General features: G+C 47.0%; 1 long non-coding RNA gene across 1 annotated transcript; it reads left to right on the top strand.

The window, feature by feature from the left end:
* The first annotated feature begins 30,277 nt into the window (after positions 1-30,277).
* On the top strand, positions 30,278-69,240 carry LOC129380887 (uncharacterized). Its single transcript, XR_011892273.1, has 2 exons — positions 30,278-31,080; positions 68,985-69,240. It is a non-coding gene; the product is annotated as an uncharacterized lncRNA (long non-coding RNA).
* The last annotated feature ends 2,849 nt before the right edge of the window (positions 69,241-72,089 follow it).

Genomic DNA, 72,089 nt, shown 5'->3' with positions numbered 1-72,089 from the left:
TTGTATATTGTATGTACCATGTATTTACTACGTCATAGTGTTACTGTGAAAACATTGCTCGACAAGTCATGGTGGTTGTATGAAAAGGTTATTTGATATGTAATCTTGAACCCTGTATGTTGTAGGCTAGGCCCATTCAAGAGCTAAGGAGTAGCCGGCGCCTGATACCTTGTGGAATTCCAGACGTAACATCAGCATAACATGAGTTAGAATTGTTAACTGATGCAAACTGAATTTTAGATGAGAGATAATCGGTGATCCATTGAATTATATTAGGGTGAATGTTAAGTTATAAAGGAGGAGGAGGAGGACGAAATAAACAGAGAAGGCAGGGATGTTAACCAGAATGCGTCTGGTTGGCTACCCTATACTCTGGGGGACGGGAAAGAGGGAATAGAAAGATAAGAGAGAGAGAGAGAGAGAGAGAGAGAGAGAGAGGGGGGGGAGGAGGGGGAGGAAAGCAGCGGTGAGCTCGCGCACGCACGCGGAGGGCCTGGGCGAGTCAAAGGCGTTCACATAGGCCAGTCGCCCTCAAGAAAGACAAAAGCGCCTTCATAGCTTTGTGGACCGACGAGCGATGGGGACGGTCTTCAAGTATCACTTGCACAGACAACGGCCGATTTAAGTTGTGAAAGTTTAAGTAACAAACTATGGTGTGGAATGCGATCAAATAAATGCCTTAGAAAAATCTAAAAATATTGCGTCAACATGAAACCCAGCTTCTACCAGTACGTGTATGCCGTTAATAAATCTGGCAAGTTGGGTGTCGCATGAGTAGCCCTTGCGAAAACCGTGCTGACGCTTGAAAATAATGTTATGGTCTTCAAGGAAGTTGATGACTTAACTGTGTATGATATGTTCGAGTAATTCACAAATAGTGCTGGTAAAGGAGATCGAACGATAAGTGAGCAGAGAAGCACAATCACCTGATTTGAAAGGGAGTATTATTTTAGCTATGCGTCAGTCATTAGGAATGCAGCCAGTTGATAGTGACTGGGGAAGTAGAGTGGTTAACATGAAATAAATACTATGCGATGTATTCTTTCATCATCATCATCAGCTTAGTTACGCCCACTGCAGGGCAAAGGCCTCTCCCATACTTCTCCAACTACCCCGGTCATGTACTAATTGTGGCCATGTTGTCCCTGCAAACGTCTTAATGTCATCCGCCCACCTAACTTTCTGCCGCCCTCTGCTACGCTTCCCTTCCCTTGGAATCCAGTCCGTAACTCTTAGTGACCATCGGTTATCTTCCCTCCTCATTACATGTCCGGCCCATGCCCATTTCTTTTTCTTGATTTCAACTAAGATGTCGTTTACCCGCGTTTGTTGCCTCACCCAATCTGCTCTTTTCTTATCCCTTAACGTTACACCCATCATTCTTCTTTCCATAGCTGGTTGCGTCGTCCTCAATTTCAGCAGAACCCCTTTCGTAAGCCTCCAGGTTTCTGCCCCGTAGGTGAGTACTGGTAAGACACAGCTGTTATACACTTTCCTCTTCAGGGATAGTGGCAACCTGCTGTTCATGATTTTAGAATGCCTGCCAAACGCACCCCAGCCCATTCTTATTCTTCTGGTTATTTCAGTCTCATGATCCGGATCCGTGGTCACTACCTGCCCTAAGTAGATGTATTCCCTTACCACTTCCAGTGCCTCGCTACCTATCGTAAACTGCTGTTCTCTTCTGAGACTGTTAAACATTACTTTAGTTTTCTGTAGATTAATTTTCAGACCCACCCTTCTGCTTTGCCTCTCCAGGTCAGTGAGCATGCATTGAAATTGATCTCCTGAGTTACTAAGCAAGGTAATATCATCAGCGAATCGCAAGTTGCTAAGGTATTCTCCATCAACTTTTATCCCCAATTCTTCCCACTCCAGGTCTCTGAATACCTCCTGTAAACATGCTGTGAATAGCATTGGAGATATCGTATCTTCCTATCTGACGCCTTTCTTTATTGGGATTTTGTTGCTTTCTTTGTGGAGGATTACGGTGGCTGTGGAACCGCTATAGATATCTTCCAGTATCTTTAAATATGGCTCATCTACACCCTGATTCCGTAGTGCCTTCATGACTGCTGAGGTTTCGACTGAATCAAATGCTTTTTCGTAATCAATGAAGGCTATATATAAGGGTTGGTTATATTCCGCACATTTCTCAATCACCTGATTGATAGTGTGAATATGGTCTATTGTTGAGTAGCCTTTGCGGAATCCTGCCTGGTCCTTTGGTTGACAGAAGTCTAAGGTATTCCTGATTCTATTTGCGATTACCTTAGTAAATACTTTGTAGGCAACGGACAGTAAGCTAATCGGTCTATAATTTTTCAAGTCTTTGGCGTCCGCTTCCTTATGGATTAGGATTATGTTAGCGTTCTTCCAAGATTGCGGTACGTTCGAGGTCATGAGGCATTGTGTATATAGGGCGGCCAATCTTTCTAGGACAGTGTTCCCACCATCCTTCAACAAATCTGCTGTTACCTGATCCTCCCCAGCTGCCTTCTCCCTTTGCATAGCTCCCAAGGCGTTCTTTACCTCTTCCGGTGTTACTTGTGGGATTTCAAGTTCCTCTAGCCTATTCTCTCTCACCTTATCGTCGTGGGTGTTACGGGTACTGTATAAATCTCTATAAAACTCTTCAGCCACTTGAACTATCTCATCCATATTAGTAACGATATTGCCGGCTTTGTCTCTTAACGCACACATCTGATTCTTGCCTATTCCTAGTTTCTTCTTCACTGTTTTTAGGCTTCCTCCGTTCCTGAGAGCCTGTTCAATTCTATCCATATTATAGTTCCTTATGTCCGCTGTCTTACGCTTGTTGATTAACTTAGAAAGTTCTGCCAGTTCTATTCTAGCTGTAGGGTTAGAGGCTTTCATACATTGGCGTTTCTTGATCAGATCTTTCGTCTCCTGCGATAGCTTACTGGTTTTCTGTTTACCGGCGTTACCACCGACTTCTATTGCGCACTCCTTAATGATGCCCATGAGGTTGTCGTTCATTGCTTCAACACTATGGTCCTCTTCCTGGGTTAAAGCCGAATACCTGTTCTGTAGCTTGAACCGGAATTCCTCTAGTTTCCCTCTTACCGCTAATTCATTGATTGGCTTCTTATGTACCAGCTTCTTCCGTTCCCTCCTCAAGTCAAGGTTAATTCGAGTTCTTACCATCCTATGGTCACTGCAGCGCACCTTGCCGAGCACGTCTACATCTTGTATGATGCCAGGGTTCGCGCAGAGTATGAAGTCGATTTCATTTCTAGTCTCACCATTCGGGCTCCTCCACGTCCACTTTCCGCTAACCCGCTTGCGGAAAAAGGTATTCATTATCTGCATATTATTCTGTTATGCAAACTCTACTAATAACTCTTCTCTGCTATTCCTAGAGCCTATGCCATATTCCCCCACTGACTTGTCTCCGGCCTGCTTCTTGCCTACCCTGGCATTGAAATCGCCCATCAGTATACTGTATTTTGTTTTGACTTTACCCATCGCCGATTCCACTTCTTCATAGAAGCTTTCGACTTCCTGGTCATCATGACTAGATGTAGGGGTGTAGACCTGTACAACCTTCATTTTGTACCTCTTATTAAGTTTCACAACAAGACATGCCACCCCCTCGTTAATGCTATAGAATTCCTGTATGTTACCAGCTATGTTCTTATTAATCAGGAATCCGACTCCTAGTTCTCGTCTCTCTGCTAAGCCCCGGTAGCACAGGACGTGCCCGCTTTTTAGCACTGTATATGCTTCTTTTGGCCTCCTAACTTCACTGAGCCCTATTATATCCCATTTACTGCTGTCTAATTCCTCCAATAGCACTGCTAGACTCGCCTCACTAGATAACGTTCTAGCGTTAAACGTTGCCAGGTTTATATTCCAATGGCGGCCTGTCCGGAGCCAGGGATTCTTAACACCCTTTGCAGCGTCGCAGGTCTGACCGCCGCCGTGGTCAGTTGCTTCGCAGCTGCTGGGGACTGAGGGCCGGGGTTTGATTGTTGTGTTCATATAGGAGGTTGTGGCCAAGTACTGCACCAGGGTGGCCAATCCTGCTCTGGTGAGAGAGTGCGTTACCGGTTCTGGTCACCGGGATTAGGCCGCACTCCAGGCCTGTTCGTGCAATTTTCTCAACACACGGTTTTTTTTGGGGTATTTTTCGGTGGAGAATTGTGCGGCACCGGGATTTGAATCACGGTCCTCTTGCACGGGAGGCGGGTACTCTACCGTCCCAGCAGGAGATAAATTAAAAATTTAATGATGGGGTTTTACGTGACAAAACCACTTTCTGATTATGAGGCACGCCGTAGTGGAGGACTCCGGAAATTTCGACCACCTGGGGTCCTTTAACGTGCACCTAAATCTAAGTACACGGGTTTTTTCGCGTTTCGACCCCATCGAAATGCGGCCGCCGTGGCCGGGATCCGATCCCGTGACCTCATGCTCAGCAGTCTAACACCATAGCCACTGAGTAACCACGGCGGGTCCCGCAGGAGTTGTACGCCTCATTTAACCTACAGTGGTGCCCTATTTGATCAGTCAAGGTGGACCAATCTGAGCTCGGTTATACCGCACGGATGGCACTCGGCTAGAGAACCTGGTATTTATGACCTGCACATGTGTGGCTATACCTAATTGTATATATATATATATATATATATATATATTAGCAGTGTTCCCGTACAGTGATAGAATAAAGGAAAAGACATTAAAAACAAAGAAAAAAGATAGAAAAGATAGAAAAAGGGGGAAAAAAGGAACATAACAGGTGATTTGAACTCGTGACTCTTGGATGTTGCCCGGAAAGATAGCTCAGTCGGTTGGTTCGTCAGGCCCCAGGTTGCTTTCAAGCGCCATAGCTCCTGCTCCGAGCCTCATACTTACGTATGACGCTCCGAGTGGTTGGAAGGCATACTTTCTTGGAAAAATGGCCGCCCGAGGAGAAGAGCGAACTCGAGCGGCTTTAGAGACTAGGAAAACTGCCTTAAAATATTTAGACTTGAGGGAAAGCTTCGTTTACAAACTATAACACCGCAATCAGCACTCGAATGCGACGAGAGAAATTATTGAGACGTGGAAAATTCCCTTGAAATAAATATGGTTTGCGAGACAAATGCTTGTAAGTATTGAACCTCTTAAAAGATGAGGAGGGAATATGCGATCACCGAGAGGGCATCGTCCGCACGAGACCACCACCAGGCACCTTACTGAGACGTGGAGGGCTCTGCGGCCGGAACAAAGCCTCCCTTCTCCGCCGGCCAAGAGGGGAAAACGCACTTTCCGATCGCTCAAGGTTGCGCGGACATAGTATAACTCTAGCGTCTAGGAACAGCTTAACCAGGTGCGAGGGCGGCACGCATAGCGTGGGAAACTAGCCGCCAGAATAACTATCTCAAGGACTGCTGCTGACGAGGGCGAAATACCTTCGTGTAATTATAATAACCCTAATAGGACTACTTTCGAAAGAAAAACAAAAGGAAACGGCCCAGAGGGCTATACTACGAGAGCTGTGACTGATAATTTTCTCTCACTCTCTCTCTCTCTATATATATATATATATATTCATCTCATCTATGGGATCGCATGCGCGTGCTGTTGCTTTGTCTCTGCGTGTAGTAGTTAAGAGAGCCAGTTTAAGGGCGGAGAAGAAGGAAGGAAAGGAAAGCAAAATTGCAGCACCGTGGTTTTAAAGCGCACCCGTGGTAGAGAAACCGAAGGCGATATAAGCGTGCGTGGCCATGATACGCACACGACAAACTGCCTTAAAATATTTAGACTTGAGGGAAAGCTTCGCTAACAAACGATAGCACAGCAATCAGCACTCGAATATAATTATAACCCTAATAATAATTGTAAATATTCATCTCATCTATGGGATCTAATGCGCGCGCTGTTGTTTTGTCTCTGCGTGTAGTAGTTAAGAGAGCCAGTTTAAGGGCGGAGATGAAGGAAGGAAAGGAAAGCAAAATTGCAGCGCCGTGGTTTTAAAGCGCACCCGTGGTAGAGAAACGGAAGGCGATATAAGCGTACCTGGCCATGGTACGCACCCGACAAACTGCCTTAAAATATTTAGACTTGAGGGAAAGCTTCGTTTACAATCTATAACACGGCAATCAGCACTCGAATACGACGAGAGAAATTATTGAGACGTGGAAAATTCCCTTGAAATAAATATGGTTTGTGAGACAAATGCTTGTAAGTATTGAACCTCTTAAAAGATGAGGAGGGAATATGCGCTCACCGAGAGGGCATCGTCCGCACGAGACTACCACCAGGCACCTTACTGAGACGTGGAGGACTCTGCGGCCGGAACAAAGCCTCCCTTCTCCGCCGGCCAAGAGGGGAAAACGCGCTTTCCGATCGCTCAAGGTTGCGCGGACATAGTATAAATCTAGCGTCTAGGAACAGCTTAACCAGGTGCGAGGGCGGCACGCATAGCATGGGAAGCTAGCCGCCAGAATGACTATCTCAAGGACTGCTGCTGACGAGGGCGAAATACCTTCGTGTAATTATAATAACCCTAATAGGACTACTTTCGAAAGAAAAAAAAAAGGAAACGGCCCAGAGGGCTATACTGCGAGAGCTATGACTGATAATTTTCTATATATATGTTCATCTCATCTATGGGATCGCATGCGCGCGCTGTTGCTTTGTCTCTGCGTGTAGTAGTTAAGAGAGCCAGTTTAAAGGCGGAGAAGAAGGAAGGAAAGGAAAGCAAAATTGCAGCGCCGTGGTTTTAAAGCGCACCCGTGGTAGAGAAACGGAAGGCGATATAAGCGTGCGTGGCCATGATACGCACACGACAAACTGCCTTAAAATATTTAGACTTGAGGGAAAGCTTCGGTAACAAACGATAGCACAGCAATCAGCACTCGAATATAATTATAACCCTAATAATAATTGTAAATATTCATCTCATCTGTGGGATCTAATGCGCGCGCTGTTGCTTTGTCTCTGCGTGTAGTAGTTAAGAGAGCCAGTTTAAGGGCGGAGAAGAAGGAAGGAAAGGAAAGTCTCTAAAGCAAAATTGCAGCGCCGTGGTTTTAAAGCTCAACCGTGGTAGAGAAACGGAAGGCGATATAAGGGTGCGCGGCCATGATACGCACACGTCTAACTGCCTTAAAATATTTAGACTTGAGGGAAAGCTTCGTTATCAAACGATAGCACTGCAATCAGCACTCGAATATAATTAAAACCCTAATAATTATTGTATATATTCCTCTCATCTATGGGATCTAATGCGCGCGCTGTTGCTTTGTCTCTGCGTGTAGTAGTTAAGAGAGCCAGTATAAGGGCGGAGAAGAAGGAAGGAAAGGAAAGCAAAATTGCAGCGCCGTGGTTTTAAAGCGCACCCGGGGTAGAGAAACGGAAGGCGATATAAGCGTACGTGGCCATGGTACGCACCCGACAAACTGCCTTAAAATATTTAGACTTGAGGGAAAGCTTCGTTTACAAACTATAACTATAACATATAACTATAACACATTCTTTAACATATAACACATTCTATAATATATAACTATAACACATTCTTTAAAAATTTATTATTGAAGCCTAGATGATCGGCACTAGATGACGTTTTAAGATAGGTGTGTAGAGGTAAAACACCTGGCTCACTGATGACTATCTCTTGCATAGCAATTCCCGCTAATACCCTTAATGTAGGCAAAGAGTTAACGTTTCCATGAGCGAAGATCGCTATAAATGTATCATTAAGCCGTTGAGCGCAGTCTGAATCGAAGATAGGAATACCACTAGAATCAGCAAGACTGATGTCAGCACGAATTCTAGGGTTCACCATGCGCCAAAACCGACGAGTATTATTTTTTAGCAAGGATCGTAAGTCGTGAGAAAAAAGTTTTGGCGAGCAGATTTTAGCGATGCCTTATGGGCCTTTTTGCACGCTTTGTATTCATCATTTGCACTCGCGAGACCAATCAGTTTTGCCTGTCTCTACAGTCTCCTCTCTTTGTTATTAATCCACCGAAGCTTGTTGGTAAACCAAGGACAACTACTTTTGCAGAATATGGATAACATAGGAATGAACTTGCCGATGAGATTGCTGAAAGCGACGTTAACGAGGACCCAATTCTGTTCAATGGATCGGGAATGAAACTCATGCAGAAATTGATCTGAAAAGCTGCTAATTCAGTGTTAATTGCGTCAAGATTGGCTTTATCATATCATATTATTTTCTTTTTGGTAGTTGCTCAAAAGGTAAGGCATTTATTGGTAACATCATGGTCAGCGATGCCTTCTTCATCTCGCGAGATATTTAAACTAGTGTTTTTTAACTTATAGCCTCGGCCTGGAACCGGTTCAACGCCCTTCTCATTAAAAAAAATTGGCTATGATAGGCCTCTTCTTCTCAGACGAAAAGCGGCCCACACAATGTTCTCTAGAGATTGACGTCACGGTAATTCCAAGTTTTTCGGTACAAAAATTATTTACGATTCGTTCTGACTCTTCCCAAATTTTGGACCTCACCGATGGTGTTATGCCATAAAATAGAACATAACCCCATCTAGAGCGATTTTCCAAGTTATCGATGTTTTCTTGTACACCTAGGATACCGTTGTCACTGTTCACGATGGACTGATTGCATTGGGGCCACTACAAATTTCTGCTCTAGATCAAGGACACGCTTTGTCAGTTTGTTTAAATGATTTTTTTTATCTCTACGTGAATTTGAAGCACCTTGTTAACAGATTCTTGGAGTATTGAATTACCAGCTTCAACACGTAAGGAATACCGAAAGCCAGCCACTAGGTGTAGCTTTTCCTCTTGAGCCTTGATCATGGGTCCCGGGTTTGGCTCGACATCCCCTCCAAAAACAAGCAGGCACACCAGATACGATACACGCGCGCGAACACTCTTCAAAAAATGAGGTGGCCACGACACTGCTAAAAGACAGACATCATCGTAACGACAACAGTAGGCGTCATAGTAGCTAACCTGTAGAAACATCAATGGTGAGTGTAGGATCGCAGTGGCGGTGCCGGGGCCCAGGGCGTCGTCGAAATGCGTGCACTTTTGCGCTGCCCGCTCAGCTGACTCCGTCCTACGTCGCCAGAAGGAAAAAAAAAAAAAGACTACGGCGCCCCTGCAGAAGTGGCGGAGCATCCAGGAGAGGCGAAGTGGGCAAATACGGCACTGATGTCCGTTGACGAAAATGCGCCGCGCAATGGGGAGCTTGTACCGTTGTGCCATTCACGCATGGGTGTCCTCGGGACAGCCGATCGAAGAGCATGCCTCTCTGAAGGAGACCGCGTCGGCATCTACTGCATAGAATTTCCACTAATAGGCGCTGTTGTCTGTACCTGTCATAAATTTTTCCGCTCGCGTCATGCGACCCAAGAAGGTGGAACATGTGTGCGTGATAGAAGCGATGCCGGTAGAAATTTTCGTGATACTAGAACTAATGCGAACGCGATCCTTCATCGTGGCAGTAGGACACCTGTCTCCGTCCCTTCACAACGCTTGGATTGCCAGCCTTAATTTATTTTGCTTTAGTTGTCATATCGCTCCAAACAAACAAACAAACAAACAAACAAACAAACAAACAAACAAACAAACAAACAAACAAACAAACAAACAAACAAACAAACAAACAAACTACCCCCCCACCAAAAAAAAAAAAGGAATGACGACGTTCCGTATGGCAATATTCCCTTTTATAGCGTCAGCTATCAGCTCTGAATGTCTATCAGCTCTGAACGTAACTCTCCTCCTGCAGAAGAGCAAGTTGCGTTTTCCAACCTCCCAGAGACGAGACGCATAAGCCTCAGCCTGAAATGAAAATAAAATTTCTGTAGCGTATTTCTGTAGCCATTCGCCTCTGCTCCTGTGTCATTCTTTCAGCGCCCATCTGGTTCTACGGAACTGTCTAGGAGCAGCATTTTCTTCTTATTGAAATTGCTGGAACCAACTGAGGCACTTCGGGGAGTTGTTTTTTTTTTTAAACGTGAAGCTGACTATAGTCAGTGACAGGTGAAAAACGCAGCGGCAAATATTCCTTCAGCGGGACGTGTTGTCTACATTTGCCGGCGAGTCCCCCTCGTCTACAGTCCTCATCTCCTTTCTTATCCTTTGTATCGATCCCTTGTCCATATCTTCGCTTTTCTCGGACAAGTCCGTGCATTGCTCTACAGAAGAAGCTTCTTAGGCGTTTTCGACGAGGATATTATTTTTGACGGAGGAACCTCTCCTTCATGCTTGACTTGTCTCTGCGAAGAAGCAAAGAAAATTGCGATACACGTCGATTTTCACGCACAGATCTTTCAACAGAAGTGTCAGTATTTGTGAGAGGCAGTGTACATACAAAACTCTCGACTCGTGTTCCATCTGACTGTGTCTATGCCGATCAATTTCTGGATTAGAAAGGGCTTATTGGTCAGCGTGCACTTTCTATGCAGTATATATGAATTCAGTACAACAAAGAACCGCTCCTCTACAAAAAGGCTGCAACAGTGAAAAACAGAAAAGAACCGAAGGGGCCATGCATCCCATTGGGGGAGGCACGATATTACCCCTCCCCTCATTTCAAATCCTCTGATGCTAGGGGAACATTCGATTTTGTCGTCAGGAGGAAGACCGATGTAAATTTCTTTACAAATCCCGGCTTAATATGCACTATATCTTTGTGCTATAAGCGCGCGAAATACTGACAATGGCAGCTACCCTGAGGCATTTATACAATAGACCACTGTCGGAGGACCTCTTGCTAGGCGCATGGCCACAGAGTTGGCAGACAATAGAGACAATGCGTGCTCTTTCACGTTTCTTAGGCGACACGGGCCTGGACTCACGCTTGTGATAACATTTATGCAATGTGTCCTTCACCTCGTTCCTCCCATTATCATACCCCATTGTGACGCTTTTTCTTCCCATCTTCCCCTTCCCCTACGTAGAGTAACAGGCCAGATGCTCCATTTTCCGGCTGACCTCTCTACATTTTCGAATTATTAAACTATTCATTCTTTGTGCTATTGCCTATGCTGCACCACGCTGTATCCACGTTTCTCGGTTTCTTGAAATACGTCCAACTTTTCTCACTCTGAAAGTTTTACGTCAGGCGCTTCTCTAAATCCTTTTGTTTTTATTGCCGACGTTTACAGACACGATCGGACCATTTTATGCTAACCAAGGCAGACGTGGGCGTGTTTTAAATTAAACCGGCTGTCAAATTTTTGTCACAGTAATACCGTGCACAGAATCGTTTGTCACGGATGAATAAGACTGCAACATTGTAAAGACTTTTGTCACTACGAGCTGATACAAAGTTTTTCTTTGAATCCAGTGCACGAGACAACATTTGATCCTGTAGCAGCTAGTACTTTGGCAAACTTTTCATTACAGAACTTTGCCGTTGCGAGCAGTACCACCAACGACAAGAATATGAATATTGTCCTCCGTTTACAGATTTTTAGTTTTTTTTTTTAAATTAGGATGGGTAAAAATCGGGTGTTATTTTTAAAAAAGGAAAAAAAAAATAAATCGGGGTTTTTGTTGTCTGGCAGCCCAAAGTACGGGATTTTCCTGGTAACTTCCACAAACGATTAACACGGGAAATGAACTCCCTTTGGCACAAAAATTCCATTTAAGCAAGCGAAATCACTCGCAGGAACACGTAATGGTGGACTACGCAAGTCACCTGACGAACTTATCTGTACAAATCCTTGTTGGCAAATATTAGTTATACTTTTAAGAGAGACCCCATAAAGACGTGCAAATAGAGACATGCTTCGCGGTCCCTTCTTTAAATGGTCCTTTTCTATTTTATTTAATTTAAAAAAACAAGTACAAATATTGCACCCAGGCATGCTCTGCAAGAGATGTGGCGCTTTTCTTTATCTTAGAAGCCCTTGCTGACGAAAACATTATAACATGCATTTTGAGGACTTTCTTAATCTTAGATCTGCTGGGCCTTTCGTCCTTGTTGATTGTCGTCCTGCTTTACTACTTCGAAGTATACAGCATCGCAACAAAATTAATTGAACACCAACTCGGCCAATCTGCCAGTTTTCTTCGAACGTGTCATATTTGGGTAAACGTCCTTTAAGCGTCGCAGCTATCCGTTTGCAATGCGAAGCAACCTAGTGCATTAACTTCGTTTCCTAGCGCATTACCATCGTTTACGTGCACGCGATGCGCGGGAAACGCGCCAGTGTCGTATTCATGTTAACTCGGCTACTCAAAAAAAGCCACAAGTTTTCGTTCACTGAAGGTCGGCACGCGTTGAGTGTATTATATATGCCGGATTCCGCTTGAGTTTCTAGTGAAAAGAAAAGCACATACCGTAATCATATATGAATAATATTATGTATCTTGACAACCTTGCTCACACAGGGTATGGAGCGTTTATTGCTTCTATAACACCTGCATTTATTCTTACGCTTAACGAAAGGGCATACTTCGGGGTCAAATCGGGTTTAAATTATTTTTTTTTCGTAAAACTTGTTCGGGGCGCAAAACTTCAGAATTATGGTGTTTTACCCGAAAACTAAGAATCCTAGATATAAAGCGAAGGACTACAGTACAGGTAAAGATCGTTTAGACAACCGCGAGTTACTGCTGCAAACTCCAAGAATTTCATTTTGACAGTCATGCTGTTCTTCGCGCATCATGTGAGTCGAAGTAAAATATATATATATATATATATGTGAAACTTTTCTTTGGCTCCTTTCGGTTGTCTCGCAGTTTGCCATTCTGCCAAGCCCTTGTAAGATGCGCTTTGCCTCAACATTTGTATGCTCACGTGCAGGTCCCGCCGCAGGTCTGGTCGAGCCTTTAGGCCTAGGAGCCTTTAGGCCTAGCTTCGCAATCGGAAGGTTGCTCTGACTAGTCGTTCAATTTTCGTATCGAGTAGGTTAACCTCTCCCTCCCAAATACCACGCAGCAATTTGCACTATATCAAATTTCCTCCTTATATCCACATGTGTATACCGACAGATCGTGCCAAAACAATTCGTCTGCATCTGCACTCATCATACCGGACCAGAAACTAGAACAAAAGTTTACATTACCTCCAGTAACACCTACTATTTGCAATCCTTTCTGCCTTCTGCTTCATTGTGTCCACGGAGATTGCACAGAAATGGGTTATTCTTAGCTATTCCCAAGCCGTCCTCACGCCAATAACGAGCACAGACGCAAATATGTTGAATACACATTTGGTACATGAAATCATCGAGGAATATGCAAAAGCGAGTGCAAGAAATCACAATGATAGCGTATCAGTGAATTCCAGGACACCCCATTATTCCTCGAAACACTGCAAGGGACGCTGTTAAAACAGGCGCAAAAAAAAAGAAGAAAAGAAAATACAGCTAATTTCCCTCGTATAGCCACCGTGAAACCCGCCTGTTGCTGCATGAGACAGATATCCTTTCGACTTAGCTCAACGAACACTTGATTTGATCAGAAATCAAAGTGCTCAGAGTTATTCTTTATATATATTAACATCAAATTGTCCATTCTGTCAAAACATAGCGGCAATAGAAACACTGTAACTTTTTTTGCACCGTCGGCGTCTTCGGACTGCATTCATTCGTTGCTAGTGCGCAGTGCCATTGTGGCCACGCCTGACGTAGAGGTACTATACCTCCTTCGCGAGTGTCCGCGACCCGATAGCGCTAGGCGAAGGCTACAGGCCGATTTAACGTTGTCAGACTGCAGACCTCTCACTCTGAAAAAAATATTTTTACCATGGCCAACAAGGAAGGAAGGAAGGAAAACGAGAGGTGAAAGGCAGAGAGCTTATACCAGATTAAGTGCCCAGTTGGCTACTCTGCACACGGGAGTTAAGGGACAGAAAAGCTAAGAAAACAAGAGAAGATTAGAAAGTAAAAAGAAAGGAAAGCATCAGTTCGCACATTCTATAGTTTTTCAATCAGTCCTGTTTCCTTTCAAAACTACACTAGCGCTCTTAAAGCAGTTCGTGCCGACGTCGGCTGGCGCCAGGGTCCAAGAATTCTGTCTTCCGTAAGGGGACGGTTGTCAGTCCTGTCGATTGTGGCACCGAGGACTTTTCTTTGTGGACTGAAAAGACGACAATCGCACAGAAGGTGCGCTATCGTCTCTCTGCACCCAATAGCTTCCAAGTCTGGACTTGTGGCCATTCCGATGAGGTAAGAGCCGCATTGATCTATCATTGGTAAAAGCTACTCGAAGCCATAAGCGACACATGAGAGTTACGTCCCGTCGTGGTAAACCATGTGGAAGGCGGAGCGTCAGATCAGGATCCAGGGAACAAAGGCGCCGGTTTTTAAAGTGTGCCCAATTCTTTTAGGCCAACGTAAGCTCGCGAGCAGGCGCACGGAGCTTTCCCGCTGTGTCGGTTCGTGACAGCGGGATAGCGACGCAATCGTCACTGGTATGCGAAGATGGAGCGGGTACGCCTGTTTGCTCGTTTCCAAGGATACCACAATGACTTGGCAACTATTAAAATACGATATCAACTCTGTCTCAACTGTCAATTGGTAAATTTCGCGTGCGTCCGCGACAAGTGGCTCGTGGGGTCCACGGCGTAATGCAGAGCGCAAACTCTGGAGGGCGGCCTTGGAATCGCAGAAGATCGGATCATTTCAGGGGCGTTTCCTGATCTATCAATTGAATTGCTGCACGCAGAGCTGAAAATTCGACAGCCGTCGTTGATGTCACGTGCGATGTCCTGAATACTTTCGATTTTGCTGGGATATATACTGCAGCTGCTGAACTGGAGTGCATGACCGACCCATCGGTGTAAACATGTAAGCGGTCACTGTGGACCTCATGTAATAGCAATATGGCCAACAAGAGAGCTACAGAAAAAAGCACGTACCTGTGGCTGTTAAAATAGTTTTGCAAAAATAAAAGAAATAAATATATTTGGTTTTTACTAAACGTATCGTGGTTGACCCCACTATTGCCTTTTATTGGAATACCACAGGTCGTATAGGGTGTTGTATGTGTGTAGCTCAAGGTCTGGCGTTCTCACATGTTATGCATCTTGCTACACAGATATGAATTGAACTTATGTGCGTGTTTTCAGACTCTTTCATACTCTTTCACTTGTTTACGAAACTGTGGGTAGAACTCTTAGTCTCCTGTTACTTTCTTATGTGGATAAAACTTTGAAAATGTTCGTGCTGTTTGACTGTCGCCAGTTCATATAAATTTTGTTGTGGTTTTAGTTTTGCTTGCCCTGCAAAAAGGAGTAGGCGGCCTTTGTGTTTTTGACTGGTTTTCTCGTTCAAGTATGTACCAACTGGCCCAGATTTCAACCCTTCTGCAAATAAACGCGCACGTTGAAGGCTATAGTGTCACCAAATGCGTCAGTGCACATCTACTCAAATGAAGCGTGGTTGAACCGAGAAAGCCGAAGACAAGTATAGAGTTGCACCGAAATTCACCGATGCCATAGTTTGACCACCACTGTAGTAATGGTTTCTTCTATTTTGCTTTTTTAACCATTGCATTAAAATTGTTATTTTTTTTGATGTCCTTATAATGAGCCTTCAATCTCTCGGCTTAGAGCTCAGATGTTTTACCAATCCCTCTTGCCCGTTATTATTTGTTACGCGTATCACCCAGAAGCTGCTCTGTTCGGATATATTTCAGTGCCTATTAAATCATCCTGTATGTCTTGTTGGTGCATGAAACGACTTCTTGTCTGTTTTTCCCTTTACTTTTGCTCCGGTACAGTGCAGCTAACATTATTCCAGTTAGTCTCCCTGCAGTTCATCACTTTTTTCCCCTCCAAAACGCCTGCTTAGTAACACAGGGCACCAATGTTTACTTACTATTGCGCTGCGTCAGTCATCGGCAAGTGGTTTGCTCAATTTGTCTTTTTTTAAGCATGAACACCACTGTAGCAGTTTCACAAACTGCTATTACGTCATCCGCATTCTTATCGCAATGTACCAAGAGCATCTCCATACAATTTTCAGCATTCTTTTTGATTAGCTGAGTTATCGCTATGCTACTAGAAACGTTAATAACTTCCATGTTGTCGGCCTTTCAACAACGATAACCTATTGAGAGAATGGAAGGATGTGGCACGAAAAGAAAGGAATCTTTGGCAATGAAGAAATTCGCTAGCACAGGTTGTGCAGCGAATCCAGAGTTATTCTTAATGCAGAGGTATAAAAAGTGGATAACGCTGATCTTTACAAGGATGATTTCAGCCTTTCGGTGGACAGGCGCTCATTATTTCGCTGTAGCGGTAAGCGAGCGCTGGGGCGTTGCGAAGGGGCGCGAGCAGAATTTATTTTTTAAATTTTTTTTCGTCAAAGGCAACTTGCAGCATTCGAGTTTTTCCTCTTTTCCAGGCTCTCTTTCTCTGTGCGACGCTGCCACTCCTGCGTGGGCTTCAAGTTTGGTCAAGAACTGACCACAACAGCACTAGAGCCCCACTCACTTCAACGAACGACACGACTATGGCGCCTGCTTCGTTCGAGCCCTCCCTGCCGAAAGCCCCGCTCAAAGGCCTACCCGTAGACGAAGGACGCGACGACCTCGAAGCGAACACGAGCACATCGAGGAGGCTCCCGAACTGGAAAGCTCGCCGGGGTACCGCCGACTCCGACTCTTCCGCTCCAGAAAAAGAGTCGAACCGTCTTACGGCGTGCAGACACTCGCGGCAGTTCCTATTTGGGAGAAGTTGCGGTTCGCTTCCGAAGAACCTCTCTACAATACCAGCCAGGCTCCGTTCGGGTGGCCCCAATTTTGGTCCTGGCACGCGCCTGTCGAGAGCCTGGCAGCCCAAGAGAGCAGGGATGAAAGACATCGGCACCTGTATCAGGTACGATTCGGGAGTTATGTCCTGGGTAAGCGACTACGTGTTTGCCGCGGCACCAGTTTACTGCGCTCAGAAGCAAGCAGGTGAGCGGAACGTATACGAAACGCAGCCGGCTAACGCAGCCAGACCGACTGCGGAGGTTAGGCGCACCTGTGGGTGCCGCGCAGAGGCTCTTGACGCTCGGGTGAATCACCCTGAGCTGTGAGAGGCTATAGTATGGTGGCTAGAAGGCTATGCTATGGTGGCTATAGCCACCATAGCTATAGCCACCATAGCTATAGACCGTTTTTTCGTAGGCGCCGCCATATTGTGAACGCAGTGGCGCCGCCTATGAGCTGCGCCATACTGGCTTGGGTGAAAGCGGTCTTTTGCATGACAGGTGTACGCTCGGCGGTAGGTTCTGGCGTTTGTTTTCGCGGTCGTGCGATCTGTTTAGTATGACGTGCGTCTTCTACGTGGTAAACGGTTCTGTGAGACGTGCTGAAGTGGTTTAAGGGGTCATGGCCGGAATTTCTGCTGGCGTTGAGGTTGACGGAACACGCAGCGCGATGTGTGCGCGCATATTTGAGCCTACGATCAGCCTCGGAGGTCAATTGTGTATTTCTGAATGTTCCAATCACTAATGTGACCTTATTGCAGTATTATCCTCTATTTCTAAGCTGCGGTTTAGGAGCCATGAAACATACGATCGTCACAGCGTGGGTACCGTTCTGCTACGATAGGAGCTGTGATGTGATACTTTGACAAGCGTTCAAACTGTTCACTGCAGGTTACATTGCGTGACTGCTTGGTTCGATGAATGAGGTTTGCGCCCCCGAATTAAATAGTTTTGGCAAGTAATAGCAGCATACCTTACAGTCTGAATTAAGCTTGTCCAGCACAGGGACTGTTTACGAACTGTGCGAGCGTTGTTGGAATCTCAGCGCTGACTCCCGTTATTGCAATCGCACCGCTAGCACGAGTTGTTGCAAATGGGTCGCAAGCCCCAAGGGTAGCAAGCCCCAAGGGCCTGGCGGCCTGGGGCACAACTGGAAGCATCCGAAGGTCCCGGCAAAGCATGAGTAGACTGGTAACAGAACAACTTGTTTATTCTAGCATCGCAAAAGAGCGAGCGGTCAGGTCGACCGAAGTGGAGAGACGGGAGTGCACGTTACTCAACAGAAGAAATCGGAGCCTCTCGGCGTCCGGGGGAAGCTGCTCTTATAGTCTCGCAGCTGAGGGCAAGGAGGAACGTCTCGTCAGATGCGCACGTGACTGGGCACGGACACGCTGAGAGACAGGTTGAGACGAGTGTAGTGACGCATCGCCGAGCCGGCGCCGATCAGACCTCCTCACTTCACACTTGGGGAGCTCCTCTCCCCGGCTGCCGCGCTTTGACAAGCGTGGGCACACACACACACACGCACACACGAAGACACGTAGCACTGAAACACGCCTGGACGCGCTTGGCGGGGAGGCGTATCGGCGGCGCTGAACGGGCCAAAATGTCCGCCGCTTTGAACGAAGCCCCGGCGTCCGTTGCATCCGCGCTGGCTATACCGCGCGTTGTAGGCGAAACGTAACAGGCCGCCCCGCCGGGGGAAGGAGATCCCGATGGTCAGGGGACTGCATCCGCTGTCCGGAGGGATGTCGCTCGATGATGCTCATAACCGAAGTCGGGCGTCCTTTGGCGTTTCTTGAGCGCAGCGTACAGAGAAGGCCTCGTTCTCTCGTTCAGGTTCACACAGGACACTGCAAAGTGACTTCGGGAGAGTTGACATTTTTGTTCTCGTTCCCGGCAAGCGTTAGAACTACGCCGAAAGTCAACCGCTCAGTCAGCAAGCACGGCACAACCCTCACTAAGCCCTGCCAGGCTCTTTCCCCTTTTATACTACTGCCTAGTTCCTTACAGTAGTCTAGCAGCACTCAGAACGCGTCCACAAATCGGAAAATTGCACTAGAAAGCACATAATCACTTTGAAACACTACACGAAAGCAATAGGTTAAAAATCCTGCCTCAGGAAGAAAAACATCAGTAACAAGCAATTTTGAGGCTGATTCTTACGTTAGGGGCTTCGACTTAAGCCATCGGCGTTACCGTTGAGACTCCCCTTTTTGTAACGCACCTCAAAGGAATATTGTTGCAAAGCGAGGCTCCAGCGCAGGAGGCGGCCATTTGTGGAAGAGATGGTCTGCAGCCATTGGAGAGGGCAGTGATCCGTCGCGAAGCATGCGAAGCGGAGAACGCAGCGAGCGACCGTACACTAGCTCAGCTGGCGAAAACCCCGTAGCCGCATGCGGCGCGGTCCTCAATGCAAACATCACCCCAGGCAGACACAGCTCCCAGTCAGTTTGTTGTTCAAAACACAATGCTCTCAACACGCGCTTCATGACGGAGTGGAGCTTCTCAACGGAATTCGACAGTGGGTGGTACACTGAGCTGTGTAACAGCTTTACCCCGCACCTTTCGAGAAAGGCTGTCGTCAAAGCGCTAGTAAACACTGTGCCCTGATCTGATTGCATTTCCGCAGGAAAACCAACTCGCGCAAATATCGACAGTAGTGCATTGACTATCTCAACTGAGCTGAGTTCTTTAAGCGGCACTGCTTCAGGGAACTTTGTCGCTGGGCAGATCACAGTCAAAATGTGTCTGTACCCCGTGGCTGTTACCGGCAGAGGTCCCACTGTATCAATAACGAGCCGTCTAAAAGGCTCCGTAATGATAGGTACCAACTTCAACGGCGCCCTCGATTTGTCCCCTGGTTTGCCTACCCGCTGACAGGTGTCACATGTCCTCACAAAGTGGTCTGCGTCCCGAAAACACCCTGGCCAATAGTACTCTTGCAAGAGACGGTCCTTAGTTTTCTTAACTCCTAGGTGTCCGGACCACGAACCCCCATGCGACAAGCGCAACAGATCCTGACAATAGCATTGAGGCACGATCAGCTGATCGAACTCCACTCCCCTGCGGTCTAGATACTTCCGGTACAGGACCCCACCTCTTTCCACAAAGCGAGCATTTTTCTTGGCGATACCTTCCTTGACAATGCAGCGGATGTTTTCTAGGCTGCCATCCTTCTTTTGCTCGGCTATTAAAGCCGACCGGCTGACTTTTAGCAACCTATTAAGTCCGTCTGACGTAGGCGCGATGAGCAAATCTGCAGATAGCTCTTCTAACTTTCCCGCATCGGGAATTTCCTCTCCAGTATCTGGTGCCTTTAACGCTACAGGCTCAATTTTATTCAGTTCGGGCGTGCTCTGAATATCAGCTTGCTGCGCCTCTGACCCTTTCTCATCTTTCGACCCGCAACTACCGCCTTTGCAGCGAGCTCCCGAACCTTCGATCTGGTTAAGGCCTGAACGCTAGCCTCACCAAACAAAAGCCCCTTCTCGCGCAGGAGGTGATCGGACCTGTTCGAAAATAGGTACGGGTACTGGGGGGGCAGCATAGATGACACTGCGGCCTCCGTCTCAAGCGCTCCGAAAGGTCCTTCAATAAGCACTTTTGCTACGGGCAGACACACGCTATGAGCTTCCACGGCTTGCTTGATCCATGCGCACTCGCCCGTGAACATATCGGGTTCTACGTAAGAGGGGTGAACTACATCCATCGTAGCTGCGGAATCGCGAAGCACTCGGCACTCTTTCCCGTTCAGGAGGTGGTCTCGCATGTAAGGCTCGAGAAGCTTCATGTTCTCGTCAGTGCTGCATAATGACAAAAACACGACTTTTGTTTTTGTTTCTGGACACTGCGTCGAAAAGTGACCCGGCTTCTGGCACGTATAACAAACGCGCGCTTGCCTCGTCTCGAACCGCTTTCTGCGTTCGGCTTCGGTTGCCGCCATCTCCTTAGGTTCGGTCGGACTGCTTTCACTCGCATCCGCACTACGTGTGTTCCCCCTTGCTCTCATGGGTGTGAACTTCGGCCTCTCAAACCTGGAGCCAAATTCATCCTTTTGACCGTCCTTAGCTCCGCCAGCCCGACGCGTCACAAACTCCTCGGCTAGCTCAGCGGCTCTAGCCACCGTACTAACGTCTGGCCTATCCAAGACCCAGTACCGCACATTCTCAGGTAACTGACTATAAAACTGTTCCAGCCCGAAACACTGCAGAACTTTCTCGTGGTCACCAAACGCTTTCTCTTCTTTGAGCCACTCCTGCATGTTTGACATAAGCCTGTAGGCAAACTCTGTATATGACTCACTTTTACCTTTCTCATTTTCCCGAAACTTCCGACGGAACGCCTCCGCTGACAGCCTGTACTTTTTTAGCAGACTCGATTTCACTTTGTCGAAATCCTCTGCCTCCTCTCTATTCAAGCGAGCGACTACGTCGGCCGCCTCGCCGGGTAACAAAGTGAGCAAGCGCTGTGGCCACGTTTCCCGAGAGAACCCCTGCTTCTCGCACGTTCGCTCAAAGTTAACCAGGAACAAACCAATGTCCTCTCCAAGCTTAAACGGCCGCATCAGGTCAGTCATTTTGAACAATACTCGTTCTCCTGCACCGTGTGCCTGACTTCCATTACGAGCGCGTTCCATCTCTACCTCGAGACGCTTCATTTCCAAAGCGTGTTCGCGCTCTTCTTTTTCTTTCTGTTCTTTACGTTCGCGCTCATCTTTCTCTTTCTGTTCTTTACGTTCGCGCTCCTGTTTCTCTTTTTGCTCTTTAAGTTCGCGCTCCTGTCTTTTTGCCCACTCCTCAATGGTCTCAAGGCATTCCGACAGCTTGTCATCCTCAGCTTCTAACTCAAGAATAGCCCTCAGTAGTTCTGGTTTTCTGAGTTTGTCTGAGACATCCAGACCCAACTCTCTTGCAAGCTCCAGCAATTTCAGTTTGCGCAACGACTTCAAATCCATGGCTGCTCTGAATGCTGCTTTCTCTACTGCCTACTATTGTCTTGCCGCAAACTAACCCGGCAGCAACGACAACCACAATTACCAGCTCTGTTTCTGACACTAACAAAAGCCTGGCAATACTCAGAAGAAGAAAGTCCCGCACTCACCAAACCTCGCAGCCAAGAATTCAGCGCAGTCGTTCCGCTGCAGGCAACCAGTCATCACACAGGGCTCGTTGCACTGCTCCCGGATGGTCGTTGTGCTGCTCAGCATACAGTCAACCGCATCTCTTCGCTGCTGGCCTCCGTTGTCGCGATCCCACCGCTGCCACCAGCTGTTGGAATCTCAGCGCTGACTCCCGTTATTGCAATCGCACCGCTAGCACGAGTTGTTGCAAATGGGTCGCAAGCCCCAAGGGTAGCGTTGGCCTGGCGGCCTGGGGCACAACTGGAAGCATCCGAAGGTCCCGGCAAAGCATGAGTAGACTGGTAACAGAACAACTTGTTTATTCTAGCATCGCAAAAGAGCGAGCGGTCAGGTCGACCGAAGTGGAGAGACGGGAGAGCACGTTACTCAACAGAAGAAATCGGAGCCTCTCTCTCGGCGTCCGGGGGCAGCTGCTCCTATAGTCTCGCAGCTGAGGGCAAGGAGGAACGTCTCGTCAGATGCGCACGTGACTGGGCACGGACACGCTGAGAGACAGGTTGAGACGAGTGTAGTGACGCATCGCCGAGCCGGCGCCGATCAGACCTCCTCACTTCACACTTGGGGAGCTCCTCTCCCCGGCTGCCGCGCTTTGACAAGCGTGGGCACACACACACACACGCACACACGAAGACACGTGGCACTGAAACACGCCTGGACGCGCTTGGCGGGGAGGCGTATCGGCGGCGCTGAACGGGCCAAAATGTCCGCCGCTTTGAACGAAGCCCCGGCGTCCGTTGCATCCGCGCCGGCTATACCGCGCGTTGTAGGCGAAACGTAACAGCGTCCTAAGCAGTGGTAGGTGCTGAATTACAGATATCTTCGTTCTATATACCGCATGGTCCAAGCATACGGCATCAGCGGTTATATATTCATAAACGTTGGGCGGCGTGACTATGCGAGGTCGTATTGCAGCGTTATCCCGTTTATCTTGCTTTTTCGAGAAAGAGGATGATAACCGATTTTTTTTTTCGGTTGTGTTCCTTCCGTTCTCTACGACGCACTCACACGTATTACGGAAATTTTGTCCTCGAAAATAGGCATCGCATTCTTTTTATGCGATCCCTCTCATATATTATGGCTGTATACAGGCCAAAAAGGCAATGCCGAAGCGCACAGCTTACATATGTATCGTGCTGGTTCACCAACCGCAGTGATCGCTGTATTGAGCAGCGCCATCGGCCTGATGCAGGAAGGCTAGCGTAGGCATATGGTAATTTGATGCCTACTAGACTTGAAATGCGCGAGAACGATGCCGGTGCATCAGAAATATTTGATAGCGCCAGCCGCTTAGATGTTTCGTGGTTGCCTTAGGTTGGCCGTGCACGATTATGCGCTCTTATGCTTTATGTTTTACTCCCTACGCCAAGCGATCAGATAGTAAGCAGATTTACCATATCATGCTGCTAATACAGAGACACCGGTTTTCTTTGTTGAACTAAAACCGATATAAGCAAAATAGTTCACAACACATACACACACCGCGAATGATAATGTGCGTACACCGCGGCTGATTAAGCGCGTCACATTTTTGCGCCCCCAAGAGATATTTCCGCCTACTGTAGTTACCGATGCACCGAAAGGCTGCCCTGACGACCTTATATGAAAGGACATGGCGTAAATTTCACAAAGTACGTTCTAAAGCATCTCCAAATCGTTCCGCAGCACGCGACAGCAATAGTTTCAAGCAGCGCCGCGCCGGATCGCCGAAGCCAGAGAGGAGGAAAGGCTGTCCGCGCGCCCTATCCTCCTCGCCCGATGAAGGAGAAGTTGGAACGCAGTTGCTTGAAGGCGCCCGCCAAGTCCGCCGCCACGACCGAGGGCGTCTCACCGTCGAGACGCGCGCCGTAAGAGGCGAGGAAATACCCGTGCATCATATTACGCCACGCTTTATTGCCTGCTCAGCCCGCACGTTTTGTTGACAGACGCTTCTCTACAGTGAAAGAACAGCGTTCTATATACGTGCTGCTACAGGGCGCGCCCATCTTGCTGACGCCAGGCCCACTTCTTCACTGTGTAAATACTTTGTGCAGAAATTGTGTAAATTTAATTCACGTTGGACTACTTCCCGCGTAACGCTTTCTATTCCTGGAATATATTGTTGACACCCAGTCCTTGATGGCACTCATTCTCTTGCAAAGTGCCCACGTATTTTGAAAGTGTGTTGCTGCAGCAAGATAAGGGCGCTCCTTAAATACCGAAAGGGCGTCTGCGATATATAGATAGTCTGTGCAAGTCCCTTATCCGAACCGCTACAGCAGACGGGCAGAAAGTGGGGAAGTACCTTTGATCTTTCCGCAAGAGACGGACCTTATAAAACATCCATGCGCGCGCGTTTTAAAATGTGTATATTTTTGTTTGTTTAGCTGGAAGGGCACCGGTAAGTGTGGTCGATACTTCCTGCTCATGAAACGTGAGAGCATTTACTTTCAGCGGCTGCTGTTCTTTCTTTCGAGAACTAAGCACCGAGCACCCTTAAAAGGAACTCGATATGAATCCACGTATTTCATTCCGCGGCAAAGACAGAAAAGTGCGAATGGCTTTAGGATTTTCTAGTTTTAACACTGGCGATTGAAAGCCTTGAAAGAAATGCAAATCAGCTAAATGATCCAGTTTTAATATTTGGTGCTGATGACAGGTAGAATAGGAACATTCTGGCTAAATAAGGCTTTCAGCAACTTTTATCTAGTTTTATTGGTTGCTTTAGAATTAAAGCAAGCGATTCACGATACACGAACATACGTAGATATGCGTATACGTATATGGTACGCATGCGTACATGCGTATCTTAGTCAGATATTTAATAATAGAGGCAAACGCAGCTGTTTCTGATGCACACGTGAGACATCTAGCAAAAGTGATCCTCTCACATACTTCATCATAATCAGCCTGGTTACGCCCACTGCAGGGCAAAGGCCTCTCCCATACTTCTCCAACTACCCCGGTCATGTACTAATTGTGGCCATGTTGCCCCTGCAAACTTCTTAATGTCATCCGGCCACCTAACTTTCTGCCGCCCGCTTCTACGCTTTCCTTCCCTTGGAATCCATTCCGTAACCCTTAATGACCATCGGTTATCTTCCCTCCTCATTACATGTCCTGCCCATGCCCACTTCTTTTTCTTGATTTCAACTAAGATGTCATTTACCCGCGTTTGTTCCTTCACCCAATCTGCTCTTTTCTTATCCCTTAACGTTACACCCATCATTCTTCTTTCCATAGCTCGTTGCGTCGTCCTCAATTTAAGTAGAACCCCTTTCGTAAGCCTCCAGGTTTCTGCACCGTACGTGAGTACTGGTAAGACACAGCTGTCATACACTTTCCTCTTGAGGGATAATGGCAACCTGCTGTTCATGATCTGGGGATGCCTGCCAAACGCATCCCAGCCCATTCTTATTCTTCTGATTATTTCAGTCTCATGATCCGGATCCGCGGTCACTACCTGCCCTAAGTAGATGTATTCCCTTACCACTTCCAGTGCCTCGCTACCTATCGTAAACTGCTGTTCTCTTCCGAGACTGTTAAACATTACTTTAGTTTTCAGCAGATTAATTTTCAGACCCACCCTTCTGCTTTGCCTCTCCAAGTCACTGAGCATGCATTGCAATTGGTCTCCTGAGTTACTAAGCAAGGCAATATCATCAGCGAATCGCAAGTTTCTAAGGTATTCTCCATCAACTTTTATGCCCAATTCTTCCCACTCCAGGTCTCTGAATACCTCCTGTAAACACGCTGTGAATAGCATTGGAGAGATCGTATTTCCCTGTCTGAGGCCTTTCTTTATTGGGATTTTGTTGCTTTCTTTATGGAGGACTACGGTGGCTGTGGAGCCGCTATAGATATCTTTCAGTATTTTTACATACGGCTCGTCTACACCCTGATTCCGTAATGCCTCCATGACTCCTGAGGTTTCGACTGAATCAAACGCTTTTTCGTAATCAATGAAAGCTATATATAAAGGTTGGTTATATTCCGCACATTTCTCTATCACCTGAATTATAGTGTGAATATGGTCTATTGTTGAGTAGCCTTTACGGAATCCTGCCTGGTCCTTTGGTTGACAGAAGTCTAAGGTGTTCCTGATTCTATTTGCGATTACATTAGTAAATACTTTGTAGGCAACGGAAAATAAGCTGATCGGTCTATAATTTTTCAAGTCTTTGGTGTCCCCTTTCTTATGGATTAGGATTATGTTAGCGTTCTTCCAAGATTCCGGTACGCTCGAGGTCATGAGGCATTGTGTATATAGGGTGGCCAGTCTTTCTAGAACAATGTTCCCACCATTCTTCAACAAATCTGCTGTTACCTGATCGTCCCCAGGTGCCTTCCCCCTTTGCATAGCTCCCAAGGCGCTCTTTACTTCTTACGGCGTTACTTGGGGGATTTCAAATTCCTCTAGACTATTCTTTCTCACATTATCGTCGTGGGTGCTACTGGTACTGTATAAATCTCTATAGAACTCCTCAGCCACTTGAACTATCTGATCCATATTAGCAACGATATTGCCGGCTTTGTCTCTTAACGCATACATCTGATTCTTGCCTATTACTAGTTTCTTCTTCACTGCTTTTAGGCTTCCTCCGTTCCTGAGAGCATGTTCAATTCTATCCATATTATACTTCCTTATGTCAGCTGTCTTACGCTTGTTGATTAACTTCGAAAGTTCTGCCAGTTCTGTTCTAGCTGTAGGGTTAGAGGCTTTCATACATTGGCGTTTCTTGATCAGATCTTTCGTCTCCTGCGATAGGTTACTGGTATCCTGTCTAACGGAGTTACCACCGACTTCTATTGCACTCTCCTTAATGATGCCCATAAGAGTGTCGTTCATTGCTTCAACACTAAGGTCCTCTTCCTGAGTTAAAGCCGAATACCTGTTCTGTAGCTTGATCCGGAATTCCTCTAGTTTCCCTCTTACCGCTGACTCATTGATTGGCTTCTTATGTACGAGTTTCTTCCGTTCCCTCCTCAAGTGTAGGCTAATTCGAGTTCTTACCATCCTATGGTCACTGCAGAGCACCTTGCCGAGCACGTCCACATCTTGTATGATGCCAGGGTTAGCGCAGAGCATGAAGTCTATTTCATTTCTAGTCTCGCCATTTGGGCTCCTCCACGTCCACTTCCGGCTAACCCCCTTGCGGAAGAAGGTATTCATTATCCGCATATTATTCTGTTCTGCAAATTCTACTAATAACTCTCCCCTGCTATTCCTAGAGCCTATGCCATATTCCCCCACTGACTTGTCTCCAGCCTGCTTCTTGCCTACCTTGGCATTGAAGTCGCCCATCAGTTCCGAGCTGTTCAGTGTCAGAGCTGTCACATACTTAGTCCGCGCTAAAAGCGATAAGTGGCAAATGCAGTCGCACAATTACGCTGTTTGAATTGGCGGCACAGAACTGCCCAAGGGGTGTCTTCGCCGCATCGTCAGTTCACCCACTGCATTCATTGTTGAGTGCATGCATGACAACCACGAATTAAGAGCAGCACCATGAAATACATTGTCGGGTTTGATAAATGCCTATAAAGCACACGTTTTTATTTGGTTAGGCAAACTATTTAGCGTCTGGAAATGTCTATATGTACGCAAGAGCGACCGTCGTTTCTAATCGCCTCCTAAACGCGGTACCGAGAAATGGACAGAAAGACGTCTTCTTCGACGAGCAATTGCGAAATCAACGGCACTATAAGCTTTTCACGTTTCCTCCGCCGAAATCTGTGATTTTCTTCAACCTAAAATGGTGAGATCGTAATGGTTAGCTCGTAAGACTCGATGACGGAGGAGCTAACTCGAATAGCGCTTTAGAGCACATAAATAGTGCTTCTTTGCTGAAGCTTTTATTAAAGTGATGGAAGCGCACGTATTGTCCAATAGGGACTGGCGAATCGACGTCTGTTGCAACGTCTGCCAGCGGTGCGTCTCTTAGGAGCGTTCTGGGAACGTAACCGTGCGCGATCGATGAAGACGCGCGCACCTTGAGCTCGAGGGACGTGTTCATCCCTGTGCATCCTCATTTTCTGCTTACAACTTTCTTACTCCGCTTTCAAGCGACGATAAGTATGCCGTGAAATGCACGAAGAATGAGAATAATGCTTCGTATATCTTCAGCGCACAAAATTATGCCATCTTTCGCGCGGATATCATGAATGTCGTCTCGCGGTGATGTCATCGCGACAATGAGTTTGACTGAGGTTAGAGTAGTTGCAGCCGAGGAATCTCAACTTTGGCACTAGAATGCTAGCTGCATGGTACAAACGATATCGGCTACCATGACGCTACCCGTAGAGGCTTTGTGGCGAACTTACATTTGGAACCTCGCACCACAGGGTCATCGCGCTTCTCAGCAAAGCTGGAAAAGAGCAAACATTGTACGTCCCCCTTTGTGATCAGCGTCAGCACTTTTGCGCGCAGAGAAGCCGTTTTGACGACGTAGCTGTCGGTTGCGCGAGGCGTGACAGTTTCCGAAAATAAGAATGCGTTGGAAATGGACGAACACGCGTTGAATTAAATACTGTGTGATAGCGAACTGTACACTCATGCCTGGATCATTGACTGCACATGTATACATAGCCAAAAAAAAAAGAATAAAAGCGCATTCAAGGCCACTGCGTTCAACGCATTGATGTGTGTACCCTTTAAATTGCGCCCCCATAGCGACCACGAGCTGGAAACAGGCGCGGTTTCTATGGGAGAGCGTTGTTTTTTGCAGACAGCTAAGCACAGAGGCCATAATTAAATAACATATCCGTAGGTAATAGATCCTACACGCGTAGCCGAGAAATATTACAGCCCCGCATATTAAATGAGCTGTTTTGATTTTCGCGGCCGAAAAACCTGTTCCGAACCACGTGCCAAGTTTGAAGTATGGAAGTTTATGGAAAACCGTCGAAATTTAAAGGCGTCTTTGAGCAGTGAAAAGCAATTTTCGAAGAAACTACGATGTCGATTACAATGTACTACAGCCTTTGCAACCTTCAATGACTTTGCTTTCAGCTCATTCCTACAGTGTGTCTGGGAACGACCAACAAGATGTTACAAAATTGCTGTCTTGATAATGGGCTGACAAAGTGAAACACAAAATGGTAGACGTAAGACTGGGGACCCGCTGCGGCCGAGCGGCTTCGACGAACTGGTTGATATATGTACACGAGGCACCACATAAAACGCGCCCCACCACAGCAGCGACGCCTGCAAGCATAAAGTTACTTGCGCCTCTGTGGGCCCATGGGTGGAAGAGGGTTTTCGGCGATACACAGAGGCGCCGGCCCCAGCGGGCCGCAGTGCAATATCCCACGGTACTTCGAGGAAGAGGGACGCCGCGTACTTGGTCCTTATCGTTGCGACATCCCTCTGTTCACTGCACGCGCGCCTTGTGATACCACGGCGTGAAGGTTTGGCGCTAGGGAGGCGAAAAATACCGAGACTGGCGCTGCACTCTTAGACAAATGTACACCCTTTGGGCAACCAGATTATATTTAACAAAAAAGTCGCAGTTTCGCTCGATAGGCGAAGCTCTGATTGCGATAGCAAATTAGTAGATATCTATACGAAATAAGGATAGTAGTTTTATCGGCCGTATAAACTTGTTATCATTCGCGCTTACTACCTAAATTAACAAGCACGGTATCACGCGCGTACAGGTAAACATGAGCACATCTCGCTCGATGAGCGCGGCAACTCGCTGTCAAAATGCCGGAGTGAGGAATCGCGGCGGCAGCAGCGAGCGAATTGACCTTCGTGCATCTCTCGCTTCAACGCGAACGAAACGTCGAAATCACAGCGCATACGAAGCTACCGGCACTACGCACACTCCGTAAACATCGCAGATCGCTTTGAAGAAGAAGCCCGCGCGGGCGCCTACTTTGGCCATGTCGGAGATCACTTTCAAGATACGGCGGCCGCACGGCCGCGCCGTAAGCAGCAGCTGCCGGAGAGAACCCACCCACCCCCCCTCCCTCGCCTCACCCACCTTGCCTCGCGCGCGGCAGAAGAGGGCGCGCTTCCGGCTCCCCTTCCTCGCTCGCGCGCGCGAGATTTAGCCGCGTTCGCCGGCTCACCCTCGTACGCTTTCACTTGCACATGCAGCATGCGGCACGCGGCGACGATTTTATTGCCCTTACTTTATACGGAACCTCACGGCGACGCCAACGCCGAAGGCATAAATGCACCTGGAGTGTCCATATAATTGCTATCCCAGTAAAATGAATTGTATGCATCATTTCGGTCGCTCTTAGGAGTTCAGTTTCCTATTTCGATGTGTCGTGCGAGTAATGTTCGCGGCTTCGAGCAGTCAAGCTCGTGGACTACAATTTCACAATCTGTCACAGACGATTTTTAGAAATTTTGTATGGTCTACAAAAAACAATTCAGGCTGCTTTGCAGCGCCGACTGTCTTTTTGTTCCGTGTGCTTCTGTAGTAGCGTCAGTACTTTAGTTAGTCGTCATTAACCGCGGCTTTGCTCTATGGAATTATATATGGTTTGGTACACTTAAGCGGAATTAAAATATGCAGCGTGATGGTCCGCCAGTACACACTAAGATATCGCGGTTAATCGTATTCTAAGGCCTGTTTTTTTCTCTCTCTCTCCTTGTGACACGTACCTTTCTAGACGGAACGTGCGAGATGGTCTGTAGACATTGCATATTAGCAGAAACCGCGCAGGGATACCTCGAATCGTAATCTAGAAATGGGCTGCATGCTCGACGTTTTACTGCAGCGTACGCAAAATCGATCAACACGCACCTTATGTAAAAAGATCTACATGGCCTCTTTCCTAGTGGTGGGGCTCTTGGTTCAAACCCAGCTATAGACGCACATTTTTTAATTGGCGTTGTCGAGGCGTTCAACCACGACGTTATTCCGTGTTACAGAGATAGCTGCATTCCGGGCTCAGACAAATAAAAAAAGAAAAGAAAGTGTGATACAGGCTGGCAGCAGGGCGAGTACAGAAGTTTCGCGGTTACTCTGTGTTTTTCGCTTGTGGCACTATACCGTCGACACTATAGTACTGGTACGTGGCACTATAGCCTAGTAGTAAACGTACATCGCAGGTTCATCACTGGATGACCACTTTCCCGAAGTGGGCTTCGTTGCATCAAAACCATTTGGGACTTGAAGACGAGGCTGCCAAGCCAACCTCGCAGCAACAAGCGAGTGAGCAAACTCAAGACGCTGTGGCACCAGACTCTTCAGAGCTATCCGGGGACTTCGGCCCTGCCGTCGGGACTTTAGACGCGCCGCCATGCTCGAAGTTTAATGCGGGGTATTGCCCGTTCACCGGGGACTACCCAATGTAAGTATGCTATGTGCACATTTGTTCAGCGCTGAGTAGCGTCGTGATGATATTGCTTCTGACGCGAGGTTCGAGTTTAGCGCGCGGAAAACACAAAACGAACAATCAGAGGGGACGATACACAGCACTGTACAGCCTCTCAAGAACACGCGACGAGGTTCGCAAAAATGGCAGCGTCTGGTACGATTGTATTACGAACACTTTTACGTTCTGGTGTAGCTGGTATCAGGCTCTGCAAGCACAAAGCTAAAGATTCGAGAGTATACCGTCGGCTTTTCAACGAAACAACGGAGTCGCCGTAGACGCATCGATGTAGCCAGCTTCTGGCTTTAGCGTCACTGCGGGGCGCCATCAGCCCCGATGCACCGCGCATGGTTAATATCTGCTTTCGACACCTGGCCACTCGCGTTCCCCCGCCGTGAAACAACGTTGGCGAGCCCTACGTGTTTGCGCGTTGCATTTGCTATTCGTTCCTCATAGAATGGCCGGCAGCGCCACATGTCACTCTTTCAGCCGTGATGAAACTACACATTTTGTTGCAAGTGTTAATTTTGCGACTTTCAATCATATGTTCTCTGTATACTATCTTCAGCCGCTTAGACGAAAGACGGACGCAAAGATCATTTGACCTTGGCCGAACTCTATAGGGTGTCTTTTTTAGCTGCACCAAGTTTAAAAAAAAATTCCCTGTGGTAGATAGCACAATTCTAGCCGTTCAGGTAAATTACTCGATGACGCGGCCATTACTTCTACGAGAAATCAAAATGCTTAATTGAATGATTAATATAACAGCACCAATCAATTTTTAATTAAGTATTTTAATGCACATATTTAAATCTAGGTATTGTAGCTAGTGAGCTTGCGAAGCATATCCACTTGGAACGAATATTGAGGATGGTGCAGGTTTCGAGATGCACGCTGTCAAAGTTGTGGTAAAAATGCGCTGTTCAACTCACTTTTTTTTAAGAAAACGGTTTTTTATGTATTGAAGTACAGAAGTAACTGGAACACCAATGCACTTCATCGGACACATTGAAAATTAATATCTCGAAGTTGGTGTGGTCCTGAGAGAGAGAGAAAGATAGAGAGAGAGAGAGAGAGAGAGAGCGAGAGAGAGCGATAGAAAGGCAAAGGAAGGACAGGGAGGCTAACCAGAGATTATGTCCGGTTGGTTACCCTGTGCCGGAGGAAGAGCAAAGGGGTGCGATAGGTGAGAGAGAGAAAGAATCCAACACACGCTTACAAACGCACACACGCGCGCGCACACACACACAATACAGAACTGTTTCTGTGGACACTGTCACGCAGACTGCGAAGGCGTTTCTAGTGTTACACAGTGTCAACGTCCCTTCCTACGTCACACAGTGTACAGTCACAATTTGTCACAAAGTCCGGTGCCTTTTAAATACCGCAGCAGTGCCTTCATAGCAGCTCACGCTGATGCCCGCGTAGGCCAGTTTCCAAGGACGTTGTTTTCCATTATTGGGCGCTTGTCCAGTTGGTCTAGGGTGGCTGAGAGGGCTGTTCTTTGCGGGTTGAAACAAGGCACAAACAAGGTGTGCAATTGTTTCGTTGTACCCGCAGAAGTCACAAAGTGGACTGTTGGCCATTCAGATAAGAAAAGAGTACGCATTTGAAAATGCTACACTAAGCCATAGACGGACTAGAAGGGTGCAGTTACGTCGTGGAAGGTCGGGTGGAATACGGAGCTGTAAATTAGGGTCCAGGGTATGAAGGCGTGCACTTGTGAAGTCGGATGAATTCCATTGAGCTAATGTTAGGTCACGCGCAAGCGCGGAAAGCTTTTCGCGGCGTCGGCCCTCGAAAGAGAAATGGCAAAGCAGTTGACGCTCTCATGGACAGATCGGGTAGCTGCGTCCGCTCAATCATTGCCATGTACGCCACAGTGACTAGGCGACCACTGATGCATAATGTCGTGTCCGTCGCCAACGATGCGATGGTGGACTTTCCCTTTGATCTCTGCGACGAGCTGCTCATGTGATCCATGGTGCAATGCTTCGAGTACACTCTGGAGGGCTGCCTTGCAATAACAGAATATCAACCATGCATGGGGTGGTTCCTCCTGAATGAAATGAAGAGCCACACGGAGGGCTACGAGTTCAGCAGGTGTCGTTGATGACAACGTTACGTTTTTAAGCTGTATTTTGACGGATCTTGCTGGAATCACCACAGCGGCAGCTGAACTTGTAGGTGTGACTGAGCCATCGATGTAAACATCTGCACTGTGTACCTCATGTAAAAGTCCTAATGCGGCCTTCTTCAGGGCAAACGACAGCATGTTGGCTTTCTTCGTAATTCCTGGGATGATGACGCGTATTTCAGGTTTGTGCAAGCACCATAAAGGTGAGGATGTTGCTAATGTAGGCATTTAGTTCGATGGCAACGAGGTACTATTGGCAGCAATTATACGACTGAAAGTTGTGTGTGGCCTTTCTACAGGTAAAGGAGCAAGATGGTGAGAAGGTAGTCGGGCAACTTGCCGAATATGCGCCCTGAGAGCTTCGGTGGCTTCGCGCTATGACAATCGTTGCCGCTGTAGACGCCTACTTCGGAAGACCAAGACACGTCCTTAGGGCTTGAGCTTGTATTTCCTGGAGTGCACGCAGATTTGTTTTGCAGGTGTTGCTTAGCACAGGGAGACTGTATTTTGCGAAGCCGAGAAATACTGCACTATAAAGCTGCTGCACTGACCGCACCGATCTGCCGCATGGCTTTCCGCCGAGAAATTTAAGGAGGTGTGTTATTGTCGTTAATCTACTCTTTAGGTATTGTTGCGCTTCAGGAGCGATCCCACCGTTAGCAACCAGTTTGTTGCGTTTGTAGGCGATCCCACTGCTAGCAACCTGTTTCTTGCGTACTCCAGGGTAGCGTACCGTACTGCTGCCGAGAAGTAGCGACGCCTGCCTTTCGAAGCTCGACCGACATTACTTATTGGGTAGCGTAGCGTTGTCGGCGGGCTGCAGGCATCCGGTAGACCATGGCGACCGAGCAAGGGTGAGACGATTTGCTAGTGCGAAACTTGCACTGTTTATTCAAAGGTAGTTGAAAGAAAATAAGAAGAGAATGAAGTATCAAGTATGAAGTATATATCAAAAGTACATTTCGGAGCCCCTTAAATAGGTTCTCTACAATCGTGTGGGCGGGATCTTGCTTCCGTCGATGACACGTGACAGGCACAGAGAGAAGGCCCCTCCTCCTGCAATACCGAGCACGGGAAGGAGAAGTCGATCCTCTTTTCGACGAATCCGGGGAGAAGGTCGGGTGAATGACCTCTTCGGCGCCGTGGGGTCCGGCCAAGAAGAGGGTTAGGGGATGACGTAGCACCCTCGGTGCCCGACCAAGAAGAGGGTAAGGGGATGACGTAGCACCCGCGGTGCCCGACCAAGTAGAGGGTAAGGGGATGACGTAGCACTCGCGGTGCCCGACCAAGTAGAGGGTTAGGGGATGAAGTAGCACCCGCGGTGCCCGACCAAGTAGAGGGTAAGGGGATGACGTATCGCCCCAATAGAGGGTAGGGGGATGACGTATGGCCCTTGGCGTCCGACCATACCTAACAGACTCTCCGGCGGGGGAGGAAGATCCCGACGTGTAGGGGCCAGCAGCCGCTGTACGAGGGATCGGCGTTTCGGTATTAGAATTCCCCGTAGAGGTCACGAACCCTTAGTTCGTAGCAGGTAGATTCCTGGGAGTGGTCATCCGTCCTCGTGGCGCTCTTGTGACTTTTCTCCTTGGTCCGGTCTGGTGAAATTGGTCTTGCAAGCAGGTCTCCGTCTCCTGCGTGGGCAAGCAACCACCCCAGAACAGTGCCGGACCAACAACCACAAAGCAGCGAGCACAAGGCCACTCTCCCCTAAGACACACCCGGCTTTTAACAAAAGAAAACCCGCTAAACCTTTCCCATTTCCTACGCGCGTCTTCCCCCCCTCAACACTAAAACCAGCCATTTCTTGAAGCGTTAGGACGTGGGTATTGAAATCAGCTAACAATCGGCTTCACTTCGGAAAAACATATGAATGCACGAAAAAATGCCACGGAAACCGGGATGAGCATGAGGCTTTCGATACTCTAGGGGCAACGACTTAAACCGTCGGCATTGCCGTTAAGCTGACCCTTCTTGAACCAGCGATATAGCAACTAGCTTCTGCACCGCCCAAACTACACGAACCGCATGTTCCCAACCTATCGCAGTGGCGTACTTATAGCACGTATTGGTGCCACTGAACAGTCTGGCCATCTTCACAAGTACGTAATCACAAGCGCGCTAGCCTTGTGGTCACTATTCAGAACGCGTACTTGCGTCGTAGGCAAACTTTTCATTACGCCTACTCACGTTTCTTCCTTTAGTCCCTACAGGACACGTAGCTGAAACGAGCAACTAAACTTGCGTAACTTACGCACTCCGCAGAACCCTTAAAAAATTTGCGCCTGCTAATAACTCGTTCTACGCACGCTCACTAAAGAAGTCAGAATACGGCTGCCCTCAACACACACGAGCAACCCAGTCATAATTCTGCTTCCTTCCCTCCACACAGGAGACGCGCTAATGGAACTAAGAACGCTTCTCGGTGCAAATCATGCACTCACTGAAAACTTACGCGTTTAACCTTAAAAAATAAAAAACGCATACAAGAAGAAGGTTAACTAAAACACACACGCGTTACCATAGGCCTCTCAACGATAACCTTGACACTCAGTTACTTACACACAAAAATTGAAAGCCTATCTACTTATTAATGAACACCTCGCGATACTACATGTTTACAAAAAACCACGTCTTTCAAATCTCGAGCTTCTCTAACAAAACACAAACAGAGCTCATACCTTACCTATTGAAAGAAACTCTAGTCTCAAATCGCGAAATTTTCCAAATGTTCAAAAATAAAACAAAACACTTCATTTCTACGGAAGCTCCCTTGGTCTCCCGTTTCAAACGTTTTTGACTGACTCATACTTTGAGCCGTACTCGAGGGGGTCGCGGACCGAAAGCTACTCTGACTTCCGAGGAACAACAAAAGGGCTGACTCACTATCAGCTCCCCCAAGACGTTAGAGTCCCCTGCCAATTTGCGTCCTGGCGCCCCGCTTTCATCATGACCTCGATTGACCGCGTCGCTACTCCCCACCTGGTCTCGTCTTGCCACCTTGCGCTTCTTTGTAGTGCACGCTGAGCTTCGAAAAGAACGACGGAACGACGAGGAATTTAACTGCCCCGTTCCCTTTTTCCGCGTCCGTGCAGAACATGCTTCTCGGTCCCCTTTTGACCGGTGGCTCGAACGTGTTTGATGCGTCAACATCGTCCGTGACGACCGCACCTTTCTTTTCGCCGCGCCCTGCCTTTTCGCGCCTGTCGCCGTCTTTGGCTTCGCTACTTTAGCCACCGCATTCCGATCCTTACGGCGCTTCTTTCTGCGGCGCTTTCTCTTTGAATTCTCCTTCATGTCGCCTTCTGGCGCCTCGTGCTGGCCGTTACACATCTGATCGGCCCGGATCGGTCTCTTGCCCGCACAGTCTGAGTGATTATCATTTAAATCGACTCTATCTTTGCCTCGACTGGCGGACAGCTCAACCGACTCTGGCGCAATGCAGCAGGCTTTACTCGAGCTATGCAACTCGCACTCTTGCGAACTGCCCTCTACTGCATTGCCCAGCTCACGCTGTGCATCGACACACAGCCCGTCGGTCTCGAGCGCTGTCTCACACGCACCGTCTGAATGATTCCTAATTAAATCATCCATCTCTAGGCTACCTAGACTGGCGGAAAGCCGCACCGATCCCTGAACCATGCAGTTGTTCTCTCGTGAGCTACGGAGCTCGCCATCCCGAGAACTACTCTCAAATGCATCGTCCAGCTGGCACCTCACTTCGGTACGCAGGTCTGACTCGACATGGGTGCTCGTGTCTGTCAAGTCCGCAGTATTCTGTACCTCGCTAACGACCTCGCTACAATGAGATGCGACGCACACGCGCGGTAACTGTGCCAATTTGTTCGCAGCTGGCCTAGCTGTCTCTACAGTCCTCTTTTGGCACAGCACCTCGTCGCTCTCACTCTGGCCTTTAAAGGCCTCTGTTGCCACTAAGGAATCGTTAGCAGCTAGCCCTTTCCGTTCGAGTATGACTGGGCCGCTAATCTCACAGGCAATACTTTTCTCGTCGGCTTTTGGCGAAAGTCTGCTAGATACATTCTCATTCTTTTGCTCTGTACTGCCTACAGAATTTTCAGACAGGCGTTGTCTTTGTTCCTTTAACTGCTGAAAATATTGTATCTGTTTTCTCAATGCCGCTACCTTTTTCTCGTGCTTTTGCTTACGTTCTTCTTCTAGGCGCTTACGCTCTTCTTTTTCCTCTAGGCGCTTACGCTCTTCTTTTTCCTCTAGGCGCTCACGCTCTTCTTTTTCCTCTAGGCGCTTACGCTCTTCCCTTTCCTCTAGGCGCTTACGCTCTTCCTCTTTCTCTTTAATGCTGTCTAGGCATTCCGTCAGTTCCTCGTCGTCTGCCCCGGTCGCTTCGATCGCCTCAATGATCTCCGGCTTTCTCTTTGATTTGGCAATTTGGAGGCCCAACTCTTTGGCCAAGCTCAACAATTCCGGCTTCTTTAGTGCCTTCAAGTTCATGGCAGCCCTTAGTGCAGCTAAACCTTCACTCTATACAACCTTGACGTACTCAAACTTCCGTCAACGGTTTAAAGAAAAATCACTGCTATGTACTTTCCAAAAAATACGTAAAAGCCAAGTGATATCTCAGTGAAGAAAAGCCGTGCACTCACCATATGCAGTCATGATCCAGACACCTTCCTTCCGAACGTTGTTGCCAGGACGAAGAGGCTACGATCTCGTAGTTGTCGTCCAAGTTGGGGTCTCCAGGATTCCGTATCCCAATCGCTGCCAGCCAGTTTGTTGCGCTTCAGGGGCGATCCCACCGTTAGCAACCAGTTTGTTGCGTTTGTAGACGATCCCACTGCTAGCAACCTGTTTCTTGCGTACTCCAGGGTAGCGTACCGTACTGCTGCCGAGAAGTAGCGACGCCTGCCTTTCGAAGCTCGACCGACATTACTTATTGGGTCGCGTAGCGTTGTCGGCGGGCTGCAGGCATCCGGTAGACCATGGCGACCGAGCAAGGGCAAGACGATTTGCTAGGGCGAAACTTGCACTGTTTATTCAAAGGTAGTTGAAAGAAAATAAGAAGAGAATGAAGTATCAAGTATGAAGTATATATCAAAAGTACATTTCGGAGCCCCTTAAATAGGCTCTCTACAATCGTGTGGGCGGGATCTTGCTTCCGTCGATGACACGTGACAGGCACAGAGAGAAGGCCCCTCCTCCTGCAATACCGAGCACGGGAAGGAGAAGTCGATCCTCTTTTCGACGAATCCGGGGAGAAGGTCGGGTGAATGACCTCTTCGGCGCCGTGGGGTCCGGCCAAGAAGAGGGTAAGGGGATGACGTAGCACCCTCGGTGCCCGACCAAGAAGAGGGTAAGGGGATGACGTAGTACCCGCGGTGCCCGACCAAGTAGAGGGTAAGGGGATGAAGCAGCACCCGCGGTGCCATACCAAGTAGAGGGTAAGGGGATGACGTATCGCCCCAATAGAGGGTAGGGGGATGACGTATGGCCCTTGGCGTCCGACCATAGCTAACAGTATGAAACGTGCGGGCTGCATGATAGGTCGCGGTCGGTAATTACCTCTAAAATGCAGTGTTTCCTTGCGTTTGCAACTGCTTGCCCATTGACGCTCACAAGGCCTCATTGCCTTCCGAGTGAATGCAACAGGGCAGCATTTCTCTGAATACAGCTCAGAATTCTGTTTTCGCAAGTACAACGTTGTTACGTAGCTGCCTTTTGTGGTCTTCCTCGTACATGCAGTCGTGTTATAGCCGACGCCTAGACTCAGATGTCATCAGCGTAGGCTGATACTTGAAGTGTGTTGGGAGACGACGAAGAAGTGGCTTTTGCGTGGAACCCAATTTTCTACTGCTCTCATTTGACGTGTATTTTTGCGTGTTCTCGCGAGGCGCCGCTCCCGATACCTTCTGCGACTGAAACGGAATCAACTAGGCGTCCGGGCAAGACAGACGTCACAGCCTCAAGCGCTTCGAGGAAGCGCAACCACCTCATGAGCGACACAGGCAGCGAGGACACCATGCTGTACTACTCTGCTTCAGAAGATGTGTCGGAAGGCGGTGACTACTTGACAGTTGTCAGGCAAAAAGGAAAGAGGAGAACCGTCACTGCTTCCTCGTCTTCAACAAGGATGACTGCGATGGCAAATCACAATGACACGGCTTATACCATCCTCTTCTTGCCTGAGACGCCGACCGACGAACTGAATCGGCTAAACAGGCAAGCCATATCTGTCACACTAGAGGCTCTTGTTCCGAGTGAGATTACGGATGTGAGAGTTAACATCCGTAAGAATATCCTCGCAGTCGATGTCAAGAAAAGAGCAGCGCTGGATATCTTCTGCACAGTCAAAGTGCTGGTCACGATAAATGTTCGAAACATAAAACCACAGGACAGCGATACTTTATCAAGTCATTTATGATGTCGATGAGTCAATCAACGACAAGGGCCTGCCTGTTTTGATTAAACCCACCACAGCGGATGTAACTATTATTGAAATCCGTAGCATAGGAGAATCACGTTATGTGAAGTTAACTTTCAAGGGAGGAAGCTTGCCGTCACATGTGAAAGTTGGATTTTTTTTGTCATCCAGTGCGAGCTTTCGTTCCGAGACCACTTCAGTGCCGTGATTGTTTTAGGATCGGTCATGTCAGCGGTATATGCAAAAATTCGACCGTGTGCCCAAAATGCTCTGAGCAGCACAGCGCTGACGCTTGCCGAGCGACTGACTTCAAATGTACCAGTGGCTCTGGTCCCCATGTAGTATCGTCGAAAGACTGCCCGAGACACAAGACAGAGCTGAAAGTCCTCAAACGCTGAGAGACAACTCAACGCCCAGAGAAGCCGCCGCCAAAGTGCGACGGCGTCGTGCCCGCCGCAGATGATCTTCGTCTGTTAAATATACTGATGCCGTCGTAAGAAAGACGCTACTTCCTGCAGCTGGTGCTCCCAAGGCACTCACCCACATTAACAACACTGGGTCTGGTGGCGCAGTGAATACGTCTACTGGAGACGCCTGGCCTGCACTTCCGACATTAAATCCTCCAGCAGAACAAAGTCCGACGGTGGACTACCTAGAAACCAATGACTACACAGATCGGGTGCAAGGTCAAGACAAGTAAGTAATCGAAATAATCAAGTATCTAATTAAAGTCATTCGCGTGATGATAATTCACATGCAGACGCCATCTTCTCGAGGTGCACTTGTGGGGTCTTCGTGTCTCACAGGAGTACCGACCACCGCGGGTTTGAGCTTAGCGAGCCACAGAGCCGCGTCAGCCGTCAGCCTCTAGCGCCGCTGCGCGCGAGCTCAGGCCGCAAGGGGCTACCGAGCCCTGAGTTAGCGGAAACCGTTTATTGTATCCGGCGGCACCCGACACAGCAGAAACGCCCGCTTCCGGGGCGGCGGGGAACTAAAAGGGTGCCGCACAAAGTGCGAAAAATACAGTCAGGGGCGCCTATAGCACGTCGCTGCGAGACCACAGGCTCAAGCTGGGACACGCCACTAGGAAAAGTCCCGGTGGCTATGCTACTTGCTCTAGCGATAACCAATGGGCCAACTCGCGAGAGCTCGGGCAATCTATTTCGGCTTGGGCCTCCGATAAGTGCAGCTCGGCGTGGTACGACACACGCTACCATCACGACAGTAGCCACCAGGGGCCGCTTCGTGACGCCTAGCTCCGCCCTCACCGTGAACCATCGCGAGTGGAGCGCCACCGCTGTCAACTGGTTCGGAGCAAGGAGGGAGTGAGGCGTAGGTATTGCAGAAACAGGTGAAATGCACCCGCGCAATGGCGCCGTCGAATTCTCTAAATCCCCACAAGTACAAGTGCTGGACGGTCTGGATCCGGTTCTCGCGAGCCTCGAATAGCAGGCGCAATGGCTCTACCGCCTCACCCGTTCTTCAGACAAGTCAATGAAGCGTCCATTATGCAATGGAATGCTCGTGGACTGAAATCTCGTATTGTTGATTTCCGCCAATACGTTTCCGCCAATCGATTCCCCATTATTGTTGTCTGTGAACCGAACCTACAGAAACCCGTTCGGCTCTCAGGACATGAACCTTATGTGTCATTGACTTGTAATAAACGCGAAGAAAGGGTGTTAACCGAGGGGCCCGTTTTTATTAGTCATATCATAAGAAGCCAACAAACACTGACACCGAGGACAACATAGGCGAAATTACTTGTGCTTAATAAATTAAATAATGAAACGATAAATTAATGGAAATGAAAGTGGATGGAAAAACTTGCCGCAAGGTGGGGAACGATCCACAACCTTCGCATGCGATTTCATTTATTAAGCACAAGTAATTTCCGCTATGTTGTCCTCGGTGCCAGTGTTTGTTGGCTTCTTATGATATGATTGACTTGTAATGACATTAGCAAGGTGATCATCTACATACGGTGTGCCCCAAGGCACCGTCTTGGGGCCCCTGCTTTTTCTTATATTTATGAACGACTTACCCAGTAACCTTTATTCTTCTGTACATCTTTTTTCTGATGACTGCGTCCTTTTTCGGGAAATAACAAATGATAGTGACAAGCACATTATTCAGTCTGACCTTAACGCTATCTCAACATGGTGCAAAGCTTGGAATATGACTTTAAATGCTGAAAAGTGCAAACTTATGCGCATCTCTCGTGTTAATAGTGAATTACCCGTATATACTCTTAATGGTGTGTTACTTGATCCTGTTACAAGATATAAGTACCTCGGAATTCATATTACGTCTAACCTTAGCTGGCATGCGCACATTGAGCACATCACAAACAAAGCTGATCGCATGCTCGGATATCTCAGACGTAACTTTCACACAGCCCGAACTAGCATCAAACTTCTACTCTATACCACACTCGTACGTTCACAACTAGAATATGCTTCATCAATCTAGGACCCTGGTGTTAAGAGTTTGATCGACCTACTGGAGATGGTACAACACAAATCAGCGCAGTTTATTCTCTATGGCTTTCAGCGTAGATCAAGCGTAACCACTATGAAGACTACCCTGGGCCTAACTTCACTTGCATCACGACGCAAAATTACACGCCTGTGCCTTTTTCACAAAATATTTCATCATGAGTCTATTTGGTACGAGTTGCTTCTTCTCCCTTCATATTTTTCACGCCGCACAAATCATATACATGAGGCAGGCGTTTCTACATGCAAAACTAAAACATTCTCGGATTCTTTTATTCCTGGCACGTCATATTACTTGAACCACCTTCCTTCCTCAATTGCCACAATTCCTGACCCTGTATTGTTTGGACTGCTGTTACCGCTTCTATAGAATGATATATTGTGTTGATCACTTATTCTAACTTATCTATGTTTTGGTAATTTATTGTTCTCTGCTGTTGTTTGTATTTTCAGTGTTATTATGTATTACCCACTCCCCTCTGTAATACATTGCCCTGAGGGTAAAATAAATAAATAAATAAATAAATAAATAAACTAACTTATGTTGTCCATCCAGTACGGCCTCATGACACTAATCAACACGTCTGTTAAAACGTGAAAAAACACAAACTTCCGTTTACTCTAGTGAGCGCTTGCCTTTCTCCAACTAGTTGTTTCGATAGACAGAGACTGAGTGACATTTTAGATACGACTCCTGGTCCATGGATTGTTGTGGGGGACTTTAACGCACATCATTCACTTTGGGGAAGTATCAAGGTATGTTACGAAGGAAGAAACATCGTTTTCTTTGCCTGCGACCCTGAACTTTGCTGTCTAAACGATGGCAGTCCCACGTTTCTGCGCAGCCGGACGTACATCAGTTGTTTAGACTTAGTTTTTGTCTCGCGATGCCTCACTCGCTGCGTCCATTGGTTCGCAGATATAGAAACTCACAGAAGCGACCACATTCCTACCTAACTGAAGCTAACCAAATCGATTTCATCAAGTTTTCAAGAAACAATCGGATCACTGTGTTTAAATCACTTATGGAAGACGCATGCCACAAAGGCTTTTCGTCCACACTGGAAATTCAGATAGCCAATGCTATACAGGATGCTACGCGTTCATTTCGGGCATTGGAGAAATAAACGGATTTTGATGCGGCAATAGAGAGCCTCCGTGCAATCCGCCGGCGAGCGGAGCGACGGTACAGACGGACTAAATCGGTTTACGACCTTAGAGACGCCAGACGCTTTCAAAAGAAAACTCAGCGTCGCATTGCTGTATTGCAGATTCAACGCTGGAAATCTTTTTGAAAGTTCCTCGATCCGCGTACACCTCTGTCGGTTGTCTGGAGAACAGTCCGTGGACTACGAACAGCTCCTCAACAGCGCCGTCCATTTAAATCTCTAGCCCTCCATCAAGGACGCCGAGAAGTCAACGTAGCCGAAGGTTACTGCGCAAGGATCGCGGTCCCGACGTGCCAGCCTTGCACGCGTATTTCTATTGCCCCCCTTTGCACCCGGGATCCTCGTATAAACGCTTCTTTCTCCATCGAAGAACGGGAGGCCGCACTTGCTGGGTGCAGGCGATCTTCGTCACCAGGACCCGATGGCATCACATACTCTGCGCTTGTAAACCTTCTTTAAGAGACAAGAGATGCACTTCTTGGCCTATAAAACGCATCATGGCGTGACGGCCTGATCCCTGCCACATGGAAATCCAGTCACCTTGTTCCACTCCTCAAGCCTGGCGAATCTCCATTGGAATTGTCATCTTACCGTCCAATAGCACTGGTCAACTGTGTGGGCAAGGTAATGGAGAGAATGATCCTTACACGGTTAGAATCATACTTGAAATTTCACCGCATCTATCCAGAGTTAATGGCTGTGTCGACGCGGACGCTCGTCAATAGATAGCGTTATTGACCTTGTAACGTATGCACAGCACACAAACACCTGAAACGAATTTCGGCGGCCTTATTCCTTGAGGTTAAAGGTACCTTCACAAATTAAGATCATCATTCAATTCTGCACGCCTTAGAAGCTGTAGGGATTGGTGAACACGTCTTAGGCTGGATACGCGGCTATTTGAATGGAAGATCTTTCTTTATTAGGAATGAAGAACGACCCACGCCGTCTAGCTATACCAGTAGTGGTGTACGGCGAGGCGGAGTACTCAGCCCTACCTTCTTCAACCTGGTGCTTCTTTGTCTCGCCGATTCGTTATCGCAAACCGTACAGCTCTCCGTATATGCACATAAGATTTGCATATGGGCTTCAGGAGTGACACGCGTCCAAATCCGCGCACGGCTTCAGCAGGCGTCAACAGCCGTGTCAACATACCCAAAAAGACAAGGCCTGGAACTTTCACCGGAGAAGTGTGCACTCGTTGCTTTTACTCGCAAAACGATGGCCCCGTATGCTTTGCGGATCAATGATCAAAATGTACCACACTAGACGAATGCACCAATTTCTTGGCGTCATTATTGATAGAGACTTGTCTTTGAGCCCTCACGTCTCGTTCATGACAAAGCGTTTGGCCGCCATTGTGGACCTTCTCGCGTTCCTCATCGGGAAGTCCTGGGGCGCAACAGTGCCATCGACGTTGCAACTAGATAAAGCACTATTTTTGGGCTACCTGTGGTACAACTTACCTATACTAAGAAATACTTGCGCTACAATTACCCGCAGACTCCAGAGTGTGCAAGCCCAAGCGCTCAGAACTTGTCTTTGTCTCCCAAAAACTACTTCATCGATTGCGACAGTGGCGACGCTCCTTTGACAGTCTACATTGCTACAGATGTCCTGAGAGCACACATCCGACACCTGACTCGGATCCCCTCACACCATCTTGCTTCCTTGCCAGCAAAGAGGCCACATTCAACATTTGCCAAAAGTATTGTAAGGCATCAGTCCTACTTGCCCTCACAATTCACGCCTACTACATGATTATCAGACCCATTGTGGTGTCTGAACCGGCCGAAAGTGCAATTGACAATTCCGGGCATCAGAACGAAAGCTGGAGTGCTGTTGCAAGCTTTGAAGCAAGCGACTTTGGAACACATTTAGAACGTGCACAGATTCCGGCAACATGTCTACACAGGTGGGTCGGTGAAACTCAACAGCTCTGCTGCTGCAGTCATCATCCCGGTAAAATCTGAAGAAATCAGGTTGAAGACTTTATGTACGTGTTACAACTTCGACGGCTGCAGAACTTGCGGCACTCCGGGTTGCACTTAATTTTATTGATCAGGAATCACCGCAACAATGGAGTCTTTAGTGATGCCAAGGCAGCCCTTCAATGCGTACAAAGCGCAACGCGCCAGGGACCCAATAAACAACTGGCCTCAGAAATTCGACACATATATCATCGTAGCCATGATAAGGGACACAACATAATCTTTCAATGGCTTCCAGGACATTGCAACATCAACGGGAATGACCACTTCACTTTATTTCCTTAAAGACCCCACAAGGGGGTGTTGCATAAGGGGTGGGTTGTATAGAGATGTTAATAATGCCACAGGTTGTTAACAAGACAGGTACATGGATACACTTTGAATAAAACGTGATGTGCAGGTGATTGAAACAATGTCGTGGGGAAGGCCATTCCATTCTGAAGTTGCGCGGCAAAAAAATGATGCAGAAGAAGTTGTGGTGCCAGAACGGGGTCGGGTGACTTGAAGTGGATGGCCCGCGCGGGAGGAAGGGCGCGCCGCGAGAGCGATGTAAGGTGGATAGCTGAAAGAACTGTGATAAAACTTGGGGTAAAGTGATAGTGTGGCGATCCTGCGGCGAGACGAAAGAGTGGGCAGACCAGATTCATTTTTAAGAGATCACACGCTGATATCATATGAATAAGAAGAATGAATGAAGCGAACAGCACAATTTTGCACTGCTTCGATAGCGTTGATCAAATAAACTTGGTGAAGGCTCCAGAATGGTGTGCATACTCAAGTTTGGGTCGAATTAGCGATTGGTAAGCCAAAAGTGTTACGTGGTAGGGTGAGTGACGTTTTATATAAATCCTAATGATCGGTTAGCCGATGAAATGATATTCGTGACATGGGTGCGCCAGGAAAGATCAGGGGTTAGTGTTACACCAAGGTATTTATAGGATTCACTTGTTTCAACTGGTATGTTAGTGATTGCATAGGGAAATTGGAGCGGATTTTTGCGGTGGTGGAAGGAAACTAATTTACATTTGTTAGGATTAAGGGTCATTAGCCATTAGGGTCATTAGGGTCATTAGGTTACACCAGTCGAACACTTTATTAAGATCATGCTGTAGGGATATTTGGTCAGATTTGTTGGTTATTTTGCGGCAGATAACACAGTCGTCAGCGAACATGCATGCGGATGTTACATAATAAATTAATAATTATGGGGTTTTACGTGCCAAAACCACTTTCTGATTATGAAGCACGCCGTAATGGAGGACTCCGGAAATTTCGACCACCTGGGGTTCTTTACCGTGCACCTAAATCTAAGTACACGGGTGTTTTCGCATTTCGCCCCCATCGAAATGCGGCCGCCGTGGTCGGGATTCGATCCCGCGACCTCGTGCTCAGCAGCCCAACACATAATAAATGGTTAGGCAAGTCGTTGATACATACATACATATATATATATATATATCAGAAATATTAGAAATACGCAGACGAAGCCGCCAGATCTGCACATGAAAATGGTCAAGTTTTCTTGGTTCCGCTTTTGCGAACAGACGACGCAGCTGGGCTGCGATTGATGTCCCATGAATGTACTTTGCCCGTGTGGGATTCGAACGTTTTGACTATGTGTCATTTGCGTTCGTTGATTCCGGATATACGGATGCATCTACTGCCTGGGTTAACACGACGTGAACAGACTATGCTGTACCGTCTGTGGCTAGGCGTTGCATTTACGAACCCATATGCTTTCCTCATTGGAATGGCCAACAGCCCCACGTGCGGCACATGCAGCAGCGATGAGACGCTCGCACACATTATCTGTCTTTGCCCACAATATAGTGCCCAGAGAGAAGTGATGCGCAGAGTGCTAGACCAATTGGACAATCGTCCAGCATCATAATTAAAAGCTTTAGGTCAGTGCTCCCAAAGAACATCTGCGCTGAAGGCCTTACTATCTTTACTAAGGTTCCTGCGGTCTACGGAGCTTCACGATAGAATTTAAGAACGCCGCCCCCTACTGCTTCATAGTGTACGCCATTTGTGTTCGTCTCTCCTTCTCTCTCTCTATCTCCCCCTTCCACTCTCTTTCTCTTTTATCCCCCTTAACCCTTCCCCCCTGCAGGGTAGCCGACCGGAACTACGTGTGGTTAGCCTCCCTGCCTTTCTATGCATCATTTTGCTCTCTCTCTGAAGTGTGTTGGGCAAGCATCGGACAAGACCAACGAGCACTAGGTTGAATAGTGTTTGGCTCAACACCGCGCCTTGCGGTACTCCACGGAATGTTTGGTGGTGAGTCGTGGCGCCATCCTGTCGGTCAAATAACTGCGTAGCCACTGAAGACAGCGGCCACCAATTCCGGCTTTAATCAGAGCCTCTATAATGGCATAATGTGCCACATTATTCCTAGGTGCCGTTTAATGTCAAAGAACAATGCCATAATGAGTAGTTTCAGACGCTTTTGATGTTGAACAAATGTGACCAAATTGATGACATTATCAATAGATGAGCACCCACGCCGGAAGACAGCCTAGCGTCTGAGTACGCGTTGTAACTTTCCAGGTAGTATTCCAGGTGCGTCAAAATCAATCTTTCCATTATTTTCCCGATGCTACTGGCCAGAGCGATGGGCGGTATGATGATAAATCTAACGGTGATTTACCAGCTTTGAGAAGCGGAACCAAACGACGGCATTTCCATTCACCTGGAACCAAACCATTGCGCCAAGACTCGTTGTAAAGGTTTAGCAGAATGAGTCGTGCTTTCTGCCCAAGATTGCCGAGCGCCGCATTGGTAAAGCCGTCCGGCTCAGGTGAGGAAGAGCCCCTGTAATTCACCAGTGGCGCTTCAAGCTTCTCCACCGAAAACATCACATCCATGCGAGAGTCCCGAGGCACAGGAGTGACACCTGGTGTGAGTGCGCGTTGGGGCTGCAAGCTGGCAAGTCTTGAGCAAAATTATTCAGCATCTCAATCTCTCTTCGACCTTGTTGCAAAGCGAGAGATTTGAAATGAACACGCTGTTACAGTGATACGCAAATTCCACGCGCGGTTCCGCATATCTGACATGAGCGCTGACGTGGATCCAACGGCTCATAGAATCATTTACATCTTTGAGATTCTGGCGTATCGATGCGGCACTGAATCTTTTTTTTCCTCCGCCTTGCCTCTCTGAGGTCGAGGAGGGATTTAGTACTGCTGTATCTACTATCAGGCCGACGGCGAATCGCTCGTAGTCGCTGCAGTTCGGCATCAAATTCTTCATATTCAGGGAAAAGCTGAAAACGGCGCGTAACCTCTTGCATCTTCTTTTGAATTTAGTGTTCCAGGATAGAATGGTTCCCTTCCTGACATACTTCCTCCATGTGTGACCGAAACGCCGACCAGTCAATTCGTTGGAGAGTCGTGAAGGAGCATTTAAATAGTCCATTGATCTTTAGATACGAATGAATATGGTCGCTTCCATGTGATTCGACACCTGGGAACCATTGCACGTTTCTTTCAAGACACCGAGAGACCAGGGTCACATCTAGGCAGCTGCTCTATGTAAGCCCTCGTAAACTGAATTGACTCTATTTATCCTGTTTACAACACTAAGGAAGCAGAAGCTAAAGGCCATGTGGTCTGACAAAGGCTTCTGCTCCTACAACAAGTCAGCATGCAGGCCATACGCAGCACACAAATCATAGACTTTCCAAAATAAACCGGAGTGTCGCGATACAGAATATTATTTTCGTAAAAAAATGTCTACAAGAAGTGAAAAATCGGACAGAATACACTTAAAACACATTTTGTTCCAAACTACAACTATAACCTGAAAACAGAAGAAACACTGACAATTTATACTGCAGTTCTAATCAGACAAGCTCAGTATTGTACGCAATAAGAAAAGTTTCATATGATTTATTCGAACCTTCCATAATTTCATGATCAAAATCACGTAGGCGATTTAGTAGTGTAGGTGCCTGGTAACTGGCTAGCTGTTTTCCTAATTGGTTCTTATTTAGGTGTTCTGATATTACGTTTGCGAAAGTTCTAGAGCAGATTTGTGGGTACATTCAGAATGTACCATGATTTCTTTTGTTACTTTATTGCATCGACTTGTAGTAATGCACCTGCCTTGCCTTTAACATAGAATCTTTTAGAAAAAAAAATTGTTTTGGTTCTAGAGTTCTGTACAAGGCCATGATATCGCTCGAATGCACGTAAGACTTTTTTTGCAGTACTATCAGTTTATTATAAATTTTTTTGCGCAGTATAGTGCCGCAAATTAATAGGCAATATGTTAATCGAGAATAAAAAGTGCGTAGTACAATAAAATTTTTAACCATGGAGAAACTAAGATACTCAGTCTGTATAAACAACCAACAGTTCTGCTTAGTTCCATAGCAATTTTGTCGATGTGCCTGTTCCAGGCCAAATCTTCTTGGAACCACACTCCGAGAAATTTTTGTCGTTTTACTTGCTCTATGATCTGGTCGGACTACCATCGTTGAGGCAATAAAGGTCATGCTGGTTGACAAAGGGTACTAGTCTCCTTCCCCTGAAGTCCATCTTCAAACTCCCCCAAAGCGGATGGTGAGCATTGAAATCTCCGGTCAGAGTCGTAGGGCCGGATGTCGCTGATAAGACGTTGTGCAGTCGTTTAGAGTCCTGAGAATTCGTTCCAAGTGGATAGGCTGGCGAACTCCGCGGCTACAATTCGTGAATTGAAACTGTGTCGTAAAGTAAGTAATTAAATGTTATTAGTGTAAGTATGTTAGTTATTCAATTAGGCATTTTGATTTCTCGTTGAAGTTACGGCCTCCTCATCGAGCAGTTTAGCTCAAGGGTAAAAATTGTGCTGTCTGCGAGAGGCAATCTTTTTTTAGTTTCGTGCTAGTACCCCGCAGGGGCGTCTGCGTCAGCAGGCGTTTGGTGTGTTGCGACACCACGTACCCGAGCACACGAGGGTTGGACCCTCCCGCGTTTAACCGTGCGCGGCTTAGCCGTGTCCGGGGAAAGGGGGATCCTGGGGGTTGAGCCGATGCCGGGTGTTCGGACCTTTAAGGCCCCCCGGCGGAGGCAACACACCTCTTTGGCCTCTGCTTCACGTAGACGGCACCCCCGGACTGACGCACCCGGGGGAAATCGGTAGTTGCCTTTTCCTGTCTCTCGCTCTCCCTCCAACCTTCGTCTTTCTCTCACTTTCCATCTTTCCTGTCTTCTCCTCGCTTCTCTTTACTTCCAATTTTTCCAGGCAGCAAGGGTTAACCTTGTGTGAATAACCAACCTAGGTTATTTCATATTTGGTTATAGTGGTAATGTACAGCTGGCGTTAGCAGGCCGTGTTTCACAGGCCCTGCAGCGTCCCCTTGTAGGACTCCACGGTGGGTGGCTGGCGTTACTGCCGAAATTCGAATCTCCTATGGCTACTTCCTTTCCCCCACTACCTGATCGCTCCCTGAAGAGGGGGCGCACCGATGATGTCTTAGAATTTTTTGCCCGTCAAAAAGAAATTTTTCCTCGCTTCCATGTAGTCCACTCCGAAACACCAAACAAACCCGTGCGAACAATCTCACCATTCCTCGTGTCCAAGTCTCTGACCCAAGTTTTTGGTACAGGTTACAAAGCATCCAGAATGGCAAGTGGTGATCTCCTCTTGGAGCTCCGCAACCTGAAGCAATATGAAAAGCTACCCAATCTAGTATCATTTGGCGACGCCAAAGTAACAGTAACACCGCATCGTACTATGAATACCACCCGTGGTGTAGTCTCCGATGATGATCTCTTGGAACTGACTGAGGCTGAGCTCTTGGAGGGCTTTAGTGAGCAGAACGTCATCAACGTTAAGCGAATTAAGATAAGGCGTGATAATAAGGAAATTCAGATCAAACACCTGATTCTTACTTTTGGCACAAGTGTTCTGCCCGAGTCCATCGAGGCCGGCTATGTCAAGCTCCGTGTTCGCCCATATGTCCCAAATCCCCTGCGTTGCTTCAAGTGCCAGCGTTTCGGTCACAGTTCACAGAGCTGTCGAGGCCGCCAAACCTGCGCGAAATGCAGTGCTCATGAGCACACCTCTGAAACTTGTGAAAACTCTCTCCATTGTGTAAACTGTGAAGGGGAGCACGCTGCATACTCGCGGTCGTGCCCATCGTGGAAGAAAGAAAAGGAAATAGTTACAATTAAAGTAAAAGAAAACATTAGTTTCAAAGAGGCACGCAGGCGGGTATCCTTCCTGCCAAAGAACACCTTTGCCGAAGTGGCGCGTCAGGGGGCAGCGCCACAACGGTCTCCGGCGGCTGTCCGACCCACACTCGGTGAGCCGGCAGTGACGCTATCCGCCCCCCCGGCGTATGCAGCTAGTGCTGCTACGCCAACCCAGCAGACGGGGCCATCTACCTCCGGGCAGGTGACTTCAATGGCCTCGTCCAACGTGCCGAGGCCTTCACGCCAAACAAAGCGCTCGGAAGAGCGCGTGTCCAGCGCCTCGCAAGAGGCGATGGACACAACCACCAGCAAGACGGCACCACCAGCGCCTAAGGAGCGGCGAGGGGGTCTCGATCGCTCCAAAAGAGACAAAACTCCCGTCACGGCGCCAGAAAAAGGCCCGTGAGCTAACATCAGTCTCTTAAACACACAGCACCCTACACATATAGCATAATGGATACACAGATACTACAATGGAATGTGCGAGGACTTCTACATAACCTCGACGACATTAAAGAGCTCCTACATGAATATAGACCAAATGTGCTGTGTGTTCAAGAAACGCACCTCAAACATACGCAAACTGATTTTCTCCGACAGTACGCTATTTTTCGTAAAGACCGTGATGACACTGTCGTGTCGTCCGGAGGTGTGGCCATTATAGTTGCCAAAAGTGTTGCTTGCCGGGAATTAAGACTTCGTACGCCCCTAGAGGCAGTTGCTGTCCGAGGAGTGTTGTTGAACAAATTAGTCACGATTAGTTCCATATACATTCCTCCGAATTACCATCTTCACAAAACAGAATTTCAAAACTATATAGATGAACTTCCGGCACCTTACATAGTTGCCGGCGACTTCAACGCACATAACACTCTGTGGGGAGATTCTCGTTGCGATGCGAGAGGTCGCCTAATTGAAAACTTCCTCTCCTCCTCAGGAGCATGCATAATTAACAAGAAAGAGCCGACGTACTACAGTGTGGCACATAACACGTACTCATCAATAGACTTAAGTATAGTATCGAGTACACTAATTCCGTATATTGAGTGGAGTGTTCTGAAGAACTGCTGTGGGAGCGACCACTTTCCAATTATTTTAAACCTAACGAAACAGGATGCATGCTCGCCACATTTTCCGCAATGGAACATTAACTCAGCCAACTGGGAACTGTTCCAAGAGTTGACGTATTTAGGCGAAGATAACATTGCTGGATTAAATATAGACGACGCTGTGGCATATCTAACAGGTTTTATTACTGACGCTGCAACTAAATGTATCAACCAAACTAACGGTTTGGCAAGTAAACGTCGCATCCCATGGTGGAACGACGAATGTCGGAAAGCACGAAAAAATCAAAATAAGGCCTGGAGATTGCTTCGAAATTGTCCAACTGCTGAAAACTTTATTAAATTCAAACAAGTCAAGTTACAAGGCCGGAGAACACGTCGACGAGCAAAGAGAGAAAGCTGGGATAGGTACATCTCCAGTATAAATTCATACACTGATGAAACAAGAGTATGGAATAGGGTAAATAAGTTAATAGGCCGGGAGTCACATCCCCTACCGTTAGTAAGTAGCCAAGGTGACAGCCTGGAAAATCAGGCGGATTCTCTAGGCGACCACTTTCAATATATCTGCAGTGCATCGCACTATACAGAAACATTTCTAAGACACAAAGAACGCGAGGAGCGGCATCCCCTAAACCGCAAAGGCTCATCGAGTGATGCTTACAATTGTCCATTTACTTTGGCGGAACTTAAGGCGTCTCTGGCTTCTTGCAACCACTCGGCGCCAGGTGGCGATCGTATCATGTACGAAATGATTAGGCACCTACACCCTGAAGCTCTGGAAACACTTCTATGTCTTTTTAATACCATGCGGGCGGCGGGGTACATTCCATCGTCCTGTAAACAAGCTATAGTTATTCCCATACTCAAACAAGGGAAAGATCCGGCCTTAGCCAGCAGCTACAGGCCAATAGCGCTAACAAGCTGTCTGTGCAAAGCTTTTGAAAAAATGGTAAACCGGCGCTTAATCAGCTTCTTAGAGAGCAACAATAAACTAGACCCCCTTCAATGCGGTTTCCGAGAGGGAAGGTCGACAATAGACCACCTTGTACGCATCGAGGCAAACATTAGAGATGCGTTCATTCATAAACAGTTTTTACTTTCAGTGTTTCTGGACCTAGAGAAAGCGTACGACACGACGTGGCGATACGGGATCCTCCGCGATCTTTCCGCGATGGGCGTCCGTGGGAACATGTTAAACACAATTGAAAGCTATCTGTCTAACCGCACTTTTCGCGTAAAGGTTGGTAATGTCTTATCGAAATCATTCACCAAGGAAACTGGTGTTCCGCAAGGGGGCGTACTTAGTTGCACACTTTTTATTGTAAAAATGAACAGCCTACATACAGTCGTTCCACGGACAATGTTTTATTCCGTTTATGTTGACGATGTACAAGTAAGTTTCAAATCTTGCAATATTGCTGTCTGCGAACGACAAGTACAGCTTGGGGTAAACAAATTGTCTAAATGGGCGGATGAGAACGGCTTCAAAATAAACACCCAAAAAAGTACCTGCGTACTCTTCTCAAACAAGAGTGGGGTAGCACCACTGCCTAGTATTACGATCAAGGGAGACCACCTCTCTGTGAGCAGTCAACATAAATTCCTGGGAATCACTTTAGATTCAAAGCTCACGTTTATTCCCCATATTCAAAATCTGAAAATAAAATGTTTGAAAACAATGAACCTCCTCAAGCTTCTGTCACGCACTACATGGGGTAGTGATCGAAAGTGTCTTTTGAACTTATATAACAGTCTTGTCCGCTCCCGCCTTTATTACGGAGCAATAATTTATAATTCCGCAACACCAAGTGCATTAAAAATCCTAGACCCCGTCCACCATCTGGGTATCCGTCTCGCGACGGGCGCTTTCAGAACAAGTCCAATCCAGAGCCTCTACGTTGAGTCAAATCAGTGGTCACTTCATCTACAACGGTCTTATAGCAGTTTCACATACTTCCTGAGAGTACAAGCGAACAACGAACACCCTTGTTATTCAACAACAAACAATATTACCGCTGCTACGCTCTTCCATAACCGGCCTGCAATGAGGAAGCCGTTTGCTTTGCGTGTGAGGAACCTAATTGAGGAAATGGGTGTTCCCCTCCTTGAACATTGTCCTATGACTCAAGCGAAACTGTTACCGCCATGGCAGTGGCAGATCATAGACTGTGATATGTCGTTTGTAGATGTCGGGAAACATGCGCCAGATGCACATATTAAAATGCATTTTTTAGAACTCCAGTATAAGTACTCTTGCACTGAGTTTTACACGGACGCTTCCAAGTCGGATGCAGGGGTTTCTTACGCAGCCACCGGTCCATCTTATTCAGAATCCGGCGCACTGCACCCGGAAACTAGTATATTTACGGCAGAAGCCCATGCACTGTTGTCGACAGTGAAGCATATAATGAAATCAAAACTTCGAAAAACAGTCATATATACAGACTCTCTAAGCGTCGTAAAAGCCCTGAATTCACTCTATAAACACAAAAACCCTGTACTTGTTGAGCTCTACTCCGTTCTGTGTAGAGCATACATATCTAACCAGCATATCATTATATGCTGGGTACCTGGCCATAGAGGTATTGAGGGAAATGTTCTAGCAAACCAAATGGCCAGATCAATTACATCGCAAGCTACTCGTACCGCTGCGGTCCCTGCTACTGATCTGAAGCCTCTCTTACGTAGAAAACTACGGAACCACTGGCAACGCTTGTGGGACGCGGAAACAAATAATAAGCTCCACGTGATAAAACCACAATTAGGATTCTGGCCCTCTGTAGCAAAATCACGCCGAACGGATGTCCTGTTCTGTCGTCTCAGAATAGGACACACGTTTGGCACCCATAATTTTCTACTCACCGGAAGTAACCCTCCAACCTGTGGTAGGTGCGGGGAGAGGCTTACCGTCCTCCACGTCCTCCTGGAGTGCCGGAAAGCCGAAGCGGAGAGAAAGAAACATTTTCCTCTTGCATACCGTTACCACATTCCTCTTCACCCGGCTATGTTTCTTGGCAGAGAGCCCCTTTTTAATATTAAGGCAGTCCTCAATTTCTTAAATGACGTTGTCCTACGTGTTATAAGCCCATTACATTCGTAGAGCATCCTCGTTCCAGAGGATGCCGCTACGATAATTGTGTTGCATAGCACATGCCTCCAGACCCTTGCGTTTCAAGGGCTCTAAGGAGGCAGTAGTGCTCCAGCCAATCTTATAACCTTCTATATTTTTACACATCGTACCATCCTTTTTAAATGCATCGTAATGTTCATAGCACACGTCATACACTATCGCCATAATCTTATTATACAGATTTTACGTACATTAGAGCAAGTACTTTTAGGGCCCCTTTACAGCCACATCGCCCCAACTTCATGGAACTCATTAAGTATATTGCGAACCCATTACCATGGACATGGCGCTCTTTGGCCATACATGGCCCTTGCGCCATTAAAAATCAAACATTCATTCATTCATTCATTCGTGCTAGTAAGCAAACAAACAAACAAACAAACAAAAGGAACACACACGCACACACACTTGGCATGTAGTATTCACAAGGCCACCCAAGCACTTATCTACTTTTTGAACGCAACTGGGCTACGCGCTTACGAGCGCTTGTGCCTATACGTGATTCAACATTCATCTGTGGGTGTGCTCACAAGTTCCCTCTTCTTTATTTCTCTTTCGGCTTCAGCACGTCATGGACGTACTGTAGCAGAGAGAGAGAGAGAGAGAAATAGAGAGAGAGGCGAACAAGAACGAAAAGAAGAAAGGGTGCCGCGTGTCGTCCTTTTGACTTACCCGTCCTGTGAGTGTTTCGGTGCTGTATAAAGTGGATTACAGCGTGCCAACAAGGTCCATGCATCTTATACACACTCGTGAGCAACGCAACACATGCGCTCCGGCGTCTTCATGCGGCTTGTCGTGGAACGAGTATGTTTCATACTCTAAAGCCCCAACCACTGGCACGCGCCGAAAGCTTCGGCGCGCGCTGGCAAGCGAATGCGTCGCTTCGCTTCGGCTGGAGGGAAAGGGCGCGCAACCACTGGAGACAAGCTCCGACGCGCGCCGAAGCACGCTCCTCGGCTGCGGCGCACTGTTGCTGGACTACTCCGTCTTCATCCGTCAAAGTCCGGCCTAAAACAGCTTGCTGTAAACTAAGCTTGAAACAATAAGTTAGTGATCTGTATGTGCTTTTAGATATAAAAAACACGTTTGAATAATGAATATACACCTGCCGCAACAGTTTTTTATTTCTGAAGTAACGATAGTGTACAAAATATCGACATCAGCGCTCGCGCGTCGTCTGTCTGCAAGATCGCTTTGCAAACACCTGCACGACGATGCCATATATCAAAAACTGTTGCACCATTTCATTTTTTGGTAGCTTATTGCACAGCCAATTATGTAAGAATTAGGCGTGCAATGTATAACTGAAAAAAATCTGTGTTGGAAATATTGCCACGTAGTAGTGACGGTAAATAAATAGTGCCGGCTCATTCGCAACGATAGCGGCGAGCATTGTCGGCAATCGTAGAAAATCTCATCTGCGGGTCAAGCGCGCCGGTTTGCATACGGCAGTCGTCGAAAGTTACAGCCTATTCGCTGGTGCCCGCGCGCCTTCCAGAAACTACAACACAATTCGTGTCGCGTATGCAATCAGATTAGCAAGGTTCGTCGACAACAGACAGAACCATCGATAACATTCGCGAAACTTCCGATACGTTCAGGCGCATCGTGCAGCGAGCGATAACGTTTAACATTTTTTAGCCGGTGAAATACGGTAACCGGACACAGATAAAGCATCCGTGTCAATATAATTATGCTTGTTGGTACATGAAAGAAACGTGAAAAAGTGGGTTCTGAGAAAATCAGCACAAACGAATTGAAACACCTGCAGCACTCGCAGAAAAAAAAAACTAGAATAGCTAAAATGTATGTAATTCGTATCTTGTCTCCCCCCAATTCTTGATTCTGTCAAATCTAGCCCATGGAGCACCTCTCTTACTCTAGGTTGTTTTGATGCATCAACACCGCATCCGGAGGCCTTCACATTGAGTGTATTGCTACAAAACATTTTCACAGTGTAAGGGCCATGTTCTATTGTAACTGGTTTCCACATATCAAGTTTGCCTTTCTTTACATTAATGAAATGACATACCGTCAGATAATACAAGCTTGAGAATTAGAGGGTTTTAATAGGAGTCTTTCGTTGCCCTTTGCCAAGTCGTACTATTGAAGCACTTATTCGAATGTATGGGAGCAGCTCATTTGCATAGTATAAGAAATATATAAACAGGTTATTTTCACAATTTACACACTTCGTCACCACAAAAAGAAAAATTGCAGTTTGTTTTCAGCCTGCTATGATGTTTTGACTGAGAAAGATATATTCAATTTTTTCTGCGAGGCACGGAATAATTGCTGTGGCATATTATTTTATTGCACAACACTGCATACAGTAGCCAGTCATTATTAAAACTCAGAAGAAATCAATAGCACAATGCATATGATCAGGCACATAGCATATTATTGCACTTTCTTAATTCATGCCAGAACGACGACCACAGGCGTCCTTCTCCAACAAGGTCAGCATCCATCGTGGACTTTCTCTTCTTTTAATCTTTCCGTCCCCCTTTCCCTTTCCCCAGTGTAGGGCAGCCAACTGGGCTCAGTCCTGGTTAACCTCCCTACCTTTCATCTACCATTTTCTCACTCTCTTCTTAATTCATGCCCTTTTTTTAATTGCACGAAAGCTACTGCACTAAAATAGTATACTAGTACATACTTAAAAAGCACAATTTTATACTACGATAATAATCAATCATTCAAATTTTTATTGTAGTGCCCAGGAACAGCTAGAGAGCCTTTGTACTGGTGCACTTAACGAGCACTATGTGAGACAAAATGTAGAGAAAACATGAATGTAGTAGACAAAAAAATAGAAGATAAACAAATAGCGAAAAAAGGAAACGCGGAAAAGTAAAAGGGAGTTAATCCTACGTGATTATCTACAGATACACAAAACACAGGAAATGAACTCTGAAGTATGTTTTGGAGTCGAGTCTTATTAGCACAATCTTGTAACAAGCCCAGGCAACGAATGTGGAATGCTACCTGGTATACTGTTGCGGCACAAACAAATGCATATGATCAAGAAGCTTTAAGGAATGTATAATGTCATGGACCACCTTATACAGGAACAAAAGGTGCGATTAATTAAGACTGGAATCTAGAGGTGCGAGTTGAAGTATATTTGAGAAGGCTCAATTGTGGTCGCCAGAATGGCAAAAGTGGTGCTTGAAGATAGACATCAATTTATTCTGGATGCATTCAATGAGGTCAGAATTAGATTTGCTCATTGCACCCCCCTCCTACAGAGGCATACTCTAGTAGTTGGAGGCACACAGCAGAATTTCAGAAACACAACAGGTGAGTGAAAATCGTGCAATATATGGCATGCAATTCCAAGAGCGGGAAGGGCATCTTGTGTAATTATCTATGTGAAGAGAAGCTTAGCATTTTGTCGAAGTACACACCAAGATCTTTCATTTCATCGACCCTAAGGAGTGGAGCATCATGTGTCACGCTGGCTTCAACACAATCAATGTGGTCAAAGTGATGATTCTAATAATAATAATAATAATAATAATAATAATAATAATAATAATAATAATAATCTTAGTGCTAACTTGGCACACTAGACTAAAAAGAAGGCTGATGCCTGTATGTTAGAGCATCTGATAACCAGACATCCAAAGCAGGAATTTGCAGGATGCAGAAGACACTTCCTTCCCCTCCACGTGCACACACACTTGCTCAATAACACAGCACGGCACACACGCACACATTCAACAGGTGCACAACACACAGGAGTGCCAATATGAAGTCTGGTTCCAAGGAAGGAGAATCCAAATCGCCAGGGGGGTGGAGAGAAAGCTCTGCATGCCAGATATAATCATGGAGTTGTGGTGTCGGGCCATAGAGGCGTGATGAGGGCTCAGGCTGTGCTGACCACTTGTTCAGACGAACTGAAGAAAGATTAGTGCTGTCCAGAGAGACGTCAAACACCCTGCAGTATAGACTAGTGCAATGTTGCGTTGGTATTGCAGGGTGTGCTACTTGAGGGGTTTGAGGCAATCGTCGAAGGCTGGCATGAGCTTGTGACAACCGAAAAGACGGGAGTAAAGGGTGCGTATTGTCCGGCGCTGAACAAGCTTAAGCTTGTTAGCGTCGAGAGTTTGGTACGGGAACTATACTGATGAGCAGTACTCAAGTCGTGACAGAATGATAGAAGTGTAGAGTGCTCGGAAAACCTTAGGTCATCAGGGAAGGGAGACACGGGACACAAACCCAAGAAAGGGCCGGTGCTTACATACAGTGCTGGTGACATATGCGGAAAAGTTGAGAGAACAGCTAAATGCTACACCCAGAATGGGAAGGGCCCGAACAGTCTTTATAGAAGTGCCTCCAAGGAAGAAGGTTGGACGTGCAGCAGTTTCGTTGTAGCTGATACGCATGGCAGCACTTTTTACGGGGCTACTACAAAGTTTGATATTGTAGGCCCAGTCGTTCGCCTTTACGGAATGTATTTATTGTAAGCACATATGCTGTGCATCAGCATATTGTTGTTGTGGAAGCGTTAACTTGTTAATCAAACACATTCTCCGCAGATGCATTAGTAACTTGGTTTTGAGTAGATCTTTGTCCTGACTACAATTTATAGTATCGCAGCAAGAAACATTTTAGTAGAGGCTGAAGGGATTCCAGCAGTTTAAGCGTACTGACTGCACAAAACACTGATGACACCTTTTCACCTTCCCCACAATGCACTCACACCATCTACACTTTCCATAAGCAAAAAGTGAGATAAAAAATCAATTACAGTTTCATTGACTCAGTACTTGCTGCTTCTGAAGCGGGCATCGAATCGTGGTATACGCTGCTACATGCATAGGTCTTGCATGATGCAGGTCCTGCTATGCACTGCACACAGGGCACACGTTGCAAACAGATAATTTCTTTTTGCAGTGCTCAACTATAACGACACACTGACTCAAACATGACTGCGTTGTCACGTATGCTTCAGTGCGTCAGTGTTCTTGATTGCATCACGAGCGATTTATGCCCAACTAGCCCAAAAGACGGACGCACTAGAAAGAAGTGAGTGAATGAGTACAGTGAACTTGTACTGAACTGGATTCACATGCCGAATAGAAGAGCGCAGTGTCAGCTGAAACAGGCGGCACGGCTGATTATGTAATTACTTCCAATAGTTCGGCTACTGGTGTATTTCGCTTTCGGAAGTTATCTTTACCACTGGAAACAGCGCAGAGCTTGCCCGTTAAACTTGAGTCAACCGACACCACACGAAACACGCCGCGGTTGACCAACCCAACTTCCACACGGTTCATTCACCACATCACAGGTCACACGAAGTCAAGAGTGCCATATTTTAAATCACTGCAGCACCAAACGGACCTGAAAATTCATTTCCTTCGACAGAGTTTCTCAGGTGAGTTCGTTCACTCGCCAGTTACGAACTCGATGGACGCGCTAGGCCTACGCGTAACGTAAACAACATCGGCGATAGGCGAGTGTTGATTATCCAGACTTCGGAGCTCGTAAACGTGTTTCCATTCGTTTTGAGCACGACAATATGCACATACAACAAGCACAGACGTTGCGGCAATCGTGATTCGGTTGTCTGTCTTAGCAGACGATCGTACCGAGCCCGGCGGAACCCAGTGGGCAGGTTGGATTAGTCGGCGTCGTTCGAAGTCGCTTCGGATCCACGTCGCACTGCCACAACCCACGGTCGTCGGTCGGTTGATCGTGTCGTTGTCGGCCTACTATTACAACACTGTCTTTCAGGAACACTGTCGCGCGCGTCGTGCGTCCAAAACACTCGGACGCTCGTTGGTGCCGGCGTCTCCGCACGGTCGGCCATTACAGGCCTAGCAGCCAGAGGCTCCGCAGCCTCCGATTGGTTGACGCCTGCGAGGCGTCGCAGCCTCCCATTGGTGCACGCCGGCGCAGCTTCGCCGCGCGCCGGCAAACTTCTAGCATCGGCAGTAGACATAATCGCTGCGCGACGTTCCGCTTCAGCGAGTTCCCGACCGACGCTTTGACGCATTTGACCCTTCGGCGCGCGCCGAAGCTTTCCAGCGCGTGCCAGTGGTTGGGGCTTAATTTCATACGCGCAAGCTTGCCCAGAGAAAGGACCTCAATAAAAGAGTAGAAGAAGAAGTCCCTCCGAGCGGCCGCTGCTTCTTCGGTGAGATATTATTTTCTGCTTTCTTCGAAGAATCAGTGCTGTGTTCAGACTTCACTGTTGTCCAGGGAGAACAGACACCCCGTGGGATTCCTGTGTGCTAAAGATCACGCACAATATCGCGTGGTTTGGCTGCGCTCCGCAGCGCATCTACGCCTACCACGGCGGTAGGCAGCAAAGAACACCGGCACGAGCCCAATGTCCGACAGCGCGTTCCTAGGCGCATGAGTGCCGCAGAATCGGCGCCGCACTCGGAAGTGCCACAACAAGCGCCCAATGTCATCAAGCCGGCGACGCTAGTTTTCAACGCTGCCCTACCTTCCAGCGCACGTTCAGTGAATATGGCTGAGACGAGCGAAAGTGAAGCCAAGAAACCACGGGTTGACGACGAGAAAACATCTACCTATGATTTAAGTGAAGATGAAGACATAGACTGCGATGAAACGCCGTTCTCCTTGGTAACGTATAAAAAGAAGCTGCCTGAGGGAATTCCAGTTGTTTTTCGTCCCTCACAGGAAGGACGCAACTTCTGGCAAGTGAATCCAAACCGAGCTGCGTCGGAAATTGTCTCCGCGGCAAAAGAAAAAGTGCAGTCTTTCCGCCTGGACAGAGATGCAAGTTTCTCTGTCAACGCTACTTCAGTCTCATCTGCAACACATCTACTGTCGATGAGCGAAGTGGCTGGTTTGGAAGTCAAGCCATTCATTCCGGCGTCTTATACCAAGAATGTTGGCAAGATACGCCATGTGCCAGTTGAGTATACGGAAGAACAACTGGTTGACTTCCTGAAGGATTTTAGAGTGTCATCTGCCCGTCGTCAGGCACGCTACAATCGCCAAGAAGACGGAGCGGTAGAATCACGCCCTCTGAGAACCGTCATCCTCCATTTCAGAGAAGACAAACCAATGCCGCAACGAGTGCATTTAGGTTTCACGAGTCACCCCGTAGAAGAATATCATGGCCCTGCTCAAAGATGCTACAAATGCCAGAGATTTGGACACCTATCGAAGAACTGCTGCAGTCAGCGTCGCTGCAAGATATGCTCAGAAGACCACAACCATTCAGAGTGCAAGTCTGTGTGTCAGCCAAAGTGTGCCAGCTGTGGCGGAAACCATACAGCTTCCTACTCCGGCTGCCCTCAGAGCAGAACTGCCTCAAGGTTACGCAGACATGAGTTAAAATACGGAAGGCTGCCTCCTCGCAATGCTCCCCCACCCAACCTTGATGCTGTAAGATGCGCGCCTCCAACTCCTAACAAAGAAAAAGAGCAAGGGGTCCATATGAGCTATTCTGCAGCTCTAAAGCACTCAGGTCGACAACGTTCTGACAGCAAGCGGCATGATCCACCTTCAGAGAATGCTACTCATCTTGCCCAGGCTTCGAGTGAAATTCGCCGACCTTCTCAGCAACGCCCTCAGCCATTGACACAGCAACTTCATCTAACGTCTGAGCGACTACCTCAGCATTCGCCTCAACCAAACCAGTCATCCCAGTGACCATCTCAGTCAACTCTTCAGCGACCTGCTTCGAGCATGCATGGAGCTTCAGCGTCGTTTGGTGATTCGTCTTTACCCGTGGCACAGAGGATCCTGCCCATGCTATTCACAGCTCTGCGTGCAATTCTAAGTGCCATTCCACAAGCAAACAACCTAGCAGAGGTAAAAGCATCGCTTTCTATGGAATCGTTGGTGCTTCCACAACCACCAACAGCTCCACGGCAGGCTTACAATGAATAATCGTTACAACAATGTTTTCGTATTTCATTGGAATGCTAATAGCCTTCGAAATGAGTCAGCGGATTTTCGCAAACTACTAGCTCAACATAACTTTCCTGTTTTGTGTATACAGGAAGCAGGCGTAAGAGATGACTTTCGTCTTTCAGACTATGTTATATATAAATCATCGCGCATTGCTGGAAGTAGCAGAGCGATGTTATGCGTGAGAAAAGACCTGCCGTCCTATTTAATACAGTCGAGTGATATAAATATACCGGAGTTCGTAGAATGGAAGATATCTTTTAGAAACGCAAGCGTCACAGTGATCAGTCTTTATCTACAATGTGCTAGCAAAATATCAGTAGACAGCTTAGTGAATGTGTTTGGTATCGCAAACTCACATGTGCTGGTTTGTGGGGACTTCAACGCACATAACGTCATCTGGGGCAGTGAATATAACGATTCCCGTGGAAGCATCATAGAGTCTGCCGCAGAAAAAAAGTAATTTGATCGTGTTAAATGACAGCTCTCCAACGTTCTTGCGGGGGTTTCGTTACTCAAGCTGTATAGATGTTACGCTCTGCTCACAAGACCTTCTTGATGGCGTTGAATGGTCAACGGACATAGAAACGCACGGTAGTGATCATTTTCCGATCCTGGTTAAACATCGCCTCATACGGAGTGAGGGCACCCGGCGCTACTCAAAATATACTAATTGGCAAAGTTTTCGTCACCATTTAAGTAACATTGGGCGAAAATCTGAGCTTTCAAAGTTTTGCAAATATATTGTGTGAGTCTTACGAGATTTGCACAAAGCAAGTCATTGTTCCAAATGAATATGCTGCAGTCGACGGGGAATATGAATGTCTAAGAGCAATTAGAAGACGCGCGGAACGGGCTTACCGCCGCAGTGGAAAGCTGGATGACAACAAGATGGCACAGAAAGTTCGGTCAACTTCGCGCAGACGCTTACAAAAATTAGGTACGAGAAGGTGGCGAGAATACTGCGCGTCGTTGTCTCCGTTTACTCCAGTTCCCAGAATATGGTCAGTTGTCCGATCTTTTCGTGGTCCAGTTACCCAGAGCCATCCCTTCCGAGCCCTTGCCGTAGCTCGAAGCACTCCGGAAACATCTGTTGCTGACGAATTCTGTCAACTTATATCCAGACCAGGAATTCCGTTTACTTGCCTACAATTTACAAGTTCGACAACACTAGCAGAACATAAAGTTCGTGCGTGCTTTATGTCACAAATCCTCAACTTGACTGTGAGTTTAGTCTAAATGAATTGAAATGTGCTCTTTCGTCATGCCGTACAAAGACAACCGCAGGCCCAGATGGTGTCACGTATATGATGTTAAAGAACCTAGGTCCAGTAGGAAGAATGGCTCTTTTGGAGATATTTAATGATATCTGGATAAGAGAGACTCTTCCAGATTCATGGAAATTCGCCCGGGTAATTCCAGTACTAAAACCAGGAAAGGCTCCCCTTTGTCTTGACTCTTACCGACCCGTCAGTCTCACAAGCTGTTTTTCCAAACTAATGGAGAAGATGATAGACCACCGACTGCAGTGGTGGTGTGAACACACAAATGTGTTTTCCAATTACATGACCGGTTTTTGACAAAATAGGTGTACAATGGATTCAGTATTAGACATTGCAACATGCGTCGAACATGAACGTAGTTGCGGAAATGTGGCGGTAGCAGTATTTTAGACATTCAAAGAGCATTCGACACTGTAAATCACATACACATCCTTGCTGGCATGTTAGAGCTTGGTCTACACGGTCGAGCACTGCGATGGGTATCAAATTTCTTGAAAAACAGAAAAATATTTATGGAAACAATCGAAGGAGAGAGTAATTATCACAGCATCACGCAGGGCGTTCCGCAGGGCAGTGTTCTCAGTCCGTTTTTATTCAACTGTGTCATGGCAGCCTTGCCACTAAAACTCCCGTCTGGTCTACAGTATTCGCTGTACGCAGACGACATCTGCATATGGGCCTCTGGATCTCATACACAAGACATTCAAAGAACGCTGCAAGAGGGTCTTGATAGTATCGACACATTTTTAAAAGAAAGAGGCATGAGTCTTTCATACGCAAAAACAGCCGTACTTCCTTTCACTAGACGACAGCTGAATAATTTCCAACTTACGCTTAATGGGCAAACTTTGATGTTTGTGAAAGAGCACAAATATCTTGGAGTTATTCTTGACCGCCAGCTAACATGGGCTTCACACATCCGCGCAATTGAAAAGCAGACCAATGCAGTAATAAACGTACTTCGGCGACTCGCTGGCACAACGTGGGGGGGATCAGTCTCTTCACTACTACAGGTTCATAACGCACTCATAAAACAAAGAATTGCTTACTCGGCACCTATTCTCCATGGTTTATCGCAAACTTCTGAGGAACGTCTTCAACGTTTACTGGCAAGAGGGCTGCGAGTGTGTCTTGGGGTTCCGCAGGCTACCTCGAGTTCTTTAGTAATTGCAGAAGCTCGTCACCCACCATTTCCAGTCATACGAACGGTTGAAACATGCCGACATATTTATCGCATCTTAACCCAACACGAGAAGCATCCATTAAACCTCGCGCTTACCGAAAGAAATAAAAGCAATATTTACGATGTTGTTCGAAAACATAAGGCATTATTACCAATATTTGAATTATGCAAAGTGGATGTTTGTTACTCTCCCTGGATGTTAACATGTCCTAAAATAGAAATATCGGTTGATGGGATTATATCTAAGAGAGACATGTTCATAGTTGCCGCACAACAACTGGCACTCTTCCAACTTTACTTCTTATATCCCCAGTACATCCACGTTTATACAGATGGTTCGTGTCATAAAAATTCCTCGACTTCAGCATTCGTCATTCCACATTTAGCGCTAGAGAAAACATTCAAATTATCCCGAGAGACATCTTCCACCGTGGCAGAACTGTTTGCAATCCTGTGTGCTTTGCGTTTCATAACATCAGAAAAACATTCGCAAAAACGGGTTATCTTTAGCGATTCGCAAGCCGCTCTCACATTACTACAGAGCAATAAGAAAAATTCTTTGAACACTTTGCTATTGTATGAGACACTCAAAGAACTTACAAAAGCAAGCGCAATGAACCACGTAATTGCATTCCAGTGGATACCTGGGCACTGCAATATTCTTGGTAATACTGCAGTGGACGCAGCTGCGAATCGGGCGCACAATAACGTGGAGACAACCAATCTTCCTCTATTGTGTAGTGAAGTCCGTCTGCTCCTGAGACAGCTTTCTTGTCGCCTCAGCAAAACTACCTGGTTTGATCAGCAAACTAAAAACTCGGAGTTATACTTTGTAGACCCATGTATAAACTTGTCAATGCCGGAAAATCTAAGAGACAACAGAAAAGTTGAAACATTGGTACACCGCCTGCGTCTTGGTACTGCATTTACGAAACACTTCTTGTACAGGATAAAACGTGTCTCTAGTCCGCAGTGTTCTTGTGGCCATCCAGACGAAGATGTGCATCATCTTCTTCTCGAGTGCACGAAATACGATACACAAAGAACGGTACTGCAAGCTAATTTGTTTATATTAGACAGAAGACCATTCACTCTAAAAAAGATACTTGGCCCATGGCCAACTACGGGCCTTCAAAAAAGAGCGTTTCTTGCTCTGAAAAAAGTTTTTAGAGGACACCAACATTTTGGGAAAATATTAGGTATCAGATGATCCGAATACGCTAAATGAGTAACACAAACGTTGTTCGTGGCTCATAATTGGTTTATGGGGTGATCGCAACTTTTACGCAGTATGTATAATTCTTTCCTGTACTTGCAGTGCATTACATGTATTGTGTGTTTTGGCTGTTCAAAACATCTGACTTTACATAAGCGTATGTGGACTGAACTAATGCACAGAACTTTGCGACTCATGTACTGTTGGACTGTATATTTTTTATTCATCCAGTGTTCTACTGAGTGCCATATTTCGTGTCGCTATTCTCCCTTTTTATGCAAATTTGGTTCCTTTGCCGAGTGACAAGGAGTAGCCGGTGCCACCATAAAGGCGCCAACCTCTCCTAATATTCATTTCAATAAAAAAAAAGAGTAGTACTTCTTACTAGAGTTTTCGATTTATCTGAGTGCGCAAGCTCTCACAGGCAATTAGGCGCCTTGTGCTAAAGGGTGTCCATGTACACAATAGTCTGCGCGTTGCCCTGGGAGTTTGATATCTTTGTTGCGCTGGAAGATTTGGCGTCATTTGCAGCTAGTCGTAATAGACTGTTAATGGTCGATATTTCATGTGATCAGGAAAGAATGAAATTTACATTTCAGAACGTTCGGGGCAAACATTTGCTTTCTATTTATAGCAGCACGCGTTATCCATTTCAGATCGGTAGCAAAAAGAGACCCTTTCCAACGATAATTGGAACACAACGGAAGCCATATATAGATAATCATTGCTTCCGATAAAACATCGCTTACCACTTTGATGTAAACAGTATTTTTTACCCCCTAAATACAAGCTCTAACACAGCGTTACCGTCCCTATGTGTCTACTGTCTGTGGTATTGCTTGTTCGCGGTTGATGCTGTCTTTCTTTTCATCCCTTTCGCTCTGTACCCTTGTGTAGGGTAGCACAACCGGACATGCGTCAACCAAAGGCACGTCCGGTTTCTTTTTCTCTCTACCGTGTTTCTTCTTGGCTACAGGTTGAATTCGACCTCGGTTAGAGTCGGCATTTTGTTACAAGTGTGGGAATTAACTAGCAACGAAAAGCCCCCATACTAGAGAGAAGTAGAAGACCATCTCGCAGGTATACATGTTAGTTGACTGCCGCGATATATGGGTCTGCAGTTTAAAACCTCGTGTTTCGGCCAATTCTGCCCTCGAATGGCATGCCGTGTTGTAGCCTTGTGAACTGGTCAGCGAGGGTAATTTCTGTGATAAACGTGAAGCGCCACAAATGCGACTGCCACAAATGTGCCCAAAGCCATATGCTAGAAGGAAGAATCCGGCCGGTTCTTGTTACTATGTGTTCACGAATGACCACTCACTGTAATTGATTCGTAGTACGTGCTTGTTCAGAAAGACATCGCTTGTGGTGCGGCGCAAGCTTAGCACAGACATCAACGTAATGCTCGGCTATATACGCCACTTGGTGCCCCATTGGAGCTTGTCCTGCGTGCACGGCAGCGGTCTCCGCGAAAGCTTCTGAAGCGTTTGCTCAGGGAAATGCGTGTACAGTGACCAATGCACGCTAGCAGCGGCCAACGACGGCAGAAGACAACCAAATTGCGCTCAATAACACGATGCATCAAGTACAAGGTCGCGAAGGTGGCGTGCTCAAGGTCTGTCATTGCCCACTTTTCTTCCGGCCTATCGTGATGACAAGGAGGGCCGTACGATCGATACTGTTTGTGTCCGGGTGAGCACCAAATATGCGTTGCTCTCTGCCCAGTGACGTCGTCACCGAAGTGACGAAGTTCCTGCGCTGGCCCCTGGAGAAACTGTTTCGGGACCTGCGACACTCACGAAGTCCACCGCTGGCGGACGATGGGAGCGGATCCTTGGCCTGCGACACCGTAACCAGAATCGTTCGTCCCGGCTGGGCGAAAAACACGCTCGATCGCTGGCTCCTGGTCATTAACACACTCTACTACGAGCAGTTGGTAACGGAAATATCATGTAGGTAATCTTAAAACTTACATGACAAAGTTCCTGTTGTTTTTTTATTCTCTGAAGTTCCAGGCATCACGCTCGGAACGTCGGAAATAGAAAAAAAAAAAGCTTCACTTACTTCTTATGCCCATCAAAACGCAATGTTCCAGATACGTTGAAAGCTTCGACAGGGAACGCAATAATAAAAGGTGCGTTCACTGCACCTGAAAGCTTTCCACCTCTGCTGGAACGTACGTACGCGTTTATTCGGGAGTGGAGCTTCTCCTTCTGCTAGATGCTGCGAAAACTGCTTGGGTAGAGTGCCCATAACAAGTAATACCCCCGCCCCCCGTCCTCCTGTCTCCCGCCATTTGCACCCCTTGCAAAGACAAAGTCAATTGACCTTCGGATAGAGACGTTGGTAATCGCCCGTTGGGGTCGTATTTAATAATAATAATAATACTTTATTCCACAAAGTTACAAAGAAAGCAGCGTACATATCAGGCCTGCCAAAGCCACACAGGGCTTGAGCGGCAGTGCCTGGCATGCAGCGGAACCAAACAGTTATTCAATTGCCATACTTTTCACATTTAATGTAGTCTATGAAGGAAAAAAAATAAAGAAAAACAAACGAATAGTTCCCTGAGGCGACTAGTTGTCAATTTGCCTGAGTGCCTTTTTTAACTTGTATTTGGTTTGAACGCGCAAGACGGTTTGAGACAATTTGTTAAAATATACAGGAACATAGTTATCTCGTATTCTCTTGCCATATCTTGTACAACGCCTGGGTACGAGGTAAAGATTCTTAGGCCGCAAACAACGTGAGGGAACGTACTTGACCTTGAAATTACTTTTCCAGAAATGCTTTAGCACAACAGTTTCCAGCAGTAGTTGATTAAAGTCCCGCATAAATACGGTTTTGAAAACGTCACTTTTGTCATTAGGATTTAAATCATAGCTGATGATCTTTAGAATAGAACGGAGAATAGAGTTGACCCAAGTTTGCCAACGAATTGCACCATGACCATAAACTGTTATGCTGTACCTTAATACACTATAACACAACGCATGTACAACAACTTTTCGAGCAGAGAGGGGCATATAATATCCCAAACTGTATGGCACACAAGATACCGCACGAAGTCGTTTGCATACATAATCTAAGTGAGAGTTCCAGGAAAGATCACTGTCGAAGTACAAACCGAGGTATTTTACAGAAGTCACATAATCTATAGGTTTACACAGACATGAAGAACACTTTGAAATATGTAGCACAAACGGGTAATCGGTGTCTAGTTTTTTCAGAGGATTGTGAAAACAAACAAGTTTTCTCTTTGACGCATTGATATTGATTAAGTTAGCACAAAACCAGTCCATAGCCTTAGTGGCCATTGCTTGTAAGGAAGTAATAGCATGCATAAAGTTTGTTGATTGAGCTATAATGACAGTATCATCTGCATACTGATACAATCCAACAGGCACCATATCAGCAAGGTCATTCACATAAATATTATATAACAGTCGGTTGAGTATAGACTCCTGGAGGACACCAGATTTTATTACAAAGAAATAGCTCTTAGCCTGCCCTAGTGAAACCTACTAGCGCCTGTGATGCAAAAAGGTTTCCAGGGGGATCAAGAATGTGCCACGAAATCCTAATATTGAAAGATTGGTTAACAGAATACCATGACTCACGCTATTGAAAGCTTTGCTGACGTCAAGGAGGACGGCACATACGATCTGATTACGTTCGAAAGACAAGTTCAACACGTCAGAGAGATCTTCAAGAAGCGATTGGGTACCTTTTCCAGAAATGAAACCCTACTGGGAAGAGGATAAAATTCCGTGTTTATCCAAGAAACTTGCCATTGTCAATAATAAATGCTTTTCCAGTACTTGAGATAAGCAGGCCAAGCTGCCATTGTATTTAACTGTATGAAAACCATTTGGGATGTGTAAACCAGCGTCTGTATATACGAAAGTCCTCCAAATTTCTCCACGCTAACGTCACAACTGCTGTTCGTGCAAACGCGCTACGGCGCGGGTTTTTTTTTCTTTTTCCTCTTCGCACCACCACACAAGTGCCCACACTACACCGAAGCGACAGGTGTGTGAGAGGCGCCCGCCGGTGCGTCTGCTCGGGGAGGCACTCAAAGCCCGGAGAAAGAAGCTAGGTCCACATGATACGTCTGAGCCACGGCAATGCGATAGCATTATCAGGATCCTCTCACCAGCGCCTTTGACGGCGCTGCATCTAAGATCGTCCCGCATTACTGATCACACAAAAGCCCCTTTGATTACATTTTGATTACCTTTGATTACATAAATTATCCGGGGTCTGTCCCATTTTGATTACACATTTCCTGGATCGACTCAGTTTACTATTACACTTGCTTCATTACCGGCACAGTTTACCCGGCGAGAAACGAATGCCAAACCCGGGATAAGTACCAAAGGAAGCTTTGCTTAAGACAAAAAATCAATAAGAAGAAACGGCAGACTCGGGTGATTCCGCCGACTCTGTATTCATTTACCGCACATAGTGTGTGGCTCTCGCAGCGGACACCGACATTTTCTCAAGAACAACTGTCTTCTTTGTGATGCACACAACGTCGCATTCGTCCACTACGGTATATTTCCTGCCGTGACTTGAGAAATATGAGCACAGACGCCATCCTCAGTGTAAGAGTTCGCGTGCTGCAGGCAATCCCACAAACCTTACCGAGCCCCAAAGCTGCGTGGGAGCGCAGCCTTAGGCGAAGTAAAGAATGTGTGACAGGAATGGTCAAACACTGCTAAACGTGCGATCGTTCTTTCGGATATCTGCCGCTTATACGTTCGAAGTGTATGCAGCTCAAGAATCGCCGCCGGAATGCATGGATATTCTTATTGGATGCTTGCATTT

Source organism: Dermacentor andersoni, chromosome 1 (assembly GCF_023375885.2).
Source record: "Dermacentor andersoni chromosome 1, qqDerAnde1_hic_scaffold, whole genome shotgun sequence".
Classification (NCBI taxonomy): Eukaryota; Metazoa; Arthropoda; class Arachnida; order Ixodida; family Ixodidae; genus Dermacentor; species Dermacentor andersoni.
The sequence above is the reverse complement of the archived record's forward strand: the minus strand, read 5'-3'. Positions and strand labels throughout refer to the sequence as shown.